The following is a 72,089-nucleotide window of genomic DNA, read 5'->3' as shown; positions in this document are numbered from 1 at the left end:
ATTTCTATATATTAATAAAGAAAAGAAAAGAGAGTAGAAAATAAAAGGAGTGAGGCAGAAATAAAAAATGTAAGAGAAAGCTGTAAGAAGTATATACAATGGAATGTTACTTACTGTTTATATTAATAGAGTTAAAATAAAACATATTATTTACTCTTATTTAGTTCTGATTATTATTAGTTAAAGCATAACAGATTATTTACAAACAGGCATAAGCAGTATAATCAAGAAAGTATAATTAGAAATAGCATTTGAAGAACTTATAAAAACTTTTACAAGGAATAAATATGTTATTATTCTATTAATGATATTTTCATTACTGTTCTCTCCTGCCCTCCGCCACCCTTTACCCACTACATAATCTAAATAGAATGGCATTGTTTAAACAAAGAAAATAATAAAAGGAGAAGGAAAAAAAAGGTAAAGATAAAAAATGTATCAAATTACTAACCTTACTTCTTTTCAGAAAGAGAAACAAATTGAATCACAGCTTGCCATTAAATCTTCAGGTATTTTGACTGGTTATGAAACAAAACATTTCTTTGCACATAGAGAATAACTTTGATTAAATCTTTTCCAAAATATTTGTGGCTTTCTGGAAATGCAGGAACTATATTCAAAAAGATTAATAATGAACTAAAATGATGAGAGAGAAAAAAACATATAACAAATCATTTGTTTTTTGGTCGCTTCTTCTTCTCTGAAGTCTTCCACGAAGCTTCGGTTGCCAATCTCTTTAATGAAGAACTAGCCCATTCCATTTCTTCTATTTTATCCAAAATCCTTTTTTCTTTGACAAACAGTAAAGCAGAGTCTAAATCATTGAAAACCTTAGGACCATCAGGAAGGAAGATTTTAAGCTTGGCAGGAAACAGAAGGTATGTTTTAAACTGTGTTTTTTTAAGCTCCCTTATTAGTGGCAGAAAAACTTTTCTTTTAGCTATTACCATGGAAGAATAGTCATTGTCAAAACGCACAGTTGTCTCATTAATCTTAACAGGAGCTTTAGCCCAAGCAGTTTTAAGAACCATCTCTTTATTAAAAGATGATAGAAATCTAACTATAACTGATCTAGGATATTTTTTGTTAGAGTTAGTATTAGCTATAGATCTATGTGCTCTTTCGATACCAAAAGAGAATGCTTCTGGTAAGTCTAAAGTTTTAGGGAGCCAAGTTGTTAAAAAAGAAGTAATATTGTTACCTTCAATATTTTCTGGCAGTCCAAAAATCCTAAGATTATTTATCCTAATGTTATTGCGCCTAGATCTATTTTCCAGGTCATCCAGCTTTGTTTGTAAATGTGTATTTTGTTTCAGCAGAAACTCAATGTTGATTTCCTCTTCTTGGATTCTATTTTCCATGTCATTCACAGCTTCTTCTATGCCTGTCATCTGGTTCTTCTGTTGTTGCAGGTCTGTATGTAACAGGTCTATTTGTTTTGTAGTTTTTTCTATGAAGGTGTCTATTTTAGTATCCATTTTATCCATTTTATCAGTAAGTTGCTGGATTATAATTATCAGAGACTGAAGTTCTTTCTTGATGCTGGAGTCTTGAGAATTTGTCTTACTGGAACTTATTTCAGACTGATAAACTGACAGGAAAATTTCCACAGTGATTTCTGGCAGGAATATTGTTAAGATTTCCTTTCTTTTTTAGATATAGTTCAAGAACTATATAAAACAAACGTATTTAGAGAGAAAATTACTTCAAAAATTAATTTTTTAAGTAATTAATTCCTGTCAGTGTAATGAAATTGGTGGAGCTGAAGAAATCTGCTGCTATCCTGTGTTCATCCTTGGCCACCGCTTACATTGAGTTCTGAACAAGTGCTGAGCTCAAAGAAACAGATTTTAGTGCTAAAACTACAAAACTGACTTGTAAGGGAAAATTTGAAGATCAGACCTTATGGTGCAAGAATAGTTTATCCCTTGCTAAGCGGCAATGCATAAAGTGTATATATATATATATATATATATATATATATATATATATATATATATATATGTATATATATATATGTATATATATATATATATATTTATTTTTTTTTTAATATAACAGTAGCAAATGAGCACACTGATTTAAACAAATTAACCAATTAACCAATAAAAAGCTAAAAACTGAGCTCCTTTCCAGCAGTCTTCTATCAGACAAGTTCTAACTGCACACTCCTGCCACTAGGCTGCAGGGGAACCTCCTCCAAAAAAGATGGTCTGGATTAGTGCTCATGTTATACGAACAAAGCTAGATTCAGCAGGTCTGAATTTAGTCTATGCTACAGCAAACAAGGTGTACAAATTTCAGAAAGAAACAGTTCAAATAAGCAGGCACAATAAGCCTGTAACCAGAAACTCCCAGCTCAGAAGGGCAGAATCTACCCTCTCCTCCCACAAGAGTGCAGACCACACCTTAATGTAAAACAACTGGACCAAAGTTCAAGTGCTTAAACCAGAACTAATAAACTTTTAGAATAATGGACACTAAGCCTTCAATCAGCAACTCCCATGTAAGCTACATGTCCTGCCACAACAGTGCAGACTACAAACCTTCTTAATGTAAAATAACTGGTCTGAAGCCCAAATGCTTCAACCAAAGGCTTAGAATAACAATTACAATTTAATCAGGCTACTAACAAGCAGTAATAAATGCAGCAGAATAAATGCAATTAAGTACTTTTAAGAACAAGCAGCAAAGTAATAAAGTAGGAAAAACACACATACAGTAAAGGCAGATGAATAAAGTGCAATTTTTTTATATAACAATAAAAAAGAGCAAACTGATTTAAACAAATTACCCAATTAACCAGTATAAAAGCTCAAAACTGAGCCCTATTTCAGCAGTCTTCAATCAGGCAAGTTCTGACTGCACACTCCTGCCACAAGGGTGCAGGGGAACCTTCTCCAAAAGAGATGACCTGGATTAGTGTTCAAGTTATACAAACAAAACTAGATTCAGGATGCCTGAATCTAGTCTATGCTACAGCAACCAAGATGCACCAATTTCAGAAAGAAACAGTTCAAATAAGCAGGCACAATAAGCCTTTAACCAAAAATTCCCAGCTCAGAAGGGCAGAATCTAGCCTCACCCCCACAAGAGTGCAGACCACAAACCTTCTTAATGAAAAATAACTAGCCTGAAGCCCAAGTGCTTTAACCAGAACTAATACACTTTTAGAATAACAGACACTGAGCCTTCAATCAGCAATTCCCAACTTAGAAGGATGCAAGCTATCTGTCCTGCCACAACAGTGTCAACCACAAACCTTCTCACTGTAAAACAACTGGTCTGGAGCCCAAGTGCTTAAACCAAAAGGCTTAGAGTAACAGTTACAATTTAATCAGGCTACTACCAAGCAGTAATAAATGAAGGAGAATAAATACAATTTAGTACCTTTAAGAAGAGGCAAAAGCAAAATAAAGTGGATTTTTTTTTAGTGAAGTGCAAGGAGAGAGGAAGAAGGAGCAGAAGGAAAAAATTAAGGTTAAGAACCTAAGTGAATTGGCCTTCTCAAATGTTCTCTCTGTATTAAGTAGAGTGAACACCAGAATGGGAGGTGTGTCCCAGATCAAATTTACAGTAGTGGTGGGCAACTGCAAAGCCACCATCTATAACACCACCACAAGAATAGGGTGGGGGAAGGGGAAATAGTTTCAGGACAGATGAGAAACAGAAAACAATTGCAGAAAATATGTAAAATAATTCAGTCAGGCAAAATTAAGACAATGCAAAACTCTGAAAGGTTAAAATGCCAAGAAATATACTTAACAATCAGCGATATATTTCCAGATTGAGAATCACACTGCAGCCAGAATACCAGCAGTTTCCAACAGTGTGTGCAGGAATTTACAAACAGAAACTATTTTTAAATCAGCAAGCCTTGAAGCAATCAGATAACACAAAAACTGTTAGACCAGTTTTATAAACTTCACCATAAGAATAGGGGGAAGCAGTTTCAGGACAGATGAGAAACACAAAATAATGCAGTTTCAGAACAGATGAGAAACAGAAAACAATGCCAGAAAATATATAAAATAATTCAGTCAGGCAAACTTAAGACAATGCAGAACTCTGAAAGGTTAAAATGTCAAGAAATATACTTATCAATCAGCGATATATTTCCAGATTGTTTGAGAATCACACTGCAGCCAGAACACCAGGCATTTCCAACAGTGTATCCTTCTGCTTGTAATTAAGCTGGATTGCTGTTTGGGTAACACTACCATAAACTGTTTTGGAGAGGTTTCACCTTTCTAGCTATTGTAACTGTGAATCAGATATATAAGTTCAAGGGTTGGGAAGGCTTATGCTCCACATGGGAGGCAAGAGCTTTTTGATTTGTGTTAGAAGGATGTAAATGTATTGTTTCTCAGCCAGTTGTGATCAATGACTGTTTCAATGAATTATTATGTCTTAATTACTCAAGCAGGAAACATTTTATCCATTTTGAATCTGAAGAAATAAAGTAATTAAGGATTAGAATAAATAACAGAATACAAAACTTGCAATTTTAGGTGATTTAACTACGATGTGTTCCTGTTTATTATTATAGAGAATGGTAAGGTTAGGTAAACAAAATAAACTGCTTGTTCCTAAAGCTGCAAGATAAGAATAAGAAAGTAAGTACATTGTCTGTAGTACTAAGTATGCTATTTTTCAACAAGTGACTTCTATTTTTAAATCTGATATTTATTAAATATGCTATATAGTTAAGTTCCTGGAAAACGTCAGTATAACTAGGCATAATTTTGGTGCCCCAAATTGTAATACATTAACTGGATAAGAAGGGTAATAGAAATTATGAAATTCTTTGTTGTATTATGGATGACTTTTCAGTAAGTCATGTTACCCATGAGGTGGGATTGAGGGGTAGTCCTAAGTTGTCTGACTGTTAAGGTGAGTGTCAAAATCCTCTCGTCATTTCCGCTAGTCACTCAAGGCCCTCCTGCTCCCACTTCCATTAACAGAGTCTTTTAGGCATTTGCTTGTGGCTTTACCCCCCATGATCCCCCATATTGGTGCCCAATGACTTCACTGTGCAGCTTGGTTTCAGTTGTACTGGTGGCCATATCAAGAGGGGTTTCAGGTCAGAAGGCAAGACTTACAGGGCTTTGTTACTAGGTCTGAGGTAGCCTAGGTCAAACACCCAGTCCTGTAAAGGTTAGCCAGAACAAGTTTGGTCACATGAACTAGCTTAATATTTAATGTTTACTGGTTGTTTGTTGATATGGTTATATGTGAACATGCTATGGCATCTTTAGTGTTGTCATTTGTATTAAATAAAGGGTTGCAAAGGCATTACAGTGTGGTTATTGACTCAACTTGGTGGACAAGATGTACTAATGCTTTCCTGTGACAGTATTTACAAGCTATACTGTTACATCAGTGCTGTAATAGACAACAACCAGAGCCACTCTAGTCTCAAAAGTAGTTGTAGAAGTAGTGTATGGCTTCTCTAACTAGCTCAGTTCCACTTGCATACTTTTTTTTAAATATAGATAAATCAACAATCTGCAAGTAAAGAAAGTCAACCTTTGACTATGTATCTAATGCAGAAATGCATGGATCATTTCCCAAATTATTAAGAAATGTTAAAAGCAACTTCACTTATCCAGTGTACTCTCATTATTTATATATACTATCATGTAAGCTTATTGTTTAGGCAGATGTACTCAATTTTTACATCTCATTTTCTGTAATGACTTTGAATAAATCAGAATTATGCCAGCAGAGTAATGCCCCACATTACCTAAAGTCATACTTAATACATAAATTAACAACAGTTAAGTTGTTTGCAACCTAGTGACTGCAAGTATGTTGTTTATTCATATTTGGCCTTACAGTTTGCTGAAAATGCTTGTTCTGTGCATCTGAGGCTTGGTATTAACTAATCCATAAATGAAAGGAGAACAGTTAGTTTAGTCCACCTACTTGCCAGTCAAACAAAAAAAATATGAACAAGTTAGCTAAACACTGCCACATTACAGTGATATATTACAGTGATATAATTCCACATGGTTAGTTAACATTAATTAGACAAATACTTTCATATAGAAAAAAAATCTACATAAACATGTTCTTTTTCCTTACTGGTATATTTTTATTTTACCATTTATGAAGAAGTAATCATCTGGGATTTGGTTTCTTTTAGGAAGAGAGTAAACGAATATGCATGGGCAGCAGTAAAAGGTGAGCTTGTAATGTTTTTGTAGTTCAGAGGTAAACTAAGTGATATAGATGTATGCACTTAATGGTAATCACAGTGTGCCAGGTTCCAAAAGACTTGCTCTCAGTGTTAGTGACTTTCATCAGTCTTAGCGAGTTTCTTATAAATAGGCTTACACTGGGGCCAGATTCTAGAAAAATAGCTGTCAGCTTGCTCTAAGTGTAAGAGGTCACACACACTGAGAGCAAGTCTTTTGGAATCCAGCCTAATATCTTCAGAAGTAAATATATCAACAACTATTATGTGTACAGCTTTGCACAGATCTTTTTAACTTGATGAACACATTATGGAGAAAAGTCAGCAATGGTGACAAAAACAATATGAATTATGCCTTATGTGCTTTTGATGAGAAACCATTGTTTTAAAGAATTCCATAAATGTCAGAAATACTTGTTTCTGTACTAACAAGGATTGTTTCAAGTCGCTGAAATGTTGTCAGAATTTTGTGAAGGAACAATAATGCATACCTCTGACTCTGGCTACCTGCTGTTTGAAAATTGAATGCATTGAGCTTTGCATCTATATTTATGCTTTTCTGATTGATGGGCTGTATGTGTTTACTGCAGAGCAATTTGGTAGTCATGAAGAGGTAGTGCACAATTACAAATTACAGCAAATCTGTAATTATACAAATAATAATCATTTTATAATTAAAACTTGGGCCACGATTAAGGAAATAATACAATTAAAGTAAGCTGGAGTCCTAGAAATCTCCAGTATTTCAAAAAGTTTTTAGAAATATGTTTGAAAAAATTGTACGCAAAATACAGTTATCTTTAAAAATTAGGAAGGAGAGGTACAGGTCATTCTATTTTATAGCATTTTACAGTAGCTAACACATGAATCATTGCTAAAAATTATATGACATCTTCCAAGAAGGCTCTGTGATGTGCCAGATCAACTGACAGGCTACATTTAGAAATTGCATTGTTCTCTAATGACACTGCTGTTTTAAAAGTTCATACCTGACAGTGCATGCACAGAAAGAGAGATATATGTAAAAAGGAAACTTTAGGTTAGAAAGTAGATGAAAGATTCAAAATGCAGAAAACATTTCATAATCATCTTATACAGATGGTCTGAAACATTTAAAAGGAATATGCCGAAAACTTATTTTTTTAAACCACCCACCTCCCCAAACACATCGCAATGCTGCCTCTGGCTATTCTTTCTCAGCTTCAACTCATGTCCAGTGTTAAATCCCTCATTTGCTACTTTCCAGGAACTTCAACATATCTTTTTGCTGAGGGGGGGGGTATGATTCCTTGGAAAAAGGACCTTAATTACATACTTTTAATTAATTTAAGGGGATAGACAGATCCGATGGGAAGTTGCATCCATGGAGCTGGAAGCCTTCATTGATGTACTATATATGCCATAATTCCTAGTAGGGGAAGGAGCTAGTGCAGTAATGTCAGGATATAAAGACCACCCTACTAGTAACTAAAGGTGGCCTGTTAGAGTCCTGATCTCCACTAGGGGTCACACAGTCATAAGAAACACACTTACACTTCCCCAGGGGTAGAAAGTAGCTGGCCATCAGCCACATCATCTCATGATCTTATCAACCCCCCCCCCCCCCACCACCAAGCTAGTCCTGTCAGTGGCCTCAGTTAATTTCCTAATACTGGGAAATATCTCATAATTTTGCAACATTTTTTCAATATCACCTTAATAAGAAAACAAGTATATGAGTTATCCAAGTGGTTGCCTTTCATGAAATACAGGATAACTATATGATGGCAGTAATAGACAGACCACTATTAAATAATTAAATACCATCAGCTTATAAAAGACCAGCTCATCAATATCTCAGTTATACAGTACCATCAGCATCTCTGCAACACAGCAGGCAACTAAGGGTAATCCTGCTCTAAACAAAAAGAAGTCAAAGTGCAGAGTCTTTTCTTATTACATAACAAAATGATACACCTGCATGTCACTTAGTAATGCTTTTCTTCAAGTAAATGCTATTCGTAATCCATTTTTCTCTGAACATATTTGTGATATCTGTGCATGCGTATACAGACATGCAATGTAAATGCATATACACAGACATACATGCCTATACATACACTTTCACACACACACACACACACACACACACACACACACACACACACACACACACACACACACACACAGAGATGACTGCATACACATAAATGTACGGGTAAAATATACTAGCAAATTTGCTTGCATACTTGTGCACACACACACACACACATGCTAAATTTGCTTTTCTTAGAAAACTCAGATATGCACTGAACTAGTGCAAAATAGCACACAATATACTGAACCTACTAATATTGCCAACATCTAGGCAGATAGATTCAGTGCAAACTTCACCCCCCTCTCACCTCCAAAAGGGCCCACAGCAATACTGGAAAAGAGTAGTGTCCCAAAAATCACAGATGTACAGGTGAAGACAGCCCTTTCAAAAGCCAAAAACACAGTGTCAATGGGACCAGATGGTGTTCCAGGCTGCATCTTGCACGAACGACAGAGCAAACTAACTCCCCACCTAAACATGCTATTCAACCTCAGCCTCTCCACAGGCTATATGCCCATAGAATGGCGCACAGCAATGGTTATTCCTCTCCACAAAGGAGGGGTCACAACTGACCCTGGTAACTATCACCCCATAAGCCTGACTAGCCTGGTCTGCAAGGCTATGGAGTGCATCATCATGGACCTCATTAACAAAGACATTGGGAACCTCCAAACACTTGACCTGACCCAGTTTGGCTTTGTTAAGGGCAGATCATGCCTACTAAACCTGGTTGACTTCTTAGAGACAGTCACCAAGGGCATAGATGAGGGAAAGGTGGTTCACAAAGCGTACCTTGACCTCGCCAAGTCTTTCGACACCATTCCCCACTTGGATATTACAGAAAAACTCACCAGCCTGAACATAAACCCCTATGTCACGAGATGGGTTGCCAACTGGCTTACAGACAGAACTCACACGTAAGAATAGCGGGCTCCAGGTACGACTCTAAACCAGTCACAAGTGGTGTCCTGCAAGGCTCAGTCCTGGGACCACTACTGTTTTGGCATCTACTTCTCAGAAGTACAGGCAAACACAGGAGGACTATGGCTAACAAAGTTCGCCAATGACTGCAAACTGGGAGCCATAATTGACTCTCTGGCTGACACAGACATCCTCCAAAAGGGCCTTACTGAGACGGACACCTGGTGTCAAAGTCATGGCTTCAAGCTAAATGCCAAAAAATGCATAGTCATCCCATTTGGGAAAAAGAAAACACCCACGAATTACCACATAGGTGGCAACCCCTTTAATACAGAATAGGTAATAAGAGATCTGCTGATCCAGGTAGATAGTAATCTCTCCTTTGACAATCATATTGCCAAAGTAGTTAAAAATCCTTCTATGTGGCCCATCTAATTACTAAAGGGTTTGCATCTAGAAATAAAGAGGTTATGGTGCCCATCTACTCATCACTCATTAGACCCATCATAGAGTACAATGCCCCATTTGGGATGTACCTCACAAGACACTTCCAACAGCTGGATAGACCACAAAAATACCTCACCAAGAGGATTACTGGTCTCAAACATATGTCCTATGCAGCCCGACTGAAAAACTCCAGCTGTACTCAGTGGCATATCGCTTACTCAGAGGTGATCTCTGCCCGACTTACAAAGCCATGTCCAACTCAGAACTGATGGACATGCTCCACCTAAAGAAATCCAAGTCACTGCCAGCCACATCAATAAATAGAACATGCTGGAGGGATAGATTCCTGTCACAGAGACTCTCCATGCTTTGGAAAAAAATTCCAAATTACATCAGGCAGAACCCCTCACTAACACTCTTCAAGAGAAACCTTGACGAGTAGATGGGTAACAGAAGATACACCCCTGGGATCACTTGATTGGCTCTGCTTGACAGAGGATAAGTTAATTAATCAATGGGGTGGCAAAAGCCAGCACACTCTGGCTAGGCATTATAAATGCCCTCAGGCAGATAGCCTAGTACCTACCTGTTTTCCATTTTCAAAAGTATATGCAGATTCCATATTAGTTCTCCAACATTCAATTACTCAAGAGGTGAGCTACTCAAAGAAAAGTAGGTGGCTTACTTTTTAAGGAGAGTGCTTTAATGTGGGACAAAACTCCAAAACAGCTATACATCGGGTTTTTACTCCCAAAATCCCCTGGTTTACTATGATTTACTCTTAAGATCAATGTACAACAGAAAAAGACATAAGCCCTGAGTTAAGAAGAATATGCTTTGTATAAGCAAAGGCCATTTAAGAACAATCCAGTTAACCTGATTAATGATTCAAGACAGAAAAATGAACCCCAAATGAAGTGGAGGCCACACTCCTTATACAGCTTTTTCTTCATGACTCTTTCACTATTAAAGGCTACTTTAATGTTGATCAATTCTGGGATTAGTTGTCACATCTTTAGTGTAGATTTTGTTGCATTTGTTGCCGTCTCCCAACTGTGTATTACTTTAATGGCTGCAAATTATATAAGTAAAATCTAACATACTGTATACTGAACTACAAAAAAAAAAAAAAAACACAATGGCACTACTTTCTCACTGTTTAATAGCAGGATGTCTGGTTCCTGAAAGAAAACAGATGAAAGAAGAGCAACAGGGGAATTGAATATAGAGATATGATCATTACTATATAGTATGCCATACTACAGAACATGCCAGTCAGTGCAAAACCGCAGCATACAGTGACAGCCTTTAAACTCAGCATGCTATGGTCTGCCCTACATAAAATACACAAAAGAAAAAAATGTACAAATAAAATAAAGTTGGCAAATAGACAGACAAACAAACAAACATAAAAAACCCTAGGGAAGGTAAGTCATAACAATGATACATAATAATGAAGTTTACATACAAGGCATATATTTACATAACCATGTAAAGAAAGTGCAACATGACACATTATAGCATTTTTCATAAAGTTGATGTATAGAAATAATACTTTAGTAAGTTTCTTGCAGAAAGGAATGGAAATTAGATGCTACAAATGAGAAATGCTCATGACACATTAACACTTTTTAGCCAGACAAAGTCATTAAAAGTAACCAGATGACCATCATGAAACAGGCAGCAGACATAAATGTCAGTAAAGAATATACGACATATAAGAGCATGGAAACAGCATTGATATATCCAGAATTGTGCAACAAATGGCTTCTATAGGTAAAATTAATTTATACGAATGCAAACCACTTGGCACCACAGGACCCGGAAGCAGGTACACAAAGGCTTTCAAAATAAGCAGTAGAAGAAATCAATCAGCTGCTAGGTCTCCAATAAGATCCTTTAATATGACAAGGCAAAGTTAAAATCACAGTCTCTTCCAAGCGCTTTCACTCGACCACTTGCGAGCTTTTTCAAGGCAAAAAACATGAACTGGAAGTTCATTCACATTAAATACTTCCACAGTCATCACATGACTTCCTATGGATCTTTCCCAAAAGGAAAATCACCATATAAGGCAAATTCTAAAATACATTCTTATTGTCATTAAAAATGATTCATTTTGTAAAAATGTCTTGGCAACTGAATAATCATGTTAAACATAACATTAAATCAAAATGTTACAATGTACCAAGAAAATTCTGCAGAGTGTTTTTGTAATCACAAATAAATGCAGTAACCCCTTTTGAACATCGGGGGTAAAATCAAGATTCCAAATTAAAATCTAGGGCTACTTAGTAGCATTATAAAAACATTTCTTTTCTAAGTTTCAAATGGGTAACTTAACCTTCAATGTGTCTTATTCTAAAATCTTATGAATACAAAAGTGAATAAAAAAATAAAATAAAAAAAATATATATATAAAAATATAGTGTAGTAATATAACAGATGTCATGTTATGCTGAATTGTATTATAAACGGGCTTGCCTCAATTTCAGAACACTAATAATGCTAAGAGTGTCGTTCAGACCTGGGTGTCTAGTAGCGTCTAAGCGGAGCTGCCAAAATAGCTCACGGTATTCTAAATTGGACTCCCAACTACCCCCTCTTATATCTGGTTGTACCTGTTCCAACACCATAAACTTTATTTCCATGTCCTTACATGTCAAAGAGTGTTTGCAGAAGGCATTACTTTCCTTCCTTGCACTGATGTCATTGAAGTGTTCATAAACTCTTCTCCTAAACACCCTTTCAGTTTTCCCAATGTAAAAACCATGGCAGGTAACACAACATCCAAGGTAGACTACCCCCTTAGATCCACAGTTAAAATGTTTGTTGGAGTGGAACCTGAATCTTCTCGAGGGGAGGTAGTAGGACCCCGAATTCAGCATAGCATGGCATTGCTTACACATCCCACAGGGATAAGTGCCTGGTTTCTTTCTATTCTGATTGTGTGGATCCTCCAACCTAATTTCTAACAGTTCTTTCAAATTCTTGCCCCTTTTCCTGACAAAAGAGGGAAAGCTGGGCATAGAATTCTTCAGATCTTCCTGTAGTCTGAGAATGGGCCAATATTTCTTGACAGTCTTCTCAATCTGATCTGAGTTGTTGGAATATGTGTGTATAAAGCTATTTTTAGACTTTGAAGTGTCTTTTGAAGGGTTTGGGGAGATCTCGTTGACCCCACCCCCAATAAAGGGGGATACTTATTTGATCTCTTCTCAGAAATTTCTACAACCAGTGCTTCTACCAAAGTTTCCGGATATTGTTTTTCCTTAAAAAATCCCCTTAAAATAGAAACTTCCTCTTTGAAAAGTTTGTCAGTGCTGGACATCCGTGAAGCTCTAATGAGTTGACCTTTTACTATTGCCTTTTTTTGATATAAGGGATGTCCACTGTGGTAATTTAAGTATGCATTCGAAAAAGTGCTTTTCCTGTAAATTTTGGACTGAAAGCACATGTTCGGATAGTCCTTAACCAGTGAAATGTCTAAATAGTCAAGTTGGTGTTTGCTGATCTTGTGAGTGAATCTAAAAAATGTGGTCGTGTTAATGTAATCCATAAATTCCATAAGACTTCCTTCATCTCCCATCCACATAAAGGAGATATCGTCCAGAAATCTCCTATAGTGCAAGATATCCTGGTACCATGTGCTAGTAAAAATATATTTCTTTTCCCATTGGTATAATACCAAATTTGCGTAGATGGAAGCACAGGGGGCACCCATTGCCACACCTTTTTTTCTGACGATAAAATTCCCCTTTAAAGTGGATGAAATTATTTTCTAAAACTAAATCCATAAATTCCAAAATTAAGTTAGTGAACTTGGCCCCCAGTTGGACTTCATTAGATAAGTAAGTACATAACCACTCAAGGCCCGTATTGTGTGGGATGCTAGGGAATAAGTCGACTACATCAACAGTGACCATAAACATCTCAGGTAAAAATAAACTCTGATCCACTCCTTTTAGGTAGTCCCATGAATCCTTACATATATGTTTAATTTTCTCTGCATATTGTTTTAAGGAGAAGTCGATGAATTTAGCTAGGGGTTCTGTAACACTTCCACTTCCTGCCACTATAGGTCTGTATTTAAGGGGGTTCAAATTCTTATGTGTCTTAGGAATTCCAAAAATCTGGGCAACTTTGGGTCTTTTAACTAATAAGTAGTTGTATAACTTCTCATTAATGACATTCTGCATTAAATGATCATATAATAGATAATTTATTTTAGCTTGAGCTATGTTGATCTCGTTTCTTGAGACAAGTTCATATTGATCAGTGTCCTGTAGCACCGTGTGCAAGGTAGCATCATAGTCCCAGTTGTACATCAAGACAGCCCCTCCCCCCTTGTCTGGTTTCATGACTCTACATCCCTCCATTTTGAGATTTTTGATTAGAGTCAACTCATTCTCAGTGATGTTTTCAGATATTTCACAGTAATCATTCTCCTTAAGTTTTCTAATGTCAGTCTCAACTAGCTCCTCAAAAATTTTGATGGTGGGGTGAACTGGTGGGTTGAAGGTGCTTTTTCTTGTGAGAGTTCTTTCTAGATTTCGTTCGTCCTTAAACAGTAAGTTAAAGTTAAGCTGCCTCATAAAAAGTTTTAAATCAATTAAGGTTGTAACCATGGGGGAAGGCCTAAGGGGAACATAATGAAAACCCTTGGAAAGTAAATTAAAAAAAATGTCCGTTATTAATAAATCAGTGTAATTGAAAATGGTAAAATTACCTTTCCTGTGTTCAATTTGTTTCCCTTCAAATAAAGTGGTGCTGTTGTCCTCATCCACTATAGGCCTTAAGATTAGTTCGGTGGATGATTCCAGCTGTTGTATTGTTCCCTGCGCCCCCTCCCTCTCCTCTGGGGATAATAAAAATCTTGGGTCGAAGGGTTCCTGTTTTTCTGTGCTATTCTCTCACTTCGTCTGGGATTGTCATTAACTGTCCCTATAGGTTCACCCTGCCTATTAGTTTCACCCCTTTCATGAAAAACATTTTCAGTGGTGTAGTTGTTTCTTTCTTTTGTAAAAGGGAGGGGGTAGGCTCTACCTTCCTTGTATTCAGTTAAGTCTCTCTCTAATTTTCTGATTTTTCGATTAAGTACCCTAGAACAATGCTGGTCTACATCACTGAACAACTTGTCATAATCCCTCTTAACTGAGCTAAAAGTTTCATCTTTTATCATGTTTATGTTGAGCTCATCTAGATCTTTTAACAAAACAGTCATTTTTTTCTCATAGTCCCTCACCATACATTTTAACATGTCCAATCCTGCGTTGTTGAAAATTTCACAAAGTTGGTCTAAGCTAGTTGAGACTGACATTAGGAAATTTAAGGAGAATGATTACTGTGAAATATCTGAAAACATCACTGAGGATGAGTTGACTCTAATCAAAAATCTCAAAATGGAGGGATGTAGAGTCATGAAACCAGACAAGGGGGGAGGGGCTGTCTTGATGTACAACTGGTACTATGAGGCCGCCTTGCACACGGTGCTACAGGACACTGATCAATACGAACTTGTCTCAAGAAACGAGATCAACATAGCTCAAGCTAAAATAAATTATCTATTATATGATCATTTAATGCAGAATGTCATTAATGAGAAGTTATACAACTACTTATTAGTTAAAAGACCCAAGGTTACCCAGATGTTTGGATTTCCTAAGACACATAAGAATTTGAACCCCCTTAAATACAGACCCATAGTGGCAGGAAGTGGAAGTGTTACAGAACCCCTAGCTAAATTCATCGACTTCTCCTTAAAACAATATGCAGAGAAAATTAAACATATATGTAAGGATTCATGGGACTACCTAAAAGGAGTGGATCAGAGTTTATTTTTACCTGAGATGTTTATGGTCACTGTTGATGTAGTCGACTTATTCCCTAGCATCCCACACAATACGGGCCTTGAGTGGTTAGGTACTTACTTATCTAATGAAGTCCAACTGGGGGCCAAGTTCACTAACTTAATTTTGGAATTTATGGATTTAGTTTTAGAAAATAATTTCATCCACTTTAAAGGGGAATTTTATTGTCAGAAAAAAGGTGTGGCAATGGGTGCCCCCTGTGCTTCCATCTACGCAAATTTGGTATTATACCAATGGGAAAATAAATATATTTTTACTAGCACATGGTACCAGGATATCTTGCACTATAGGAGATTTTTGGATGATATCTCCTTTATGTGGATGGGAGACGAAGGAAGTCTTATGGAATTTATGGATTACATTAACACGACGACCACATTTTTTTAGATTCACTCACAAGATCAGCAAACACCAACTTGTCTATTTAGACATTTCACTGGTTAAGGACTATCCGAACATGTGCTTTCAGTCCAAAATTTACAGGAAAAGCACTTTTTCGAACGCATACTTAAATTACCACAGTGGACATCCCTTATATCAAAAAAAGGCGATAGTAAAAGGTCAGCTCATTAGAGCTTCATGAATGTCTAGCACTGACAAACTTTTCAAAGTTTCTATTTTAAGGGGATTTTTTAAAGAAAAACAATATCCGGAAGCTTTGGTAGAAGCACTGGTTTTAGAAATTTCTGAGAAGAGATCAAATAAGTATCCCCCTTTATTGGGGGTGGGGGTCAACGAGATCTCCCCAAACCCTTCAAAAGACACTTCAAAGTCTAAAAATAGCTTTATACACACCTATTCCAACAACTCAGGTCAGATTCAAAAGACTATCAAGAAATATTGGCCCATTCTCAGACTACAGGAAGATCTGAAGAATTCTATGCCCAGCTTTCCCTCTTTTGTCAGGAAAAGGGGCAAGAATTTGAAAGAACTGTTAGAAATTAGGTTGGAGGATCCACACAATCAGAATAGAAAGAAACCAGGCACTTATCCCTGTGGGATGTGTAAGCAATGCCATGCTATGCTGAATTCGGGGTCCTACTACCTCCCCTCGAGAAGATTCAGGTTTGACTCCAACAAACATTTTAACTGTGGATCTAAGGGGGTAGTCTACCTTGGATGCTGTGTTACCTGCCATGGTTTTTACATTGGGAAAACTGAAAGGGTGTTTAGGAGAAGAGTTTATGAACACTTCAATGACATCAGTGCAAGGAAGGAAAGTAATGCCTTCTACAAACACTCTTTGACATGTAAGGACATGGAAATAAAGTTTATGGTGTTGGAACAGGTACAACCAGATATAAGAGGGGGTAGTTGGGAGTCCAATTTAGAATACCGTGAGCTATTATGGCAGCTCCGCTTAGACGCTACTAGACACCCAGGTCTGAACGACACTCTTAGCATTATTAGTGTTCTGAAATTGAGGCAAGCCCATTTATAATACAATTCAGCATAACATGACATATGTTATATTACTACACTATATTTTTATATTTTTTTATTTTATTTTTTTATTCACTTTTGCATTCATAAGATTTTAGAATAAGACACATTGAAGGTTAAGTTACCCATTTGAAACTTAGAAAAGAAATGTTTTTATAATGCTACTAAGTCGCCCTAGATTTTAATTTGGAATCTTGATTTTACCCCCGATGTTCAAAAGGGGTTACTGCATTTATTTGTGATTACAAAAACACTCTGCAGAATTTTCTTGGTACATTGTAACATTTTGATTTAATGTTATGTTTAACATGATTATTCAGTTGCCAAGACATTTTTACAAAATTAAACAATAAGAATGTATTTTAGAATTTGCCTTATATGGTGATTTTCCTTTTGGGAAAGATCCATAGGAAGTCATGTGATGACTGTGGAAGTATTTAATGTGAATGAACTTCCAGGTCATGTTTTTTGCCTTGAAAAAGCTCGCAAGTGGTCAAGTGAAAGCGCTTGGAAGAGACTGTGATTTTAACTTTGCCTTGTCATATTAAAGGATCTTATTGGAGACCTAGCAGCTGATTGATTTCTTCTACTGCTTATTTTGAAAGCCTTTGTGTACCTGCTTCCGGGTCCTGTGGTGCCAAGTGGTTTGCATTCGTGGTTTGGTTTTGCTTCCAGTTTTGTTTTTTCTTGGTCTAAAATGAATTTATACACATAACATATGGTGGCAGTACCCTAACCTTCTCCCTCTGGCTTTGCCCCTGTGCTTCCCAGCCACCTGACTGGAGTGAAGGTTCATTGCCATTCATTCCCTATGGGGTGAAAAAAAAAAACAGCTGCTGTGTGGCTATCAGACAGGTACCCAACAGGAAATTGTTACCCTTCAAACCCTAGAATTCTATCAACATGGAAATCTATGGGAAAGTTTACCAGAAGAAGTGATAAAAGCCATTAAAGTAAGGAAAAAGTAGTGTACTAAAATTGTAGAGTATTGGGATACTAATAAATAAGTTGTCAGTAAAGGAGAATATGCTATGTACAAAGAAAATGGAGAAGAAACAACATAGCATGTTGTTTTAAATGTAAAACAGTGGTTAAACTCTGAAAAATGTGTGAAGAACTTCTGAGAATATTAATGACATAAACAATATAGATATGAACATGATTGTACAAAGATATTATAAAAACAAAAAGAGAATATGTAAGTAAGAAAGATAAGCATTTATGAAATACGTGTTATTTAGAATGAAAGATTAATGGCATTTTTTAATGGGAAATGGATTTTGATTGATGTATGGTGAAAATTAGATTATGGTTCTGGAAGAAAGAGTGGGGGTCAATTAAGGAAGAACAATAATGATGAAGGTATATAGGAATGTGTAGATATGTATGTGTATATACTGTATATAACATATATAAATAGGTAAATGTTTTATGTTGCGCTAATTAAAGGATCCCTACTATTTGGAGTAGAGGATAGGAGCATTAGGGTTGCTAATGTGGTTCTGGGAATTTGAAAATGGATGAGAGTGCAGCAGAGCTGGACAGAGCAGCAGAAGAAAACTTACTGAAAGAAGGAAAAGGATAAGAAATTACTGCTACAGAGTTAGAAACTGGAGGACTGGAAAAACAAGTGCTGGTAAATTCCATGAAGCAATCAGATACAAATGGAAGAGAGGAAGCAAGATAAAGTGACATTGCTGAAAATGTATTGAAGTGGAAGAAATGAGGACGTTGGAAACAGAAACAACAGCTGGTGAAGAGAAAACACTGGTAGTATCCTCAGCTGCTGGTGTAACCAGTTTTAAACCTTTAACTCTGCAACAAGTTTTTTCTTACAAGAAAGAAGTAATGCAGATGCAGCAATGCAGGGAAGAATGGAAGAAGGAACTGAAAGAGCACAACAAATTGTAGTTTCTCAAAAATCACAGAGAAGACAACCAGTGGTAAGAACAGAAAGTAAAAACAATGGCAGTGTGAACAGGTCTGACATTAAGCTAGTATTATTTTATCACTTGAGTTTGGTGTTAAAGACGTGAGAACATTAATTCATTTGGGAGCTAAAAATGTATGATGAAACAAATGTGTGGACCCCTAGAGTCGCAATTTATCTATAGTCTTCAAACAGGTTAGTACCATAAGAATGGGGGACTTTGACATTCACTCTCTTCAAAAGGGAGGACCTTCAACAGATCCTGGAAACTAGTGACCCATTAGTCTGGCTAGTCTTATTTGCAAAGCTGTGAAAGGAATCATCATGGAAATTATCAACAAGGACATAGCAGACCTCTAAAAACTGGATACATCCCAGTCTGGCTTTGTCAAAGGAAGTTCATGCTTAGGGAATGTTGTAGATAACTTTGAAAAGTTCTGTAAGGCAATGGATGAGGAAAAAGCTGTGGTTACTGTCTACCTAGAGGGTCTATATTAGAACATCGAAGTTTCAAAACTTCGAATGTTCTAATATCGACCCTTATTCAGCGAAAGCTGAAAATATCGAAGCAACAGAAAACCAAATTTTTTCCTAGGGAAAGAATTTGGTTGTCCGTTTCTGTTGCTTCATTATTTTCAGTGCTGTGGTGGAAAGTTATAGGTCGGGTTCAGGTAAGTGTGTGATTGAGTGCGGGTTAGGTTAGTTAGGGTTGGGGTGCGGGTTAGGTATGTGTGCGATTGTGTGGACGTGAGGGTTAGGGCGGGTTAGGTGAGTTAGGGTTAGGGCGCGGGTTAGGTATGTGTGCAATTGTGTGGACATGAGGGTTAGGGCGGGTTAGGTGAGTTAGGGTTAGGGCGTGGGTCAGGTAAGTATGTGATTGTGTGGACGTGAGGATTAGGGTGGGGTACGTGCGTTAGGGTTAGGGCAAGGGTGAGGTGAGTGTGTGATAGTGATATTCCTTAGGGTTAGGGTTTGGGTTAAGGTAAGTGGATAGTTAGTGGTGTGTGTATACTTTAGTGTAGGGTTAGGTGTAAGATTTTAGGTGTATGTGTGTGGATTGCTGTTTGTTTGGTGTGCTTGTGTTGTGTGTATGTGTTTTGAAACAGCAATTTTTTTCCCTAGGAAAAAATTCACTGTTCTGTATGTTCGATGTGTTCAGCTTTCGCTGAATAGGGGTTGATATTAGAACATTCGAAGTTTTGAAACTTCGATGTTCTAATACAGACCCTACCTAGATCTGGCTACAACATTTGATACAATCTCCCTCACTGGCATTGTCAAAAAACTAAATAAATAACACACTGGCTAGCTAGCTGGCTCATGGATAAGACCCAACAGGTTAGAATTAGTGATACCATCTCTAGTAAGAGGCAGTTCACCAGTGGAGTCTTGAAGGCCCCGTGCTGGGTCGTCTTTTGCATTTACCTCTTGGAGGTCAAAGCCAATGTCAAAGGCATATGGATGACCAAGTTCACAGATGACTGCAAACTGGGAGCAGTCATTGAATCCCCCAAGATGAGAACATTCTTCTGGATGGTCTAACACAGAGAAATGTTTGGTGCCAACCTCATGGCTTAAAACATACTACCAAGAAATGCATTATAGTACTTTTTGGAAAGTCAGCCACCTTGGATAACAATGGCATCAATAAAACACCTTCAAAGGTTGACTCACTAGTTACGTATCTGGGAACCTTTGTAAATAGTAACCTAGACTTCAACCAACATGTGTCCAAGGTAGTAAAAAATATCCTTTTGTGTTGCTTAACTTATAATTAAGGGCAAAGCATCTAGGTCCAGAGAGGTCATCACACTACTGTACCTGGCACTCATTAGACCAATCATAGAGTATACTGCCCCCTTAAGTACGTACCTAACCAGACACATACAACAAATGGAACATCTACAAAGACTCCTTTTAAAAATAATACAGGAATAAAACACAATGTCTTATGCTGAATGCCTCAAAGTCCTGTCTTTTTACTTTATATCGTACATATTTTAGAGAAGTGATCTTTGCCTTACATAACATACCTGGACCCTGTTTTGATGAACCTTTTGCATAACCACAAAACAAACGGCATTATAACTATTGATCAAAACACCCGTGCTTGTGACATAAATAGGACATGTTAGAGAAAGATATGTTTCTCAGAGAATTCCTATTCTTTAAAACAGGCTCCAACACCCATGTGAAACAGAGCTCCTCCCTAAACATATTTAAGCACAACATGGACCAATGGATGGGAAATGAGAAATTCGCCCTTTGTCTGGTGCTTAAATCTCTGATGGACAGAGGCAGTCAATAAATCACTCCTGTCCATAAATCAAACTTGTGGGGCACACTTGGGTTAACCTAGTATGCACCTATGAACTTATGAGCCTATGACTTGGGGTAGGGAAATGTGGGTAGCAATGCATGTTAATAATGGGAATACTCAGATTTCAAGCACAGTAACTGTGAAAGGTAAAAGACAATTTGATAGATGCTAAGGTCACCCTAAAGCATGTCATTTCTGTGGGGATGAAAAGCACTTGTTACAAGACTTTAACAAACACAGAGCAGCCAATGTGGCAAGATAAGACATAGCAACAAAAAAATGTATGCCTCTTTGTAGAATATGTGAAAAAATGGACACTTCAGGTATGACTGTCACATATCAAAAAAGGAAAGGGTAGATGAAGAGGAAAGCTCAGAAGAAAGACAAACAGTAGGAAATATCAATACAAAATATGTTGAAAAGAAGGTGCTATGGGGAAGGGATACTGAAGGAAGGTTAACTGCTAAAGAGGTAATTAGAGAAGAAATAACTGTTCCAAGTGAAGTTATCAGTACACAGGAAAAAAACACATTTGCAATTTTAGAAAGTAAAGAAGAAGAGGGAGAAATGGATACAGGAGAAGAACAAAAGCAAGATAGAAGTCTAAACCTCAAGATGCACTCTCTCGAGGCACTTCTAAAAATGGAGAAAATCGATATCTGTGCAGTAACTGAGACCTGGTTCAAGGCTCCAGAGAGCACCCCTGCAATACCAGGCTACAACTCTTACCACACTTTTCAGCCACCAAACCAGGATCGAAACACTAAAGGTGGAGGAGTGTCCATATTCACCAGGGATATTCACACCACCAGGTTAGTTGCCCAACACAATGCATCTGAAATTCTCCAGGTGCAACTAACACTAGGTAAGACTGCAATCCAAATTGTAGCTTGCTACAGATCCCCCACCATGCCCCAAGATTCTCACTACACCTTTCTAAACATACTAGAAAATATTAATATACAATCAAACACCCTAATACTGTGTGATTTCAACTACCCTGCCATTAGCTGGGAAAACTACTCGTGCACCAACACCTTTGACCAATGGTTCTTGGAATTCATAAATTCCAATGCCCTGGATCAACTAATCCATAGTCCCACCAGGGGCTCCAATATCCTAGACCTGGTCACTACCAACATGGGAAATCGATGCTCCACACCTATGGTCACCCCCTCGTTGGTCAGGTCAGACCATAAGCTAATCACCCTTAACATCCACATCCCCTCCCCCCCCCAATAAGGAAACCTCCATAAAAAGCTTCTCTAAAGCCAACTTCATGCTACTCAAGTCAGAAGTTAAAAACTTCATGACACCCATGCAGACGGGAACTGAAAGTTCGAATGCTGAGTCCTACACTAACGCACTGTATGAGCACATCCACTCATGCATGAATTGTGCCATCCCTAATAGAACCAAGATGCTCTCCTCCAAAAAAGGAAGCCAATCTGGTGGTCCCCTGCCATAAACAAACTTTACAACAAAAGGAAAAAAAACTGTTGCAGAAAAGAGGAAAATCTCAGGATGCAAAAAACTCCCTTACCAGCCTCAGTAAGAAGCTGGGCGCCTCATAAAATCCTCCAAAGCTAGTTACGAAAATAAAATTGCCAAAGATTCCAAAGACAACCACAAGGCATTCTATAACTATGTCAAGAATCTAAATGGCAATGCTCAGATCTGCTCTGAGCTACAACAGAATGGCATTAAATATACTGATCCCAAGGATATTGCCAATATCCTGCCAGATTGATTCAGTGCCAACTTCACCCCCCTCTCATCCCCTAAATGGCCCATCTCAATACTGGAAGATTGCTAAATTCCGGTAATAACGGCCACACAGGTAAAAAACGCACTCTCCAAAGCTAAGAATACAGCATCAGTGGGACCAGATGACATCCCGGGCTGTGTACTATATGAACTACAAAATGAACTGGCACCTCACCTAAGTGTCATGTTTAATCATACCCTCACCTCAGGCTTCATGTCCAGTGAGTGGCGCACAGCTTCAGTTATCCTACTCCACAAGGGGGGATCCACCTTGGATCCCAGGAACTACCACCACATCAGTCTGATGAGCCTGATCTGCAAGGCCATGGAACGTATTATCATGGAACTTATAAACAAAGACATTGGCAACCTTAAAACACTGGACCCCACCCAGTTTGGGTTCGTGAAGGTCCAATCTTGTCTCCTGAACCTTATTGACTTCTTCAACTCAGTCTCCAGAGCCGTGGACGAGGGTAAGGCAGTCCACGCAGGCTATCTGGACCTGGCCAAGGCCTTTGACACCATCCCCCACTCTGGAATCATAGATAAACCTACTAAGCTGGGCATTAATCCCTACATCACTCAATGGGTTGCCAACTGGATTACTGACAGAACCCACACTGTAAAAGTAGCCGACTCCATATCCAGCTCCAGACAAGTGGAGTACCTCAGCGTTCAGTGCTGGGACCTCTCTTGTTTGGCATCTACTTCTCTGAAGTACAGGCCAACACTAAGGGACTCTGGCTAACAAAGTTCGCAGATGACTGCAAACTGGGAGCCATTATTAAATCCGTAAATGATGTGGATACTCTACAAAAGGGCCTTACAAAAACAGATGCTTGGTGCCAGAGCAATGGGCTCAATCTCAATGCCAAGAAATGTATAGTTATCCCCTTTGGGAAAAAACATGTACCCGTGAATTATCACATAGGTGGCAGTACACTAAACACTGAAAGTGTGATAAGAGACTTAGGGACACAGGTGGACAGTGGTCTTACCTTCAATAACCACATCACCACAACAGTCAGGAAATCCTTCTATGTGGCACACCTGCTGACTGCCTTAAAAAACTCCAGCTATACTCTGTCGCATATTGTCTACTCTGAGGCAATCTCTGCTTAAGATACAAGGCCATGTCAAACCCAGAGCTGTTGGACATGCTACACTTAAAGAAATCCCAATCCCTCAGAGCCACATGCTCCAGGGATCTAAATCTTGTCATCACAATAAACAAAACATGCTGGAGGTATAGTTTCCTGACCCAGAGACTCCCCAGACTCTGAAATAGACTGCCCATACATGTCAAGCAGAGCGCCTCTTTTGCCCTCTTCAAAAGGAACCTTGATGATTGGATGGGAGAAAGGAAATTCACCCCAGGGATCATGTCAGTCACCCTGCTAGACAGGGGTCCAGGGAAGTAAATAGTGTGGAAAGAAATAGCAAGGGAATTGTTATGGCTACGCTTGTATAGGCCCTAGGGCTGATAGCCTAGTACCAACCTTCGAACCTATGAAAAATCAATTGGTAGGAGACTTAGAAGACAGAAAAGAAAAATAAGATATAGAAGTAAAACATTTACAAAAAAAGGAAAACATGATATAGGAATTGTAGCATTACATGTGAGTGCTTTAGAAACCATATAAGAGGCTTGTTGGTGGTGGAATGTTGTAAAAAAATAAAAATTGGATGATTCTGCTTGCTGGATGCCATATGTAAGATTTTTCAAGATGGTTGGACATGGAAAGGGAGAATCTGATTTGAATTTAAAAAATTCTAACTAGTGAATACAATATAGACTGAAAGTAATGCAAGTACTGCGTGTGAAAGTACCTAGTCTCTAATTAATTACTATATCTGCTTTGCACCCACTGCATGAAATGTCCTATATACATTTTGCTGTCTGAAAACTACTCATACAGAATGTTCTCATGTATATACTCTTTATTGCTTGGATAATATGCTTGATTTGAGAATGATTACATATGTACTGGTTTTTTTTCCACCAATTTGTATAAGCTGAAAATAATATGTACTAAATGTTTTTATTAATGTAAATTCTGTATTGTATGTGAAATGTCCTATATGTGGAGCTTTTCTCCCTGGGACTCCACTGAAAATGGACACTTCTGGCTCAGCTGGGCAATCCTGGTAAACAAATGCAAATAAATAAATAAATAAATATTTTTTTGACTGTATAGAAATAGCAAGACATTCTCTTTGACCTTAATAATGTACATGTTTTTCATAAATAAATTTAATAAGCAATGTATTTTTAAATATTTTGACATTTATCATATTACGAATGTTACACAACATTAAAAAAGATACGTTTAAAATTAATGCAAAGATTTTGTTAGATCTATAGGAAATGTGTGTATCTTTTAGCATAATAAATGCATATATGCATTGATTTTCCTATTATATAATAGTTTGGTAAGATGTGATTACCTGTCACATGTAAGTTTACAGATATCTTTATCTCTTCAAATCCCATTCTGTTCTACTTATTTATTTAGAGATTTTGGTCTAATAATATTGAATGAATGAATGAATAATTTAGGAATATTTAACTGATAATTATACTAGTATTACATAAATACATATATAGTACATTATTTGTCTGAATATTTAATATTTGGGATTAATAGAAGAGGATTGTTAAACATTTTTGTAGTAATGGGGGATAGTTTAAAAGGGCAAAATATAAAAGTAAATGAATAGCCTCTTATTTTTTAACTTATATAAACTATTATATTAATTATGTGCAAGTGACAATAGATTTGATTAGCTCTTGATGAATTTTTAGGTATTGGTAGGTGGAAAGATAGTATAGTAGATTGTCTGTCTGATAGGCAAACTGGGAGCTTCAGTATCCATAGTAGGTTGCTTTGTATTAGTAATCAAACATATTATATATATATATCCATCTATAAATAGATAGATATAAATACTATATATATCTATAACTATAGCTATGTATATATATATATATATATATATATATATATATATGTATGTATGTGTGTGCGTGTGTCTGTGTATAGCTACAGTTGTAGACTTGCTTCTGTTTTGTTATATACACATTTTAGTAGTTTATTTTGCCAAAAAGGAAGACTTAAAAAAGGGGGGACTGTTAAAACTGGGTTGGAGGAATGCATCAGAGTTTTGTACACAACTACATTAATATGGTGGATAAATAATGTCATATTATCTGTTAAAAGAAATATTTTCAAATACACAGTATAGCTAGTTTTAATTTATTATTGATTAATGTAAATGGATTAAATTACAGCAACAAAAGAAAATCATTAATGAGCTATCTAAAATTAGAGGAGGCACTATATTCTTGAAAGATACTCATCACCCAAAGACTCCCTATGCTGTGGAACAAAATCCCGGTATATGTGAGGCAGAGCACCTCGCTGGCCTTGTTCAAGAGAAATCTTGACCAATGGATGGGAGATCGCAGATATACCCCCAGGGATTACCTCAGTGTCACTGCTCGACAGAAGCACAGCAAAATAATGGGTATAGTTCCCCATACTAAAGGGGTGACGTAAGCCACAAAACTATGGGCTAGGCTTGTAAATGCCCTCGGGCAGATAGCCTAGTATGAACCTATGAACCTATCTGATAGATAAAGATATATAATATTTCAATAACTTAGGTTACAAAATCTTATCATCTGCTTCTTTTAACAAAGCAAGTAGAGAAACTGCTATACTTTGGAGAAAAATCTTCTGTAATACCTAGGGTCATGGAATCCATTAATGATCACAAAGGAATGTATACATCTGTAGTAAATAAAACTGGATACATTAGGAAATGTTCACTATATCTCTGGAAAAGGTGCAAGAGTAGCTAAAGATCACTTAAAGTCATAAAGTCATAGGAAGGGTAGTTTAACTTTAGCAGGGGATTTTAACTACATATCTAGTATAAAAGATACAAGTGAACTGCAGAAATCAAATTCTAGCATCAGTTGCTTTAGCATTAAACACACGTCTTTTGCCTATTATTGGATGGATGATGGTATTACTATCATCAATAAAATGACAGGCTTTGCATCTGTCACATTTAGGAGTTTCTTGTCTCAAAATACTAGTATTTTTCTTAGAAAAGCCATCTTTATTACAAAGGAGTCTCTTAATATTCTTCTTGTTTTTAAATGTGAACCTTGGTCGCTCTGCTACAAGAGGGAGCCATCATAGTAATGGAGACAGTTTGGTATAGGAATAAGATGCTAGGTTTATTAAATTATACTTTCATCCATCCAATAACAGGCAAGAGATATGTGTTTAATGTTAAAGCAACTTTTAATAGTGAACATCTAGCATATATAGAGTGTTGTCATCTTTGTTCCTGTTTCTATATAGGCAAAACTGATCAAAGACTGAAAGGCAGGGTTTTACATCACCTTCATGATATTCATCAAAGGATATAAAAAAATGCACTAGCTTCTCATATTATATACAATCCAACTCATAAATTCAGTTTTAAACCTATAGAATGCCTTTCTAAGGGACACAGGGCAGGGGATATTCAAAATAATACTGAGATCTTTGAAATTGGGTGGATCAACGACCTAAGAGCTAACCGCCCTCCAGGTTTAAATGTTATGTTTCCATTGAAAATGATTCTGAAGCAAAAACGTCTTTCTATTGGATAAAACTGGAGGCTTGTCTGTTTCCATGAAAGAGATTGGTTGATTATGATGAAAAGCGTACAATTAAGGAAATCTACCAAGTGCTGGTAGAGAAATATGAAATAGTACAAGGGAGTGATAAAATATAGGAAACTGAAAAAGAAACAGATGTACGAAAAATAAAAAAAAAGTGAAAATTATGTTACACAGTCAAAGTTTTTTTTTTCTTAAAGGAAAGAAATAAGAAATTTCCTCTTATTTAAGAAAATGAGCAAAGGAAGAATGAATCCTATCTTTGATCCCAAAGGAGATATAAAATATAAACAAGAAGATACTATGGAGGGGTTAGACAATTTTATAAAAAATGCATTAATAAAAATAAAATGGATGGACAAGAAAAATGGAAAGTGAAAAATTTGTGAAAACGTAAAGAATTGTTTAAAAATGAAATAACAATAGAAGAAATGAAAAAAAGTAATAAAAGAAGGTAAGGGGGAGTCAGTGCCAGGACCAGATGGTTAAGTTATGAGTATTATAAGGAAGTGAATAAAGACTAAAGACAAGTTTTTTTTTTTGAAATAATAATGAATCTATAAAGGTAGATATAATAAAAGAAAATGTGGTAGAATGATACAATATATATATATATATATATATATATATATATATATATATATATATTTATATATATATATATATATATATATATATATATATATATATATATATATATATATATATATATATATATATATATATATTCACTCTTTCCCTTAAAACTGCTCTAAATCTCTAATTAAGCACTCTATTTTCATTCTAAAGCCCTGCACTTGGTCATATAAGTAATCTCATAGGTAAACACAAACTAAAGCACTACATCCTCTTATACTCCTTCTAAGCATTTGCCCTCTATTGGTTCTTGTTGATCAGTCAATAAGTAGTTCCCTATATTATTCAGGCATGTCCAAAGGTCAGTTTCGAGTTTACTCTCCAGTCCAGCTGGTGAATCTGGGAATCTTGAGGCAATGTTACAACTGCCTTATGTATACAGACCACCCTCTCCTCCTCCTAACAAGCTCAAATATATGTGAGAGATGCAACTATATAGCCAAACTGGAGGCTAAGCTCTCTCAACCCAGTACTGGCACAGCCTGTCAGGAGGAGAAGGTAACCACACACACCACAAATCCAGTCTCACATAGACCTATCGCATCAGCAAACCAAACACATAAACACACAAAAACATACTCAGAGGCTCTAAATAAAAATCTGCCTAAGCAGCAGAGATCTCCAAAGCAGACATCCAAGCAACACCTACCACGAAACAATATACACTTAGCACATAGCTCACAAAGTCAGTGTGCCACACAGTCACAGCCCTTAAGGCTAAACAACACACCTAATACACTTGTAATAGATGACTCTATTGTCAGACACACTGACGTCCCACTCACCAGGCTGAACAAGGAGAAGGTCACTGTAAGTTGCCTGTCGGGTGCCAGGATCCGCCACATAACACAAGCACTCAGGTCACTCCAAAGCAGGTACAAATATGACTCCATCATTGTCCATGCTGGTGTGAATGACCTGAGATGTACCTCCCTGGACTACATGAAAAAAGACGTACAGGAGCTCTTTGATCATGTAGCCCAGGCCGGTATGACCCTGACCTTGAGTAGCATCTTATCCTCACCAAGAATGATGCCACAGTATAAAGACAAAATAATCAATTTTAACAATTGGCTAAAGTATTGGTGTTATTCAAAGGGGATCCAGTGTCTGTCAGCCTGGGATGACATGCTCAACAAGCCACATTGCTTCGCTAGGGGCGGCTTGCACCTGTCACCCCTGGGTTTTCGAATACTGGCAAAGGCTCTTGCCTCCCCCATAGTGCCTTTTTCACCCCCATAGACAACACAAAGAAAAAAAAAACTAAGGGTAATGCTGCTCAATGCCAGAAGTCTAAACCTCAAGATGCACACACTCGAGACTCTCCTCAGTATGGAGAATATCGATATCTGTGCAGTAAAAGAAACCGGGTTCAAGGTTCCCGAGAGTACCCCAGCACTAACAGGTTATACTTCATACCATGCTTTCCGGCCCCAAAACTCGGATCGAACCACAAAAGGAGGGGGAGTATCCATTTTTATCAAAGATTCCCACACCTCCAGGTAAGTGGCACTGCACGAAGCATCAGAGACCATCCATGTGCAACTAACAGTGGGAAAACCTGCCTTTCAGTTTGTAGCCTGCTACAGACCACCCTCCCAAACACAGGAACATCACTCGGCTTTCCTGAGAACAATGGAGAATATGAAGTTCTCTCCAAACACTATTATATTGGGTGACTTCAACTACCCAAACATCGATTGGGAAAACGACTCAAGCCCAAACATCCTCGCCCAATGGTTCCTAGAATTTATAAACTCAAATGCTATGGAACAACTGGTCACCACTCCCACAAGATGGGAAAACATATTGGATCTGGTCATCACCAACATGTTCCACACCAGAGGTATACCCCTCATTGGTAAGATCAGACCATAAACAAATCTCACTGGACATCCATATTCCATCCCCACCCCTAGCCAAGGAAACCACGGTGAAGAACTTCTCAAAAGCAAAATTCACACTTCTCAAAACTGAGGTGGAATCCTTCAAAGCCCCCGGGCCAGTGGAAAATACGGCCCAAAATGCAGAATCCTTTACAAAAGCATTCTATGGACTCCTACAGGAATGCATGGAGCATGCTATCCCAAATAAAACCAAGACTCACTCCTCCAAAGGCAGGAGACCTGTCTGGTGGACCCCAGCCATAAATAAGCTATACAACAAAAGGAGAAAACTACTACATGACAGCAAAATCTCAAAAAGGGAAGGCGTCACTGATCAGTACTAGCAAGAAACTACGATCCCTCATAAAATCATCTAAGGCCAGCTTCAAAAGAAAATTTGCACAATACACTAAAGATGATCACAAGGCCTTCTTTAGTTATGTCAGAAACCTGGGAGGCAACTCCCAGATATGCTCTGAGTTAGTGCAAAATGACAAAAAATACACTGAGCCCACAGACATTGCCAACATCCTGGCAGAAAGGTTCAGTGCAAACTTCTTTCCCCCTTCCCCCCCAAAAGAGCAAATGTCTATCCCAACAGAGTGTAGCCTTCCTGAGATCACAGATGCACAGGTGAGAGCTGCCCTCTCCAAAGCAAAAAACACAGCATCAATGGGATCAGACGGTGTCCCGGGCTGCGTCTTACATGAGCTCCAAGAAGAACTAAACCCTCGTATAAAGTCACTGTTCAATCTCAGCCTTACTACAGGATATGTACCCAAGGAATGGCGTACAGCAACAGCGGTCCCACTCCACAAAGGTGGTGCCACAACAAACCCCAGAAACTATCGCCCTATAAGCCTGACTAGCCTGGTCTGCAAAGCTATGGAGCGTATCATTATGGAAATCATAAACAAAGACATTGGGAACCTTCAGACACTGGATCCTACCCAATATGGCTTTGTTAAGGGCAGATTTTGCCTCTTGAACCTGGTCAACTTCTTTGAAACAGTTACCAAAGCCATAGATGAAGGGAAGGTAGTCCACACAGCCTACCTGGACCTCGCAAAAGCCTTCGACACAATACCCCACTCAGGCATCATAAATAAGCTCACCAGCTTAAATATCAATCCCTATGTCACAAGATGGGTTGCAAACTGGCTCAGGGATAGAATCCACATGGTCAGAGTAGCAGGTGCCATGTCAGACTCTAAACCAGTTACAAGTGGTGTCCCACAAGGCTCAGTCCTGGGACCTCTCTTGTTCAGTATATATTTCTCCAAGGTACAGGCTAACACGGGTGGACTATGGCTGACCAAGTTCGCAGATGACTGCAAACTGGTTGCTGCAATCGACTCTCTGGCTGACACAAGCATCCTCCAAAAGGGTCTCACAGAGACAGATAACTGGTGCCAGAGCCATGGCCTAAAGCTAAATGCCAAAAAGTGCATAGTCATCCCCTTTGGGAAACACAAAGTGCCTACAAATTACCACATAGGTGGTAATCCATTAAGTACGGAAGAAGTAATTAGGGACTTGGGGACCCAAGTAGATAGCAATCTCTCCTTTGACAATCACGTTGCCAAAGTGGTTAGAAAGACCTTCTGTATAGCCCACCTTATCATGAAAGGGTTCACATCTAGACCAAGAGAGGTCATTGTGCCCCTCTACTCATCACTTATCAGGCCCATAATTGAGTACAATGCCCCATTTGGGATGTACCTTACCCGACACCTTCAGCAACTGGAAAGACCCCAAAAGTATCTCACCAAGAGGATCAAGGGGCTCAAACAGAGGCCCTATGCAGTTTGGCTAAAGAAACTCCAGCTCTACTCAGTTGCGTACCGCCTACTCAGAGGCGATCTGTGTCTGATGTATAAAGCCATGCCCAACCCAGAATTAATGGACATGCTTCACCTCAGAAAATCCAAATCTCTTAGAGCTACATGTTCCAAGGACTTGAACCTCAGCGCAGAAATAAATAGGACATGCTGGAAGGACAGATTCATATCCCAGAGGCTCCCCTTACTCTGGAACAAAATCCCAATCCATGTTAGGCAGAGCCCCTCACTGACCCTCTTCAAGAGAAATCTTGCTGAGTGGATGGGAGATCATATGTTTATCCCTGGGATCTCTTCTGTGTCCCTGCTTGACAGAGGTACAGTAAACAAACCTTAAAAGGGCTACCTTCTGTGACCTACTATACAGAGGCACAGTCAACTAATCTAAAAGGGTGGCGAAAGCCAAACACACTCTGTCTAGGCTTATAAATGCCCTAGGGCAGATAGCCTAGTATCAACCTATGAACCTATATATATATATATATATATATATATATATATATATATATATATACACATGTATAAACGCTGAAAGAAAAGATATAAAAATTGGGGGACTGTAATACTAGGGAATAATGACTATGAAATACTTACGAAAATACTAAAAAAGGATGTAGAATGAACTGGATAAAGTAGAAGAAAAGGGGTCTATAGTATAAAAGGAAGGGAGGTAAAGGTTGTTGTTTGTCTTTTCAGTTTTTCCCAGTTAGGGGTCACCACAGCGGAACTCCTGTCCGCTAATGATTGGCAGTCGATTTTTTTTTTTTATGGTGCTAAGTTGCCAGCCCAACGCCCAACCTTCAGCGAAGGCATGCCTATTCACGCATGTCTTTCAGAGGCCACTTGACCATGGGGAGGACATGCAGACTCCACACAGAAGACACTCTAGCTGAGAATCGAACAGAAGAACCTCTTGCTGTGAGGCAGCAATGCCACCGCTGTACCACCATGGCTCAAATGTTAATTATAGTGAAAGTAGTAGTAGAAATGATAATGAAAGAAAATAAAGATGTAAAATTGATAGTATGAGATACACCTAAAGAATTTGATTAAGTATGCCATAAAGCAATATAGCAGATTTGAGAGGAATATGACATAGGAGAAAAATATTAATATAAAAAAATGTTATGAAAATTCATGGGAACAAGTTATGATACATGGATGGATGGGAAACAATAAATGTTATGAAATGAGTAAACCAGTGATGCCTAATGACTATGTGCTTGTGTGTTTGTATTAGTAATGAATGCAGCAGTATAGACATGTATGTATTAAACGAGCAGTGAAATGGAAGGAAATGTTATATTACTGATATGCACAATATATACAGATGATTTAGTTCAAACAGCAAAATACAAGGGATGGTGACTGAGGTTGTGATAAGAATCAACAAACTGTTAAAAAGCTGGTTTGCAGTTGCAGGTGTAAGAAATTTGGTGAGAAAAAAAATAAATGGAATATATTTTACTAGAAGGGAAATAAAATTTTGTGAAGTAGCATTTGGCGGGTATGAAAGTGTAATAAGTCAAATGAGAGAGACAGTGAAACAAATAAAAAAAAGTAAAAATCTTGGTGGAAGTTCATTTTTTTATCATTTTAGAAGATGCACTCACACACACACACACACACACACACACACACACACACACACACACACACACACACACACACACACACATAGATCATCAACTGAAAAAGTGTTATTAGATTTTTGTTTAGCTTCATTTGTAAAAGGGACAATTAATAATAAAACAGAAGAAGAATGAATAAAAAAAATCCAATGGTTCAATTAGCCACACATTTATTCTGAGTAATGAGAAAGGCAAAATAAAGTTAAAAGAAATGACAGATAAGATGCTATATGAAGAATAAAAAAATGTTATGGGAAGGGAAAAAACAGGAAAAGAAAAGAAAAATAGACAGGATTAGGATAGAAGAGAAAGGCTATTAAAACATTAAATTATGGAAGTCAAAAGTAAGTGTGGTTGATAAGAAAGGAGTAAGGTATAATGTGATTTTAGAAAAAATGTTTTTCAATATGCCCAAGGAAAGAATTAAATTAAGTTGAAAAAAAATCAATAAAATATAAAATAAAAAGATTTGCTATTTTTTTTCAAAGCAGAGGATTTTTGTGGAGAGCATATTAAAAATGTTAACAATAAAAATAAATTTTGCATTCCTCTGCTATAGTGCGGTCACGGAACATTCAGATTTAAACTGCTAGGGTACAGGGGACCTGGCCTCTTGCAATAAGCTAAGTTAACTTTTTATTTTTTTAAACCTAAGGCTCCCATTCACAATTTCGAGTGGATGGAAGTTCAAGATTCTGGTCTCTAGATTATGAATTTCGAGCTTCCATCCATTCGATCTTGTGAAGGGGAACCAATGTAAACAGATTAAGCACTCTTTCTTTTTTGAATAAGTGTCATGGGATTTTGTAAAGCCTTGTGATCTACCACAAATTTAATCAGATAGGACCTGGTTTTAATGTCTTATCTGATGGATTGAAGGAGAAGAATTTGCAAATGGTCACACTGCTCAGTGGTCACTGATTGTAGCAGGTATACTTACTTTGGAGATGAAAACGGTTTAAGAGTGCTCAAAGCAAGACCATATGAGTTTGGTTTTGATTGTAACATTGAAGATGTGATTTGAGGGCTGACTTAGTCTGGCTTTAACCAGTCACAGAAGTTTGCAATGCAACAGATGGATGCCTGAATAGCAGTGGTAGTTTGATTTTTTCCCCTGCAGAACATTTTGTATTTCTTTTTTGAGATTGTTTTATAGTATACAGTTGGGTAGGAAAGACACTTGGGGTGGCTGTAGAAAAAAATGTTCTTAAGCTCTTTTCAAATTTGCTTGTTTTCTTGGACATTTGACAGATTTTCTGAAAAAAAATATGCCTGATGCTAATGTTCTGAATAGCTTACAGAACATTCTAGGTCTGTTGAGCATGTTAGCCTGTAGTACGCACATGTAGGTAACTTTGACCTTATTGGTATTTATTATCATGAGCTTTGTCAACATGTGGTGGTTTACTTGTCTACCTTGATTTTAGATCTCATTTTTCCATTGTAGCCAAGCTTCGGCCATCTTTAAATATGTCATTTTTGATTAGTGCCTATGCAAAGAGCACTTTCAACTTAAAATCTCTAATTATGGGGTGAAAACAACAAGTTTTGAATTGGGTTAGTATGAGGTAGAAGGTAGAATGTGTAGGATCCTGACATTTAAAACGTCTTCAGTTTACAATTTTAGTTCATTACCTATGTAGCCTCATTACCTTTTGATTGGGTCAATGTTAGCATAATCAAGAATGCTAGCTTTTTAATATTAATATTCCATCTTCAAATGGCTGAAAAATAATTGCTTAATGCGGGTGGGAGGAACTATACTTCAGATAATTTGCTTCAGATATTTCTGATTACTTCTAGGGCACTACATTTAACTGTTTTGGGACTGGACATGATACCATCTCAAGCCATTATTATTTAATAATACTCCACTATTTAGTTGATATCAAGGTTTAACTTACCCACACATACTATAGTTTGTGCCTTTGGAAAGTGATAATAATAATGTTTGTGTATGGTTTCATTCATTATTTTGTTGGAAGACAGTGATGGGATATAAACTCGTGCTACTAAAATCTTATTTTCAAGTACTAGATTTTCATTACTGATAGCTCTTGTGCAATTTGTTGGTGACCCCTAGGATATTATTTTGACCTCAAGCCCTTTAATGGCATATTATTCAAGGACTATATGAATATAAGTGGTAGTCTGGCTGACAAAATCTGTGTAATATATAGTACTCTTGTAAGTAAAACAATGTTAATATCACTTTAGCTTTATTCACCTATTAGTAAGTTGTATCTTCAGCTGTTGAGGAAATATTATAAATGTGTATAATCTGACAACTACTAGTTAGACATTTTTTCAAATGTGGCTGTATATTTTTTTGTAAATGTAAATCATTGTTTTTCTCAGTAGGAATACTGTCAATCATGTTTACTCGTTCACACAGATCTTTTGGAATACTGTCTTATGTCTTACGTCTTGTGTAGTTAAATGACATAGTCAGTGAAATGTGAGTAAGGCTTGAGAAAAAATGACCATGGGTATGCGATCATTTTTGATTAAACATACCCTGCTTTGTTATTATATACTCTGTGCAATGGTCTGATGAAATAGATGACTGCTATCATATTTAGGATATATATTATATTACACATTACTTCAAATCCATCCCATGACCATAAAATAGCTTATCCATTCAGAATGCTACTAATACTGCCTATCCCCTTTAGTTCTTTTTAATTAGAATATGTAGTATACGGGAGGTTCTTGGAGAGAAGAGATGTGGGAGCACTGGGGAAATGGAGTTTTATATTTTGATAAAATCAATGCCTAAATTGCACATATCTATATATATTGTATTTATCATTTACTTTCATACTGTTAATTTCTTGGGAGGTCATTCTGGGTTGCAATGGTCACTTCATTCTTTTAATTGGAATAAGGGAGAGGAGCTCTCAGGAAAAAGGATTTAAAAATAAATATTAAAAATGAAGTAATACACTTTATCTGGTTATTGGAAGGTGTAATAACTAATACATGTGTTTGGCAATATGGCAATATTGCCATCCACATCCCCTCCTGTCTTAAATCTTGCTGGGAACTTTGTTGTTTGCATTAATATATCATCTTTTTTCCACTCAAGAATGACAGATATAATTTTGTTTTAAGTGAAGTGACCATATCCACATCAATATTTCCGAAGAAATTCCCAGCTAGTCATTCCATGCTCCTTGACATTATATAGTCTGTTTCAGATATTCAGGCAGGACATGAGTAGATCCGCAGCAGGTACAGCAATTCATCCTTAGGCCTTAACAAAAGAAATAAAAGAATTTTACTTCATCCTCAGAAGAGACCATCTTTTCATTATCACATGTACCTAATTCCCAGCCTACACACAATACCATTCCTTCCACAGCTGCATGTGGACATCTCTGAGAAAGCACAAAGCATGCTGTTCTGATGCATATTTCTGCTAGTGTACCCATCCTTTAAGCCCTAAGGCACATAAATGCCCCTGTAAGACTGAGCTGATTAAGACAGGCACCTGCATCATTTTCAGATCATCCAGTGTAATCAAGATGTTCTGAAATACATCACATCTTGAAATCAGCAGAATAACATGATCAAACCCAACCAGCCCACAGGTACCAGACGAATACCAAAAGTGCGTGTCCAATAAGATACTGCCATTATGCCCCACTGGGCACAGGACTCCTGCAAGCACATTCATGTGCCTGCCTAAGCAGGTAAACTCCAGCTGCAAAAACTTGTAAACACCATTTCACCTAAAAAAGGCACATTGTATATCTACATAGGTGAGCGAATGCTGGGTAGATTTCATATGAAATTATCAGCCACAACTTTCACTATCTAAATCAGGTATTACATCTTTGGTGAGCAATGTCTTTCCAAGCAGTGGAACTTATAATAGCTTCTAAAGGTTGAGGATTTAGTAAATATTCATGTGAGATGGGAGTGCAATGAATTTGAGCTGCTAATAACAAGGGATAAAAATACTTATTGACAGAAGATATTGAATGATCATACATACACATACACATTGTCACTCTGTTAAGGACTGAAAAAGTATGGAATTTACATAGGTGTGTGTGTGTGTGTGTGTGTGTGTGTGTGTGTGTGTGTGTGTGTGTGTGTGTGTGTGTGTGTGTGCGTGAGTGTGATCTTAAGAGTGGACTGCAGTTTAAACTATGAAGATAGATACATTTTTTCCATAAGTTTTGTGCATCATCATGTTATCAGGAATTATCTGTATTTTTGTGCATCATCAGATTAATTAAACTTAACTTATTTACTCTGCTTACTAAAAGTTGAAGTAAAAGTTTATATATTATATGCACAAAAGATTGAAACTGTCACCTACAAAAAACCCTGTCACTCCTAAAGTAATTTATCCATAGTTTAATTTAAAAAGTGGTAAATTGCAAAATAAATCAATACATAAATACATAAATAATAAAAATAAACCACAACATAGGAAACATTTCCTACTCATTGCAGTGTAAAATAATAACCATACTTATTTCAGACACAAAATTGAACACTGAAGTCCACCAAACACACCCAATACCACATTAAATAAACCCATTTAACTCACTCAATCTGTAATTTCAAAATGCTAAATATAAGAAAGAAAACAAAGACCACTTTTACCTTTCATCACAGTGTAATAAACAAATAAATAAATAAAATAAACTTTAACTAAAAAATATTGGAAAAAATCACCAAAGTGGTTGTCTATTTATAGAAACCAACACAATATACTTACAGACCTATCTGGTAGAATTGTATGCAATTAACGTAGCCCTTTGAAGCCAATGGGAAACACTACCTTAACATTAAAAAAATCTATAAACTGAATAATTGAAAATCCAGTATCAAAATATCTTGTAAAGCTGAATTAGGAAACTTAGCACATTTCCTTACTCCTAACTTTCCTACTTGCTTCTGTACTTATTCCATAAATCATATGATAGACCCCGAATATTCCATATTTATCTATCTATCTATCTATCTATCTATCTATCTATCTATCATCTATCTATCTATCTATCTATCTATCTATCTATCTATCTATCTATCTATCATCTATCTATCTATCATCTAGCTATCTCTGTACTTATTCCATAAATCATATGATAGACCCCAAATATTCCATATTTAACTATCTATCTATCTATCTATCTATCTATCTATCTATCTATCTATCTATCTATCTATCTATCTATCTATCTGTCTATCTATCTATCTATCTATCTATCTATCTATCTATCTATCTATCTATCTATCTATCTATCTATCTATCTATCTATCATCTAGCTATCTATCTAATTGTGACAAAAATATCTGTACTTGTGCACTCTGTTTTATTCCCAATTCCAGTATATGACTTTGGGAAGGCTCTGATATGCTATATTAGTACCCAAAAATTCACAAAACCAAAGGCTTTTCAGGTGGTATTCCTAAATCAATGGAAAAATAATACCTAATCAAAATAAAATAAATCATAAAATTAATAAGACCTGAAATGATGACAACAAAATGTTTATGTACACATAAGATGGGGCCGCAGGTGTGGTTTCCTTTTATACCACTAAAGTTAACAGTGTAGCAGCTGCACTGCATAATTATCAGAGCGATGACCAGAACTGACCAGTGCTTAAAACAGAGTTACCTACTACATGCAAGCATAGATTCTGACAAGACTGAACTACTTACAAAAAGCAACTCTTCTGACAGTCTTTGTCTAAGAAAGTTATAAGGTCATGTCTCAGTAAACAGATATGTTATGTTTTCTTTCTGAGAAAGAAATTCTAACTACTGAAAATGTTATAACTTTACCTTAGGCATATTCATTTCAGACAGCTGGCCAACGCATGGTCATAAGATTATCCTTTGTATTATCTTCCTATTTTCCTCATGAAAGAAAATAGTCAAATGTATTAACTTTTTCTAAAATTGTCTCATGCAGCCTAATTATAATCATAGAAACCCTATCCGATTCTGTGTGAAAATACACAATCAAAGAAATCATGTCTAAATGAAATAATATTGCAATGCAATTTGTAGTGTAAAATTAACAGTACTTCTTGGCCATTAAACAATATTTCACAGTGAGGTATCCCCTTATCTTAATTAAACATGATGTTCTAAAGTGTAGCATTTACAGAGATTTCTGGTACTTAATATTACATTTCCAGGAAAATATCACAAGCTGAAAAAATGCACGTTTGTATTCATACATTTTACTTTATCAAAAGTAGTCTGCGTCCAAGTATGTCTTGGCAGTTATATCATTAAAAAAATATTTTATTTGTAGTACCATACATTTCCTAAATATTTTTTTTTCTGCTAAATGCCCTCTGCAACATGTTTAGAGCAAATAATTTAATTGTAACTTTACCTATGAATTCTTTCTATCCATTTTAAAATTAAAACTGGCTGTTTTGATATAGGGCAATGTTTTCTAAATGCTTTCATGAAGCTGCATTGTTCACACTTAGAAAATACTGCTGCTCAATGCAAAAGTATATTTTGCTTGGCCTGCCCGTAAAAAACTGTGAGAAAAATAAGAGCATCTGCTTTATACACATTCTTCATAAAATTCATTCCTTTAAAGCTAGTGGTGCTTTTTGATGTCAGTAATTATGAATGAAAATACTGTATCTCCTAATGTTAGGCTACTAAAGGAAGGCAATAATATTTTTTTTTACTAAAGTATCCTTAAGGAGAGTATTTTAGTAAACAGTTTAGGGAGAAAAATCATAAACTAAGAATATTATTTCTCCTTAGAAATCCTATTGCTTAGCCTGCAGTATACTGAACTTCATTTATTTTGGCCAAAGAGACAGCAGCATTATTAGCTTATTGTCTCTCACCTGATTTATTTTTCAGCCCGGTCTGTCTAATTAATGACTAGACATATTGTCAGATAATTGTCATTTAATGATGCAGTGCCTTGGAAGGCGGTGGGTTGTCTCATAATGGCTAAATTTGTTTCACCGTGAAGACAACATAGCTGCGAGGAGATGGCATACCACAGTGTTTTATCACATCTGGAAATGAGGAAAGTTTTACTTAACAATCTAACAAAAGTTTGGCGAATATACAAAAGAAGTGAAAACATGGCAAATTAAAGCCCATCAAGTAAAATTCCTTTTTGTTAATGAGTTTTCCTTGCAGAATCAATATGCTGCGTTATGAGAATTACTGGAATGGCACAACTATTATAAGTGTAACACTTTATAGAGGTGAAGCAAAAATGATGCATGCAGTGTACTCAGCTGAACATAAAAGCAAAAGTCATATTTCATTACTCTAAGTGTTTTGTTCACATACACTAATGCTCACGGAAATATCTTCAGTGTCCCTTGAGTTCCACATCCACCTTTTATTAGGAACTAGATTTCAGTTTCTTTACACAAAGGTATGCATAAACTTATACATCTTTATCTAATATCTAGAGCTATATCTACATTTATATTTATATATCTCTACACCTACCTCTATATACTGTATACATATAGATATATATATATGGTTATACCTGACATAATCGAAACCCCAGAACACCGACATCGCAATCACCGACACCACATAATCGACAGTGCAGAAACACGAAACCTCACATGCCCGACAACGAAATAACCGACGGTACACAAACACGAAACCGCATACACTGCACACACCACAATAACAACAATCAACAAACAAAACACATCCTCTGTCCAAAAACCACACACACAACACAAGCACACCAAAATCCCTACAAACCCACACTAAACCTCACATACACAACAATCTACAACCCTAACCCAAACCCTAACCCTAAGGTCCGTCACTATCGCATACTCAGCTAACCCGCGTCCTAACCCTAACTCACTTAACCCGCCCCTAACCCAAAGACTATCACTACCGCACACTTACCTAACCCACTCCCTAACCCTAACTCACTTAACCCGCCCCTAACTCAAACACTATCACTACCGCACACTTACCTAACCCACTCCCTAACCCTAACTCACTTAACCCACCCCTAACCCAAAGATTATCACTACCACACACTTACCTAACCCGCGCACTGACCCTAACTCACTTTTTCATTAGCAATTCTCATTAGCATTTTATACACTTTCCTCCCTGTGCATGACAAAGGAGGCAGAAACCATGATGAATCACTCCCTGACATGACTGCAGAGAAATGCAAGCTCATGTTAACTAAAATTCCTTCATGAAAGAGCACCGGACATCACCACGAGTCATACCTCTCGACTGTACAGATTTTTGCAGAATGTCCAAATTTTGGCCTCATATTTTTGGTCCTTTTTTTATAAAATTGCGGTTTTCTGGCAAACTAGTGTTAAATCATTATAGATCAAAGTTAGAAAATAATGGCACACATTTGAGTTTCAGACTTCATATCCTTCAGAAAAATTCATGCTAATGCAAAACTTGTTAATCTATAAATTTTCTATGTTTGAAAGAGCAATATTTAAAAAAAAATCCCCTATTTTTGGGCCTTTGTCCCACTTTGTTATGCCTTTGTCCATATTTCTTGCTCTAAGAGGTTAAGAGGTGTGCCAGGAGTTACTGACTACAGTGTTGCTATATCTGCATCCAGGTATACCTACCTGACTATTTTTAACAAAAAACATAAGTAAGCACTGAAATACAGCCAAAGGCCTCCTATCTACCTACTAGTTTAGTAGTTTCTGGTGGTTTCACTTTATAATAGTCTGACTAGTATATCTGATGGTATCACTTCATATTGTCTCACAGGCATGAGATTATGTTATGTAGAATAGTGATAAGCAAGGTGAGTAACAGATATATCTTTGTATGTCAAATAAGCAACATATTTCACTGTGCTCTATGTACTGCACTGTCTTGCAACTTTGACAGTTAGCAACAAATGTCTGTATACCTCTTGCAATCAACTACAGATGTACACACTGTCCTATATCTTATGCACCCATTTGATGCCTAGTTGCGACTCTGTTAGGTGACGCAAACCACTCTCTTAATATGCATATAAGATGACAATCACCAAGCTGGATGCTTGTCAGTTTTATGGAACGAAGTACGCAATCTCAATCTATGGCTGTCTTTGGCTTGATTTTTCTACATAATAATGTCTGGTATCTTTATGACTGCAAAAAGGGGGGGGGGCACATGGCACAACTCCTGTGCAAGGGACTGCACACTATATTCATTAACATACTAAGCAGATCACAAAACATATAGCCAAATCCTGCTGGTGTGTACTATTTAGAATAGTGTCTTCTTGTGACTGTTAAGGCAGACATTACTGACTCATTGCCAGTGGTGACAGAAGCTTTCAGATAATTTGTACCTCTAATGGAAGAATTGCCAGATTTGTTACATTCAGTAGCTGAGGTAGACTGGAAAAATAAAATAATGTCAAATAATCTCAATAATCAATGAATCATTTGCAGATCCTAAATTGTAAACAACTGAACATTACGAAGTATAAAAGGTAGTTGGTCAGTGCATGAGCAAAACATAGCTCTACAGCTTAATCCAAAGTCAAATATGTTGGTGAGGTCCATAAATGTGTGTGTGTGTGTGTGTGTGTGTGTGTGTGTGTGTGAGTGTGTGTGTGTGTGTGTGTGTGTGTGTGTGTGTGTGTGTGTGTGTGTGTGTGTGTGTGTGTGTGTGTGTGTGTAAGAATGTGCGTCTATTGTAAATTATAAGCAAGAGTATTTTAAAACCTTTTTGAAATCTGGTATTTCTTTACAAATTATCATTACAGAGGTTTTATCAACCACTGTCTAAATACTAGGGACAAGAGTTTATTAGTTCACCTGCCTAGTGTTAACACAAAAGCAAAGTCTTTATTTTTTCACTTTACGGCTGGGTTGACCATGAAATACTTTACCTACAGATATTACGTGTGCAAAAAAATATATATTAATATTTAAGCCTTTATTAGATCCATGTTTCAAATATTTGTTATATATAACAGGGTCAAAAATTAAGCAAGCCCTTCCTTGGTCTTTATAGGTCCTGGGGCTTGAAATGCATTTCACTGAATCACTGAATCACTGAATGAATATTCTAAACACTGTATTTTAATATATTGCATAGAAGAAAATTTGAAAACTTGTATCTTGCAGTCATTATATGTGTAGCTTGAATATGCCTTAGTATATCAAGTCAGTGGTACCTAGTTCAGCAATGTTGACATGCAGCTTAGGCTAAATGCACTACTTTTAACATGTAACCTGTCGTCAAAGTAGACACTAGCTACCATGAAATATTTTTAAATGAAATGCCTCAATAAAGCCTTCATTTGAAGTGAAAAGCTCCTTCCAACACATCTTGAAGTACTCCTGTGTTTTCTTCTTATTAAAAAGGATGGCGCTTAGAATAACAGAATCATCCCAAGCCCCAAGGGCTGATACTCCCAACAGTTTACCAGAAGGTGCAGACACATGCCATAAATCTTCTCCTACTGTTTGAAAAGTATCATGTAAGGATGCTTCCAACTGCTTCTTATTCCCTCATCTCATCTCCAGCAACTGTAATAATGACCTAGAAACATTTTGTTAGCATATGTATGGTGTAAAATAATACAAAATACAGCCTGCATGCATACAGCTTTGGAAATGAACAGAAATAGCTTTCACAGTTAACTAAAGTTCATATAATTCCATCACACAGCATTTCTAATTCAATCAGAAAGGATATGGAAAGTTTACAGTTTACGATGATGTCATGGTATATGGTTGATGTCAGCTCTCTCCAGGAACTCCATTAGAGAAGATTTCCCACCATTTAGTGTACATTTGATATATAGATGAAGCTCATATTCTGTGCTCCAATATTATGCAAAGCTGTTTAAGGTCTCTTACAGCATTAAAACTGAGACTGGCTGTTTACTGCAACTTGAATTGTTACTCTGCTTCTTGGTAGGACATGAATTTGTCTTTACTGAGCAAATGCAACGCTCTTCAAGTGAGTGCTTTTGGGCCTCTTGATCTAATTTTATTGCACAATTCAATTTTCATATCTCATTAATCCTTGCACAGTCAAGCAACAGGGACACACTCCCATCTGTCACTAATTTAGAAAAGCATTCCCTGATCTTTTTTTTTATCATTTTGCCCTCTCCCTCTTAGATTTTTCATTTTTTCTGTTAAATGACTGGAGATTATAGTAAGTGAGTAATGCCATGCATTGCATTACAGTTTCTTACTTCCTATTTCTCAGGATATGTATGTTGATACAAAATATATTTTTGAACTAGCTCTCTAACTGAATTAGAGTAGTATTTACAAGTGGTCCCTAATTTTAGGCATTTGTCCCCCATAACTTTTGGCTCTGTCAAGAATTATTGAGAAAAGAGGTTGAAGGGGATGAATGGGGGCATTTTTAACAGTTTCAGATTTTGAGCTAAGAAAAACCATTTAACATTCACCATCATAGTCTTAAATACAGTGCAAGCTACAAATGAGATGTTAAGGATGTCAAGTATAGTTCCTTATCTGGGATGGTGCTCTCAGCCAATATGTCAAGACCATTCTTTTCAATGCGATTTAATGGCTCATACTGTCCTAAGTCAATGCTTTTCTGAGAAGCTTGTGAGTTTTGAGGACTGATAATATCCACAAGGATGAAACTGCAACATTACAGGATAACAAATAAGTGCTTATGTCTATCAATCGTAACCACCTTCTTAGACCATGATCTTGTATCTCACTCTTGGATGACACAGACTGCAAAAGAACTGGACGGTCTCCTTCCTTATCTAGAAATATTGTTTAAGGGGTGCAAAGCCAACCTTAATGATCATTAGGTCATGCTCCATGCCTTAGCGGTATCATACGCATTAGTCTGAGACTATGTCTATGATAATAGCATTCACCATGAAAGAAAACATTCCTGTTTCCCACATGATTTGCATAAATAGTGCACAAATTGTCTGTTTCAACAAATAGGAAGCAATACTGTCACAACAATAGGATGACTACCTAGCTTCATGATGTCTGCATTGAGTTAAGAAACCAAAACTAGTTTTACTATGTGTATCAGTACTAATTGCTGAGCACCACCTATAAACTGATTACTTTATGTAATAAGGAGCCTGTGGCTAGGAAGACAAATCCTGTGATGAGCCTCTACAAAAATTCCTCATGAATACTTAATATTGGGCGATATTAATAAAGATCAGCAAACCATTCAGTCTGAAAATCCAACCAATAATACACATCTGTACAAGTTCACCCACTTACAGCACACCAACTTGATTTAACAAACCACAACCTGACATTCAACCCTCAGTTGGATCCTACTGTCTTCTGGAAAGCAAATCCCATACCACTGAGGTCTGTTAGATGGGTCTATATTATAATATTGACATCCGTAAATGTCGAATCCCACTTGTTCGACACAAAAATGTCGAACTCCAAAATTCCTGAATGGCTAAATCACCGATTTCTTTCCAATAGAAAGAAATTGGTTTGCCAGACACCAACAACACAGAAAAACAAACATATTTAATTGGGGGGGCTTCATTGTGCCCCCCGCACTCCCCTAATTAAATATTCTAACTACGAGACTGCATTATAGTCAGGGAAAGGGCAGGTGTAACAGAACGGCCAACCGATAAATCTGTGATTTGGCCGTTCATCAGAAACTTTGGAGTTCGACATTTTCATGTTGAACAAGTGGGATTTGACATTCTAAAAGGTCAATATCATAATATAGACCCCTATTAGACAGCCTAAGTGATCAGTTTCCAATTTATACCATTTGGAGCCAAAGCTGTGACCCCAAAAACACATCACTACATTCTGGTAAGGAAACTTACTACTTTTCATGCAGACATTTTTATTAAAACTCCTTAACTAGCAATTAATAAAGACTCTCCCCATAGAAGATGCTGTCTCACTTTGTGCTAAATAAAATTTTACTAGGTGTTTTAAATAAAATATTCCCTGTTAGAACAAAACGAGTTAAAGTCAACAGTACTGCTCCATGGCTATCCTTAGCAACTAAACAGCTTATGAAAAAAGAGACAAAACCTGGAAGATCTGGACAAAAATAAATAAACGAATACATAAATAAATGAAATAAATAAATAAATAAATAAATAAGAGCAACTTCTGCTTTACTAGCATATAGAAACTAAGAAACCTAACAAAACAACTTCTCACTAAAGACAAGAAAAGCAGTACTGAACCACACACACACACACACACACACACACACACACACACACACACACACACACACACACACACACACACACACACACACACATTAATTTAATAATCTAAAACTGTTCTGAACCTCAATCAGTAGTCTGTTAAATCTAGAGCAAGCTACACATCTGACACCCATCACCCAGAAACAACGTGATAACACGGGTAACCAATTTATTATCTACTTTATACAGACAGGTCCATCATTAATCAACCAGGCAACTAATTATCTCTTGAAGTCAGTAATATAACCTCCTTCAACATTTTTCCTTCCAACCAGTTTCCCACAGATACCATCATAAAATACTTCAAAAATGAAAGCAAACTACAACTGCCCCTGGCAATTTTTCTGGTGAACATATTAAAGTAGTTCTGATAAATTGATCCATGTTGGATAATAAAGCTCCATGTTATGAAAAAGTCTTTCATTATTCCACTGTGCAAGTGCTGAATCAATACAGATATTTCAAACCGTCGGCCAATTGATATTTTTTCTCCCCTATCAAAAATATAAAAAATGCATTTATACAAAGCTTCTCAGCTATCTAATACATAACCGGCTTTTATCTTTAACCCACCAGAGCTTCCATTCTCAGCACAACAGAACTACTGTTTTGCTGAATTTTGTTAACATTGTCAGCAGCCATAGAAATGCCAAAAGTGTGCTTTCCATCATCTTTCCAGATTTATCAAAAGCTCTTGATGTCTCTGACCAGAAATGTTTACATCAGCTCTCATCCTTAAGGCTCTTTATTTCTTTGCAGCAATGGTTACATAGGTACCTCTTAAAAAGAACACAAGCAGCCAAATTAAAAAAAAAAGATTTCTCCTTTTTCTTGACTGCACCTATTTGTGTCCTGAAAAGATCTATGGTTGGCCCCATATGTTTCAAGATATTTATCAATGCACTTTAAACTGCAACAAAATATGCTATCCTAGTTAAATATGCTGATGACTTGACCCAAATCTTCTCTGCCAGAATTCTTTGTAAACTGTATGATTGAAACATGGCTAAATAACTCAAACCTACTTCTAAACCTAAAAATAAATACAATAAAATGAGTGCTCTATACCTTCCACAACATATCTCTGTGTAAGTACCACTATTCACTATCGCTTTTGCCGACAAGTAAACCACACAAAATTACTGTGAGTCATCATAGATGACCAGCTGTATCATATGTCTTTAAAATAAAGACTCGTTTTAAAAAAAAAAAGATTATATACATTATACATTATACAGAGTAAAACCTGTTTTGTGATGATTGACTGGCCCTAAATAGTATTGGATAAGTTGGGCAGGAAAACAAGAAAGATGCTTCATGCTTATCAAATGATATATACAAATAAGTGTAAGCCAGGTTTATATATTCCACATTCTGAAGGAGGTACGGTCCTGCTCAAAATTGACTAAACATATAGAGCTACAATTGTAGGACTGCATACATATCTATTCACCTCACCAGATTCAAACAAAGTGAAACTTGTCAAACATGAAGAAAACAAATATAAGATGAATTCCCTACTTAGATTAGCAGAAGCATATTGTTGTCAAACAGGTATGGAAACCAAAGCAGAAGTAGACAAAAATCAGGCAGCAACTGAATGTGCCAAAAAACAAAAGAAAGAATATCAGGCAAAGGATCAGATGAGAAGGCAAGAAAAGTGGAATAGGCATACACAAAGTTGCATGTACAGATTAGGATCTGATGTAGGAATGGTTAAGGAGAGGTGAATATAAACCAAAAAATGAAAGGTTAATATTAGTGGCCCTGAGTTAGTGGACTACATATACATTGGTTTACAAAGTCCATTGAACATGTGAGAGAAATAGACAAATGCAGGTTCTGTAAAACAGAACTGGAAACAGTCACACATTATGTTGCTGGTTGTGATAAACTAATGGCAGAGGGCCTGTATACTGAAAGGCATATAATGTGGCAAGACTATTGCATTGGGGATTGTGTAGCATTGGAAACATGAGCCACAAAGCATTATAGAGACTGATGAAGTTTATATCACATGGGATCATCCATTACCAACAGTTCAAAAAATAGATGCAAAAAAAAAAAACAGTTACAGTAGTCCATGAAAAGAAGATAAAAGTAGCATTTATCACTGATTTGCTACACCTAGAGATTACAGTGTCTTACTTACAGAAAGAGACAGAAAGTCATAAAATAGCAATATTTGCAAGCAGAAACAAGGGCACTGTGGAAGAAGGATAAGCAGACAGTTCCAATAGTAGTAGGAGTAATGGGTTTTATAAAAAATAATTTATAGTCTTATTTAGACATGCTACTGATACATGTATCACCATTGCAGAAGGAATTAGTTCTGGGCATATTGTGGGTTCTATGGAGAACACTTTTGGCTAACATCAAAGAATGAAACAATACTAATTTCACAAACTTTAATTATATTTTGACTTAGGAATGGAGTCCATTCCTATCATAGTATTAGAAATCCAAAAGACTTGAAGAAATTAAACTGAGCACAAACCTTCCTTACTAGCATGGTCAGAAGACAAATAGCCTCATCTTTCTTACTATCATCTCTCCTCTATGCTGCCCTAACCTTCACAATCTTTGAACTATCCAAAATTGAAAATCATTATAATAAAATATGAAAGCCATATAGAATTGTCTCTGAACCTGCTCAACACCCCACATTTTACTATAATATTAATATGTTCTGCCTTACCAAGTTCATTCACTCACTTCCAGTTGTTTGAATTTCTGTTCACTAATCACAAGATTGACTATCTACTTTACAAATACACTAATACAATTCTTCACTTGCTCATTGTTCAACATCGACAAATGCATAAGTAGTGTCACTCATCCTTCTCTAACATACATGACAAGCAGGTGTGGTAGTTGGTTTAGATTAATTAATACATAGAAACATATCAGGATAGATAGCAGTATTATAAAATATAAACAAACTGATTAACAGAGAGCTTACAGATATACATGCTTATATCTCAATAGCTTACTACAAAATGGCAGTCAGGCTCACATATGCTCAGTATTTATACACTTGTGCAAGCCCTTGGATAGCTTCTTTTTTTTTCCAATACACTTTTTATTGTTTTTGTTTTCCAACCAAAATATTCAGACATTACAGCATAAAAAACAACAAAGAGTAACAATTATTTACAATGATCACATAAAAACTTACTGAAACTAAAAGCTAAAAATTTCACCATTCCTGAGGGTACAGGGAATACCAAGACATGATGATGACTCTTGGTTCTGTCAAAAATGATACAATACCCCTGTTTCAGAATGAACTAAAGTTATTTTTCTCATTAAAAAAAAAGTGAAATAAAAAGCTTGTTTTATATCATGTGTATGATGCTTGGTTTGTGTAGGCAGGATAACCATACTTGAAGAAGGGTTTGTGAAACTCTGAACTATGTACAACTTATACTATTTACAGTGTTGGATGCCATCCATTTGATGTTAATCTTGAAGCATGTTATGTTTGAGCAATATACTCATTGTGTTTAGTATATAAACTTTTTTTGAGTGCCACCTGAATTGTATTTAAGTTTATGGCTTTTATTTGCATGTTAGAATTGTGTTTAAAAGAGAGTTCCAGTGTATTTGAAAATGTGTTCTTTTTTTGTGCTTTTTGTAACTAATTTGTGGGAGGTGATATACTTAACTGCCATGTCTTTAAAGTTTCCCCATGAGATTTTGTTATTAACCCAATTTTTAGTTATATAAAATTTAAGTAGGGCACATAATGTTACTAAGATATGTTTATGCATTCCATTGATTGAACAAGGGATTATGTGCAGAATCATTGTTTCCCAGGAAAATGTGATTTTTTCGTATCCAATTTTTTCAAGTTGTGCTCTTAGGGAACACCAGACTTTGAAAATATTCTTACAGCTCCAAAAGATATGGAGGATATCTACATTCTCTCTGGAGCAAAAAGGGCACAGCTGTGGTATAATATGCATTATTTATTTTTATTTATTTATTTTACATTTGTTAACCTGGATGGTCCGACTGGATACATGTCCTTTTTCAGTGAAGGCCCGGGGAGAAAAGCTCCAACAGATTTACACTGATAATTAGGTATAGTAAATGAGCTGAAAGAACTTAACAAAAACATAGGCTATTTACATACAAGTACAAGACTGCCATTACTATTTCTGAGATTACTACAAATGTAACATTAATAACATATTAGCAAGGACGGTAGGCAGTATAATGACATAGAGTTAGACAGGATACATATTTCTTTATCACAGTATACAAAGTACTTATCATCTTTGCTAGTTGTTTATGTTTTAGTTAATGGCACAGAGCTAGTCTGGGTTTGAGCAAGGACATAGCCAGTGTGACTTGAAGTGGAGTTTTAGACTATTTTTGAATTGACTTAGAGAAGTTGCAAGCGTGATGTTATTTGGGAGAGAGTTCCATATTTTACCAGTGGTGTTGGCAAATAGCGCGTCACCACCTAGGTTGAGAGATTTAGTTGTTTGGTCAAGGAGTCTGTTTGCTGAGCGAAGGCAGCTTAGATTGGAGTAGGGAGTCATTAAGTTTTTTAGTGCTGGGGTATTCTCAGGTTGTTTAAGGATTTTGAAGGCCTCTATGAGTTGGGACTGGTGAAGAAGGTGTGGGAATTCTATCCATCCAAGCTTTTCCAGGTTAGTACAGTGGTGTGTTCTGTAGGGTAGGCCTGTAACGAACCTGGCAATGTGATTATAGCAGGATGAGAGCTTGGCCAGATCAGATTTGTTAAGGTGAGTGAGGACAGGAGAGGCATATAGTAGGGTAGAGAGAAGGTGTGAACGGGCTGTGGCTGCCCTGGCATTCGGGGTAAGGAAGGCTTTAATTCTATATAGGGTCCCAAGTTTCTTGTTGACTGACTTAATGGCTTGGTTGATATGTATATCAAATCTGAGTTTATTGTCAATGTTTACTCCTAATAGCTTTGTATAGGTGTCTGGGGAGATGATGGTCCCATTATTGGATTTTATAGTGAAGTTTTCAGTCGGAGATCTATTGTTTGGGTAGAAGAGAAGTAACTTGGTTTTGTTTGGATTTAAGATCAGGAGATGGTTGGCAAGCCAGTTTTCGACTTTGGTGAAGCTATGTTGGGTGGTAGTTAGTAGATTTGCAAGAGAGGCATTGGCACATATTATAGTCGAGTCATCTTCATATTGAATGCAGGTGGCTTCAGGGATGACTGTTTGGATGTCGTTTATGAAGACTGAAAAGAGGAGAGGTCCTAATATGGAACCTTGTGAAACTCCTATGGTATTTGGTAGTAGGCAGGAGAGCTTGTTTTGCCACATTACTGCTTGTTGTCTCCCAGTGAGGTAAGCTTGAAACCAGTCAAGAGCTGGAGTATCTAGACACAGGGTTTTTAAAGTATATAGAAGTAACTGATGGTTTACCATATCGAAGGCTTTCGATAGGTCCAGGAAGAGAGCGGAGGATATTTTTTTATTATTCCGGTTAAGATTAATGTTTTCAGTAAAAGAGAGGAGGGCAGTGGTTGTACTATGATGGGGTCTGAATCCATGTTGAGAGTCTGTGAGTAGTTTATTTTGGGTTAGATAGAGCATTAGTTGGTTGTGCATGCACTTTTCCATAATTTTGGCAAGTGGTGATAGTATGGCTATAGGTCTATAGTTGGATAGTTCTGTGGATGAACCTCCTTTGTGGAGTGGAATAACATAGGATATTTTCCAAATTGAGGGGATTGAGGCCTCAGTTATGGTTCTGTTAATTAGGATTGAGATAGGGTAGGCTGCGACATCTGCAGCAATTTGCAGGTATTCAGCCGGCAGAAGATCGGCTGAAAGGGTGGTTGGCTTCAGTTTTTTCAAAAGGGATCTGATAAAGGATGTGGACACTGGATGGAAGTTAAAAGAGAGTGGTGAGTCGGGTATAGTGTTTATAGAAGTGTGGGGAGGAGAAAGTTGGTTAGCTAATGACTGGATGGTTTCTGTGAAGAAAGTATTGAATGAATTGGCTATATCTTCTTGGCTCTTGTCAGATAATGTTCCTGGTGTTGGAGTAGTGGATTTGCCTGGTTGGAGAAGTTTATTTATGCCTGCCCAGTACTTTTGAGGGTTATTCTGATGTTTATGTTGCAGATTGTAGAAGTAATTTTTCTTATCTAGTATGATGGCTTTTTTAGTCTCATTTCTAGGTTGTTGGAATTTGATACGATCTAGGGGTAGTTTAGTAGTGCGCCATTTATCCCACGCTTTGTCTCTAGTTGTTATTTTGGTTTTGGTGTCTGTTGTTAGCCAGGGTGCTAGTTGAGTTTTAATTCTTATTGAGCGTTTAGGGGCATGCGAGTCAAGTATAGTAAGGAATGAATTGTTAAATGATGACACTGCCTCATCAAGGGGAAGGAACTTTAGTTTTGTCCAGTTACATGATTTGAGTTCAAGTTGAAATTTAGTTGGGTCAAAGTTTTTCTTGGATCTGATAGACCTATAAATAGGTAAGCTTGTACAATTAATTTTGTCTTTCATGATGTATGTGAGCAGGTGATCACTAAGATCATTAGGGAGAGTTCCAGACATATAGTTCTGGGGATGACTGTTGATGAGTATCCAGTCTAGTATACTCTCTTTTTGGTTATTGTTACCTGTACGTGTGGTAGATGATATTATCCGAGAGAATCCATGTAGGTTAACAGGGATGGGGTTGGACTGTGCTGTGCATTGGTTCCAGTCAATATTAACATCGCCCAGGACAATGGTTTCTTGAGGGTAGTTGTTGGCTATCCAATGTAGAATGACTCTAGTGTTTCTACATTGTTCCCAGGGGGAATATAGGTGACAATTAGGTTAATGCCCTTATGATTATTTAGTAGAATTTTTAGAGCTAGTATTTCAGCGTTAGAGACCTGGGGTGGTTGTATAGGGTTAGTTATGATGTTAAGTGTGCTATTATATAAGACGGCTATTCCACCTCCTCTTTTCTTTACTCTATCTGCCCTAAGTATATTGTAACCAGGAGGCAGGATCTCATTGTCTTTGGTTGATGGCCGGAGCCATGTTTCAGATAGACACATTATGTTGGGGAGGTATGTGGCTAGTACAGCATGCAGGCTATGTATCTTATTGTTTAGGCTTCTAATGTTTAAGTGGCATATTAGGAGGGAGTTGACCAGTCGGTGGGAGAGTGGTGGGCTGGTAGGATTTTGAGTTAAGGTTGGGCCTGGATTAGGATGGATGTCCCCATCTTTGGTTATGTTTTTTCTTAGATACGCTAGTAGTCTAATAACTTTGAATAGTAGTTTTAGTTCATATTTGGATTTTGGTGTTGATTGGAGTGGTTTTTTTTAGAAGCAAGTGGTTGGAATTTATAATTTTTGGGGTAGTGTAGTAGTGGGCAAGTTCCGCAGTCAGTGGAGGTAGGGGGGTCTTGGTTTGGCATTTTGGATAAGAGAAACCTACGAATGTGAGATTTTCATAGCTAGTAAGAAAGTATGGCAGAATTAAGAGTGGTAAGATAAGAGGAAGGAGTTTATAATTATTTATAGACATGTTATATGTCATCAATGGGTGGGGTCAATGTGCTTCAGAGGAATAGTAGTGGTTAAACAGTAAAGTGGTGGGGGGGAGGAAATTGGAGAGGAAGTTGTGTAGGTTGGAGAGGAAGTAGGGGTGTGGCCTAGTGGCTATAAATGTAGACACAGTGGGGGCGGGTGGGATAAGGGGGCAGGGAGGGGAGCGAAGCGAGCCCGAGCGTAGCGAGGGCGAAGCGGAGCGGGGCTAACCCAGTCCCAGTTTTTGGTCCTATGAGTGGGGTAAATAGTCTGATAGTGTAAGTAAGCAGATTGGAGTACAGGCTTGAAATTCAACATAAACATATACAGTTGTAAAATGTCTAATACAATTCAACATAAATAGGCATTTACAGTTGTAAAACACTTACTGGAGAGACACTGAGCCTTCATGGGGCCTGTAGCAGAGTGGATTGTAGTTTTACAAATGGTGCCTGCCACAGGTAATATTTATTAACTCTGGGATTGTCTTAAGGTAATAAACAGGGAAGGGGAGGGGAGAACAAGGGTGTGAGCAGGCAGTTCTTTGTACTGCTGCTAATGAGCCAAAGCAAGACAAGTATGTGTTAAGAACAATCACAATTGACCAAGGACTGCTCTGAAACTGTAAGTCTTGTCTTAATTTCTCAGGTGGAAAACCAGAATAACCTTGTATCAGTAGGCTACTGTGGTATAGTTTAAATAAACAAACACACAGTATTGATCAGTTATTGATACTATTTGCTAACAGAAGGGAATAAGAGAAAGTGGAAGATGTGTGTGTGTGTGGTGGTGGTGGTGGTGGGGGGGGGGGGAGCTGCTTACAGCCAAAGCACAGTGCTCTCCAGGGGAAAATGAAGATTGGCTCAAACAGTTAGACACATACTCAAAGTTAACTGTAGCTGTTTGCAGACAGTTCAGACCCGGACTGCACTTTTCTTATAGGAATGTTAAAGGTGGTACCGGAGTTGAATACTTAAAAGTGGTGTTAGGTTCAAAGTTAACTGTAGCTGTTTGCAGACAGTTCAGACCTGGACTGCACTTTTATTATAGGAATGTTAAAGGTGGTACCAGAGTTGAATACTTAAGAGTGGTGTTAGGTTCAAAGTTAACTGTAGCTGTTTGCAGACAGTTCAGACCTGGACTGCACTTTTCTTATAGGAATGTTAAAGGTGGTACCGGAGTTGAATACTTAAGAGTGGTGTTAGGTTCAAAGTTAACTGTAGCTGTTTGCAGACAGTTCAGACCCGGACTGCACTTTTCTTATAGGAATGTTAAAGGTGGTACTGGAGTTGAATACTTAAGAGTGGTGTTAGGTTCAAAGTTAACTGTAGCTGTTTGCAGACAGTTCAGACCCGGACTGCACTTTTCTTATAGGAATGTTAAAGGTGGTATCGGAGTTGAATACTTAAGAGTGGTGTTAGGTTCAAAGTTAACTGTAGCTGTTTGCAGACAGTTCAGACCTGGACTGCACTTTTCTTATAGGAATGTTAAAGGTGGTACCGGAGTTGAATACTTAAGAGTGGTGTTAGGTTGGAGAGACACTGAGCCTTCATGGGGCCTGTAGCAGAGTGCATTGTTCTTAATCATCATTTATGTGTAGATTAGGTTTTTCAAAGATGTTAGTTTTAAGGTATTGTTAATAGCTTCTTGTTTTTGTGCTGTTGTGATACTTTTATTAATGTTTTCCCAGTATCTTCAGTAAAGTAACGCAGATTGGTGTTTTATCTTGTTTATTGATTTATAAGACTTTGAAATCATTTTCTCCTTAGCTGCTAATGCTTTGATTATATTTTGGGTAGTTTCTATATTTTGTGTATCTATTTTGTAGTTTGAAAATTTCAACTTTACTAGTGATATAATTTGTTGAAGAATAGGATTATAGCCGCCTGGTGTCTTTAATTGTGTTCTTAAGTTTTCAAGTGCTGCTTCCTTGTGCTGTAAAATATGCCATACCATTAAGTCTTTAATTAATGGGAATGGTTTGAAATCGATCATTTTGTTATTTAACTTGATGTTCAGGTTCACGTGTATGGGTTGTAGCAGACTTAGTGAGTTCTGTAGGTTGACAGAGGTAAATAAAGATTGGAAAGCCATAATTTCATTTTTAATTATTGGGTGTAGTTTGCCAAAAATGTTATGGTTGGTGTTAAGAAAAGGGGTAGCTTTGGGGTTTATATTTAAGGAGTGTAATAATTGGACCATATTTTAACTCATGTTGGGTACCAAATCTTTTTAGTTGTATCATATTTTGATATTTGAATTAACCAGTTTGCTTTGATAATAAGGTAATACAGATTAAAATCTGGGAGCCCCAAACCTCCTTTTATGTTTGGTATTGTGAGTTTTTGGTAACATATTCTTGTTGTTTTAGGGTGCCATAGGAATTTGGAGAAGGCCTTTTCCATTGATGTGAAACATTTCTTTGGTATTTTAAGACTAATAGAGTTTAGCTGAAATAGTATTTTAGGAAGGATATTCATTTTAATAATGGCTGATTTTGACACAAGGGATAGGTTTAGTTTTTCCCATCTTGAGATGTCTTGCTTAATATTTTTACGTGTTTTTAAGAGATTTGATTTATACATTTCTTTGTAGGTGTGGGAAATATTTATGCCTGCATATTTTAGCATGTAGTTTAGAGGTATGCCAACTAAGGGGAAACAAGATGTGTTATGATTTAGTGAGTTAAGAGGAAAGATAGAGGATTTTTGGGGGTTCATGTTGTAATTTGCTATTTTGGAGAATTGTTCAATTGAAGGTATTATTTTGCATAAGTCTGTGTTTGGGAGTTCAAAATATAGGTTTAGGTAATCAGCAAAAGCTAAGTATTTTACTATTGTGTTGTAAACATTTGGGAGGCGGTGGTAAGTGTTGTGGGTAATGTGGAGTAACAGTGGTTCTAAGTATATGTTAAACAAGAATGGATACAGGGGGCATCCTTGGCGGGTGCCATTTGTTATTTTGATGGGTTGAGAGTAAACCTTGTTGATGCATAGTGTGATGATGGCATTGTTGTAAATCATTTTAATAGTTTCTATAAAGGATGGGGGAAAATTGAATGTGACATTGTTAAGAAGAGGAAATCCAGGTCTATGTTATCAAAAGCTTTTGAGGCATTTATTGTAAGTGCATATCTTGGATATTTATCCTTAGCTAAGAGGGAGATTAAGGTGTCTAATGTGCAGGTGTTATCACGTAGTTATCTTTTTTTCATAAAGCCCATTTGTTCTAGGGAAATAATTGTATCCAGTGTTTTTTGTAATCTATTCGCTAACAGCAAAGTCAAAATTTTTATGTCAAGATTAATAAGAGCAATAGGCCTGTAATTTAAAGGGTTTAGTTTGTCAGAGTTTGACTTTGGTATTAAAATTGTCTTTGAATTAAGTATTTGTCAGTGAACCCATATTTTATGATATGGGTTCACTGACAAATACTTAATTCAAAGTATTAAGTATTTGTCAGTGAACCCATATTTTATGATATGACTGCAAAGTCTTAACAGGATTGGAGCTAGTATGTGACTGAATTTTTTTGTAAAACATTGACGTAAATCCGTTAGGACCTGGGGATTTTTGGTCTTTAGTTTTTTGATTGTTGTCTTGATTACACTGGTTGATAACAGACTATCTAATAAGTCATACTGTTCTTCATCAAGGTTTGGGAATTTTAAGTTGTTTAAGAAATTTTCTTGTATGTTAGACATATGGTGTTGTTTTGCAGGGTTATATATATTGTTATATATGTCCCAGAAAGAGTTGATCGTATCAACTTTTTTATATAAATTTCTCTCTTTATAGTGCATTTTTGGAATATTTTGCAGAGCTTTCTTTATGTTTATCATATTTGCTAGTACCTTAGAAGGTGTTTGCGCCCATTCAGAGTATTTATAAATGAGTTTTAACTCATTTAATGAGCGTTTATGTAGCTGTATTGAGTAAAATTCTTTTCTGATTTGATATAATTTTCTTTCTAGTTCTTGTGAATAATAGGATTGAAGTTGTTGTTTGATGCTGCTGTACTGCGTTTTGAGCAAGCTAGTTTGTTCTTGCTCTTGTTTTTTGTATAGTGAAGCTTTCTGAATTAGGATTCCCTTTAGTACTGTCTTAGTGGTTGCCCATTGAATATCTAGTAGAATTTGGGTTTGCAATGCATCTTGATCTAATTGTATTATTGTTCTACCTGTTTCCTCGACTACCTCTTTATGATTTAAAAAGTTGTTGTTTAGATACCATTTATAAGGACCACCCTGTTGAGAAGTCTGACAGGTTGTGTTGATTGTTATTGTGATTTTGGAGTGGTCAGAGATTATTCTTTTATTATTCTCATATTTTTGACATTTCTTGGAGAGATTAGAGGAGATCAGGAAATAGTCTATTTTTGACCAGACTTTATGCAGAGGGGAAAAGAAAGTGCATTTGTTCTTTGATCTGTCATGGTCTATAGTTAGATAAGGGTCAACAAGATTTAAACTTTGTATGAGGTATTTTAGGGCAAAAGTGACCTGGATTGGTTGCTTTTTGTTTTTGTTAGAGCTATCACTTAGTGGGTCAGTTAGACAATTCCAGTCCCCCCTATAATGATGGAATGACTGGAACAATTTAGGAGTAAGTTATAGAGTTCATATATAAAGAAATGCTGATTTGAACAGGGACCATGAATATTCAAAAAGAGAGTATGATTTTTTGCTTGCTGATATGTACTGGTGAAGAGACACCATCTGCCATTCATGTCATAATTGCTATTGGTTATGTTCTCATGGAAGGATTATTTAATTATAATTGTAGTTCCTTTTGAGGCAGAGCTGTCCCCTGATGAAACGATTTGTTTGGTCCATTTTCTTGAACTGATTTTTAACCACTGATCTTTATTAAGGTGTGTTTCTTGTAAGAATATGACATTGGATTTGCTTTGGTAAACTAAATGTAAGATTAGATTTAACTTTCTTCTATCATCTAACCCATTTACATTCCATGTATCAACTATAAACATGGCTAACTTATGACTATTGTAAATTTTTTAATGTGTGGCCTTGAATTATTTATACGTACTTATGTGATTGTGTAAAATGTGGAATTGTTTTTTGGGTAACATGCATTTATTTAGGATGGCGTCCAACTTATATTCACCTACCTTAATGCCTGCCCACTTATCTCCCTTCCTCTGTATGATAATCAATTTTATATTTGGTTCATTGTTTGTGTAACTTCTAGAAAACTTATTGTATAGTGGGTATAGGGAGATATTGAAAAAAAACTTTACTTCGTTCCAAGTATCACTAAACATTCCTGACATACATTGCTTGCTCCATAATGAAGTATACACTCTGAAGCATAATTACAAATTTTGTAAATTATTCCACAGGTATGGGTATTACAAGTTTATAAAGTGTTGTGGATTTTGAATGGGTGTATTGTATTTACAGCTTTGGTTAAGATGTTCTTTATTTGTTCACTAAAATAAGTAACATTTTGTTACATCAGTTAAATATATTAACTTTTACTACCCAAGGGCTTTAGCCTATTGAATCTAAGACTAAGGGGGAGTGCACATATTCAAATCATGTTACCTTGTATTTATCTTTCTTCTGCAAAAAATAATTTGTATATGCGTCTAGTGATATTTGTGTTTTAACTTTTGTGTGCATCCCTAATTATGTATTGTGCTTATAGTTAGTTTGTACATGCATTAGTTTCTGTTCCAAAGTCTAGCTTCCCTTTGGGATTATTTAGGAAATGTCTTTGTTAGATTTGTTTCCCCTTTTGTTGATGGTTTTGTTCTGTTCATTTCTATTGTTAATAAGAAAGTAAATACAGCAATTTAGTTTTAAACTGTAAGTAGTTATGTTAAAATTATCAACTTGCTTGTTAATACAGTTATATAGTAAAGTCAACACCTGCAAACCAACCAGGTTCTTATCATGTAGTTGAACTTTAACAAGTTCAAACCACATATGGTCGAGACCATACATTCGAATTTGTAAACATTTGAGCATTTGGATGGAAATCTACATAAGCGGAGGTTTCCATTCACTTCAATGTAGTGTGATCTCAGAGTTGGTATATTTAAGTAGCAGGGGGTGCAAGGGGGCTTCCCTCCCTGCTTACAACAATTTATTTTGCTGTCCGTTGTTTTTTTATTTTTTTTTTTACGTAGTTGAAGTTCTGTAACTTCAAACATAATGGTTCGACCATTAGGTGTTCGGAGTTATGGAACTTCGACTATGTGATATAGACACAAACAAACCATCAAACAGTTGCTTAAATTGTCTTTAGCTTCATGCTGATTTGTATTGTAAATTCCTGCATTGAAAACTGTTTTATGTACTGGTTTAAACATACAAAACCTTCTACCATTTCTTGCAGCAAAAATTAGATTAAATTGTATTATTTAATGTTTCTGTTAACTATAAGGCAGTGTTAGCCTGCAGGTAAACCTTGGTAGCAGATACAGTCATGCTTGCTTTCTCAGATCACATTATTGTGCAGTACTTGAAGGTTTGACATTATGCTAACATCCATTATGTCAGTATCCATTTGGTTAATTAAAACTGCTAGATCTTATTCTAACCTTTTACGCTGTACTGTGAAAGATTAGCTTTATTAACTTTTCAAAAATTAGTTCTTTATTACCTTACAGATACTTTTCCTTTATTTTTGTATCAGATTTTTCAGTTTTGTGGAATCCGGTTGGTTTGTTGAACGTTTAATAGTCCTTGCAGCTCCCAGTAGTGCTTTGCTGTTCTTGACACTTTTAAGGAAGTTACCTTTGATCTCCCATCTCTGACTTGGTTTATGAAAGTACTGCTTCCTGTCTTGCGATCGTCCAAATGGCTCTTAGGACCAGTAAATAAGGTAAGTTTCTTGAACTTTGTTAATTCTATAATTCTTTTTCTAGTTAAAATGTCTGTAATGATTCTTCTGTCACAGCGTTTATCTTTTGTTTGATTGCTATATTAACAGCTGTCAGCATTATTAGTATTTACAGTTATGCAATCCTTTTGTATGAGTACATTACTTCTTATTTTCAGGTTTAGTTTAAATGCTGACAATGTATTTAGAGATGAAAAGTTTGGTTGTAGCATTTCAGGTATAAGTCATTTATTGCCAGGGGATACGTGTCGATTTAACTGCATTTTACAGTGGCAAGACGAGTTAACGGTTACCTTTGCAGTTTGAATTAGCCCTAATGAATTATATTTGCAGGAACCAACATATCTAGCAGAAGCAGTATGTAATCCTTAGTGTTTATGTAACCTTGCCTTAAAACATGAATTCTGAGTTCGGGTTCGTAGCTTTAGCTTACCAGCTACTGTTCTGTATTATTTATTTTCCTAAAGCGATTCACCAAAAGCTTTTATGAAAATGTTCTTTGCCTGTGATTTGTTTTGTATAAGGTGTTTTTGATCTTTGCAACTGAAGGAGAGTTTCTCCGGGTACTGCATTTGAAAATGGATATATTTTTTTAATTAGTATGAACAAAAGGGCACTAACGCTTGACATTCTTGCTTGATGAGAAGGGGAAGATCTTGTGTGATGCTTATTTTGTGTCTTCTCCATGTTAAATTTCTTTTCTGTTTAACTGCCATTAAGATCATGGAGATGTGTGCAGTATTGAGTATTTTTACATAGATTTGTCTTGGCGTAGTTTCATCCTGAGTTTTCCGCAGAGATCTGTGTGCTCGTTCGATGGTCATTTCTTTTGCTATGTTCTTGTTTTCAACCATTGCTTCCACAATCTCTTTTATTATTGCATTCAGTTGAGTTTGGTCAAAAACATCAGGCATGCCTCTTATAATTATGTTGTTCCTCCGGCTTCTTGCTTCTAGGTCGATTATTTTTAGCAGTTCTTTTATGATCTGTTCATTGGTTTTTATTTTAGACTTTAAAGTATTGATTTCTGTCGTGTTTTCCTCCATCTTAGTTTCATTTAGAGTTAGTCTAGCTGCGATCTGTTCAATGTTTGTTCCAACCGTGCTAAGCTTTTCTGAAAAAGGCTGTTTTAATGTCTTCAGCTGAGTATTTGTTGTCATTTTTTGATCTTAAAGATACTTTAGTGGGTTCGTGTTGTGCCTTGGTCATTTTTGTCTCTTGCTTGCTGTGTCTTTTTCTGGAGTCACAATTGTGGATAACTTCGTTTTAGTAGTTTGTGTTTCCATTTGTTCCTTACTTTGGTCTTGGGAGTTAGACATTTTGGTTTATCTTTTACTTTTGTTGAATTTTCTTTCCAGGCCCAGTTATTTGAAGAGGCCCTGCCATGAGGTCACTGTCACGAATGCCCTGCTGTCTTAGAAGGTACTTTACAAGTTTTGTTTTTAGCTTTTTAGTATGAAATAAAGCTATTTTCTTGCTTCTTATATGATGTAACTGCAGGAGTTATGCAGGATTGTTGATTTACATGTACGATAATGTGGCTAGGCAGCAGTTTTCTTTTTTGGATTTTGGAGCAGCAGCCTAATGCATGCCTAGTTGTCAGTGACCATCTTGGAAAAAAAGCCTTGGATAGCTTCTTAAAGGTACATACACACACATTGATCTACATACTTCATCTTAAAATTATTGCCCTTAGAAAAACAACATTGGAGCTAGATATGCGTTATTATAGAGATTAGAAATAAACACAATGTTCATGTCCAAGTTGCTGTGTATCTATTACATGGTCTGGAGATACAACCGAATCTGGCAACATAACAATCTGAACTGAATTTTGCGACAGGGACAGTCTTCGGTGAACAACTCATACCAGGAACGTCTGGATTCATCACAGGAATAGGAATGTTCTCCAGAACTTCCTCCTGAACAGGAACACTGGATAACTTACTGTGATATAAAGACTCTTTTTCAAAAGCTATGTGCTGTGGTATAGGCTCAGACACTGTATCAAATGTTTATGATTCCACCTAAACTCTGCTCCTTGCGATTCCACAATGTACGATCTCAGCACTGGGCAAATATTCTTCATGACTCCAATCCGATCATAACCATTGGACGTTTGCATCCTTACCACTTCTCCTTCTCATAATGCATTGAGTGGTTTGCTGGTCTTATTGTAGTAGGACTTCTGGGTTAAACACTTATTCAACAGACTGGTTTTCACGGACCTGTTGTTCTTGACACATGTTTCCAAAAATTGACTACTGATTAGTAATGTGGTTCTGTTTTGTCTCAACAGAAGTCTCTGGGGAAGGGAACCAAGATGTTTATCATAAGGAATATTTTTGAGATCCAAGAGATTCAGGAAAACATCACTATTGCACTTTGAACTGCATGTTTTGCCAAATCATTTGATTGCAGATACTCAGGGCTCCTTGTGACATGAGTAAAGTCCCATTCTTCGGTAAATATTTTGAATTGTTGGCTTGTAAACTGCATACCATTGTCAGAAATAACTTTGTGTGGACTACCATGGACTGCATGTACATCTTTACGTCAGCTCTCTGAGCGGTGCTGAAAGTTGGCTCAAGTCTGGAATGAACTTGCTTAGGTAGTTAACTATGCCAAGAAAATATTGCAGGTGTTGAACATTGTCTGGAGCTGGCATCTCAAGAATGGCTGTCTGTTTAGAAGGGTCTGGTTGTTGGCCTGAACTAGTAAATAAATGACCAACATAAGTTACTTCTCATAGCCTGAATTTGCACCTCTGTGGACTGAGCTTAAGATTAACACGAAATGTTCTTTTCTCAGGTTTCTGTCATACTCAGCTTCACTATTACCTCCTACTAGTATGCCATTTACAATAATAACACAAGGGTAACCAGAAAAAAGATGCTCCATTTCACGTTGAAAGACTTCATTTGCAGAATTTATCCCAAATGGGATTCTCAAAAATCTGTACCTGCCAAATGGAGTACTGAATGTAGTGAGCAATGATGATTTCTTGTCAAGTGGAATATAACAAAATTAACTCTTTGCATCTAAGACAGAAAAAGCAGTGGCATTTGGCATCAGAGCTGCAATGTCTTCAACTGCATGCATTAGATGATGAGGTCTTTTTAGTGCTTTGTTCAAATGGATAAATACATATTCTGATGTCATCTGAGTTTTTCTTATGAACTACCACCATGAAAGATACCCATTCAGTTAGTTCATCAACTGGACAAATTGCACCTTGTCGCACCATTTTATCTAACTTGGCTTTGACTCTTCCCATTTGAAGGCATACTGGCTGAGGTACTATGAAGCATCAATAAAATCTGGTTGTGATTCTACAGTGGTTTGTTTGAAGTTTGTCATGGTCTGCTTTTCCCTTCATTTTATGGTATATGTTTTTTTCATTTGGGTTCATTGGTACTATCTGCAGTTAGCTTTCACTCTGTCCTGCATGGCTATTGGAACTCTTCCAGCTGGCCTGATAACTGGACTGACATCTGGGTGTAACTTCATGGAGTACACAACTGGAAGCTTCACTAATTTGTCTTTGAAAGGATTAGCAAAGGTGGAAAAAATTTACTGGGCGAAATTAGAGTATAGGTCTTTTAAGCTAACATGATGGACTTCCTTATTAAATGAAAGCACTCCCATTTTCAGACTGTCTCTGAGCCCTAATAATGACTGGATGTGCTTCTTGACTACATGAAATAAGTCCTAACTTCTCCCAGCAGAGTAACATGAAAGCACTACTGAGACTTCAGTCTGTATTTCTTCAACACCATAAGCAACAAGCTTCTCACACTTTGCCAAATCAAGCCTTTCACCAAGACACACTCTAGCAAATGTTGCTGCTGACATAACATTGCACCTGGAACCTGCATCAACTCTGAGCTCTATGGGTTTGCCATTTATCCAAACAGTACAAAATGCTTCATTCTTTGCCCTTAAATCTTCTGCATTGTTTCATAAATCACTGACATGGCATCAACACAAAATAAGGTTGCAGCCTTCTAACTGATCAAGTCATTTCTCAAAATGTTCCCTTCTTATAAAAGAATGTGGGCCTTTTGATTTACAAAACCATTTGAAATGATTCCACTTAATGAATTTCTGGCACTGCTGACAAAAAGCTAAGCATTTTTCCCTTTTAGATTCAAGATTTCCACCACAGTTACAACAGTTGGCAATGAAATTGGGTGGAGGCCCATCCTTTGAGTTTGTTGACTCACTCTTATGATTCACTGAGACTGTGTGAACTCTATAATTTGCTGGAAAACTCTGGGCTTTACCAGTGGGTGCTGCAGGGGCTATAGCTGCTGCCATGTTTTTGGGCCTATTTCTTTTAAACACATGCTGCATACTGTCAACATGAACTCTAGAAGTTACTGGAAGCAGGCATCTCTCATTTGTAAGCATATTTGTGTCATTTTCTCTGAGCTAGTATAACTGACAAATCTCAATGGCCTTATTCAAAGTTAAATCACTGTCACAAAGCAAAATCTTTCTCACAGCATCATCTTTAATACCACAAGTCTGTCTTTTATCAACTCATCCCTTAAATCACTAAGGCTGCACATTTTAGCCTTATTCCTCAAGTTAGTTATATATGCTGCAAAAATTTCAACAGACATTTGATCACTTGTATAAAATAGGTACCCTTCCATTTTAACATTAGTCTGGGGGTTACACATTTCTCTAAATTTATGTTTTAAGCACTTAGGTCCCTCCCTTGATTCAGTCGGTACAATGATATGATGCTTTTCCTCCTCTCCTGCATAGATAGCAGGTGCATACACAAATGAAGGCTCCTTTTCAATGGCTTCTGACCCAACTAAATTAAGTAGAATAAAAGCCTTAGTTTGGTTATCTTTATCAGAAAATGCAGCCTGTATGAAAATGTCATACTCTTGCTCAAACACTCTCCAATTCTCTGCAATATTATAGTCAAACACAAGTGCACTAGGTTTTCGAAATCTGTCAGCCATGCCCACAAAGTATGCACAAAGTGAAAATATGTTTCTTGTAATTATATATGAACAAATTGTTCTGTGTGCTTGCAATAACATTCAAATGCACAATAAACTCTTCCAAATACTGTACTTTGTTCAATATGCTCTGTAATGGTGGTATTTTGTGAAATAACTTTACTGTAATACTGCACAAACATGCAAACACTTTACACACTTCTGATAACTCTGGCATTCTTAATTAATACGAAAAATACAAGCTTAGCAAAAATGCGGTCATTTCCTCTTATTTTAATTCATTTTATGCAATTTGGACTTTATTTCAAACATTTTTCCATAATAATTTGAATCTTTTTATCAATATCAGACATATCATTTTATTTGAATATAATTTAGACCATTCTTTATGCCTCATTTCTTATTTGGTGAGTAAGAAATTATTTGAGCAAGTTTTAACATTTGAAATTCATTTCTGACCTGTTTTGTGAATTATATGTGCAGTAGGGATGATCCACTCCTGTATATTCCTCCAATACCAACAGTGTGCCTCTCGGACTTTAATTGAAGAAACTGGAGCTCTTTCTGGCAACAGGTCATATTTGCCATGCTTCCTTTAGCACCATGCCCTTTTAGACCTGCCTCTTCTGACATGATGTCTCTCGTCCCTTTCTAACATACATGACAAACAGGTGGAGTAGTTCATTTAGATGCTTTAATACATAGAAACTCAGGATGGAAAGCAGCCTCCTAAAATATAAACAGACTGATTAACAGACAGACCTTACAGACATACATGCTTACATCTCAAAAGCTTACTACAAAATGGCAGTCAGGTTTGCACATGGTCAGTATTTATACACTTGTGCAAGCCTTTGGGTAGTTTCCTAAAGGTACATACATACACATTGACCTAGAAGTATCTTTTATAGGAATAGTTTTATTATTTCATATGAATGTAATCTAAATAGAAAATGTATGTGTAATCATTATGTATATTATTTCATGTCTACTCATTTATATTACTAAATGTCTGTTTAAAAATGTTTGCAATTTTCACTGGAAGAATGGTGTGTTGACTTCACAACCCTAATGACTTTCACCTTCCAACACTGGTCAATTTCACCATTCTGAAGATGTTATTTAATTGGCAAAAATCTCTCATGAGTGGGAGGAACTTTGATAGACAAAAAGTAGGGAGGTGATGGAGAGGTTCATAGGATGGGGAAGATTATTTTCATTTGATTTGGTCTTGTCCACAGGTGACCTGGATTTGGGTCTGACTTAACAAAGTGATTAAATGAGCTATTGAACTTACACTGATGAGAGAGGACTTGTTAATTTTCTGGTTACAGGCTTGGCAGAGGTAACTACTTATATACCTCTTATTGAAAGATACTGGATTAGAACTGCAATTTGCATGGGTCTAGCTATATTAATTAAAAGTGGAAAAGCTCACTAAATGGATGGGCGAGTGAATTTCTCAGGATGAGTCATTAAATTTAAGACATGGTATAACAAGCACCTTGATATGAAATGATGGGAATAACTGTAGTGTGTTTTACTATTTTTAATTGCTAGAGATGCTATTTTGCATTTTCTGTGATGAACTGATTCAACCAATGAATGATTTGTTATATGCCTTATTTCTGTTTTTTGTCATTCTCTGTTTAATATTGAGAGTATACATTAAATATTTTCTCTTGTTTTCAGATATACTAAATCATTTATCAATAAAGTTTGAATGGTTAATTAAAAAAATATTTGTAATATTTTATAGATTTTCTTTCACATCTTAACTGATAAAGGGTTTTTTGACTAAACCCAGTTGGACAAACCTTGTAAAGGAAAGAAAAGAAAGAAAAAAAAAAAAATATATATATATATATATATATATATATATATATATATATATATATATAAATTCACAGTCTTTTGTTCTTTGTAGATTAATCTTATAATTGGCTACCTTCTAACACACAGAGTAAGAATAAAATCAAAATAACGTTCCGATGCACTGCTGAACCAAACAAATTAAACAGAACGTTACAGTCCTCAGTGTCTTGAGATGAACGCCTCTCTGTATAGCAGCAAATTTACCAACGCAAACCCATTCAAAAACATAAAACCAAAAATGTATATCCAGCGAATGTTACAAAACGAGCTGAAGTTTTATTGAGCAAAAATGTAGTACATCCAAAAATTGAGCAAATACATAGTACATCCAAAAGTTAGCAAATGCGTAGTACATCCATCTTTTTGAGATCTGAGACTGTAAGGATGACATAACAAGTATAAATATTTACCATTGCCAAGGTCACCTCTCTTATTTCTACAAATTCTCCAGTACAGTCAAAGTAAAGTTGGAACAACTAGTATAAGGGACTGCCACTAGAGTAAATAATGCATGAAATAATGGTAATACAAGTATTATGATGTATAGTTTACCATTACCTTAAAAGAGGCAATGGCAGCCTCAGAAAACTTAAATTTACTTAATACCCTATTCCAGTAATTGTGGTGCATCATGACAAATGCTTTTTCAGCATTAGAGCAAAAAGCTAAATATGCCAGTCCCTTATGCTTGGTTTCTGCCATTTTCCTAAACTCCCTCTAAACACTGCCTTTGTTTTGCTGCCAGGAGTATACTTGGTCTCAGTAAATAAACCAAGTTACAGTTGCAACAATTCAATTCGCTTTTATATTCATATATAATTTAAGTATATCATTCTTACAATATTTTTGTGGGGATTATATAGCACAAGAAACATTTCACATTTCTCATGTATAAGGGTGGACTGTGTATATCACTTTAGTGGATAATCCATGGGCACCGGAACCATAGAGCTCGGGGGGAGGGGAGCCCCCCCCACTTTTGCAGATCATCCATACCTCTGTCCCTTTCGTTTTCCACACCTCCAACTGCCGCAATGATGTCAGCACAAGTATTTCTGGTTTTGTGAGCAGGAATTGATTTATTCAGAAGCTGCTGCCTGCAGAAATGGAAAGGATTTATTTTCAAAAGCCTGTAATGGGGAAAGTTAGCTGCTGCATCTAGACTGTAGGGCAGGAATGACAGGATTTAATTGCAGAGTAGAGTGGAGTGGGAATGGATAGAAGCTGAATGCTACTGGAGGATGGAGTCTGTTGTCTATCAGAGTATACTACTTCTGGACTGTATATTGTTGCAGAGGTGTGTGTGTGTGTGTGTGTGTGTGTGTGTGTGTTTGTGAAACTGCCTGCAACAAGATACATCTGGTGGCTAGAGGTACTCAGGCCAAACTCTGTACCTTGGGTACAGGTAAAAAGAGCCTAAAGTCCCTAGCCACCATCACTTGTGAATTGATGCCTTGCATTTTTGTTCTGTTTCTCTGGTTTGCAGGAGTGATAAAACAAAACCTTTTATTCTAGCAATTGTCTAAGGTTATAAAATCAGTATTTGAAATGTGTCCCTATTTTGGGGCTGTATTCCCCCATATTTGGCTTTGTTCTGTATTTTTGTGCTAAGAGGTTGAGAGCTATGGTGAGAAGTGAGAACTGAATTCACTAAATGATATGATAGCCATTTAAGTTTGTCTTCCTGTCTTTCAAAAAACTGCTGGTTTAGTTCAGTGGTATGTGGCTCTGACTGTAGTGCTCAGGCTTCAAGACGTGGCAGTGAAATGCATGTTGGTAACAACATTTTATGCAAGCAACTTTCCAAAATTATGCATGCAATGTTTTAAATGTGTCCCTGTTTTTTGACCTTTTGCCCTCCTCCATTGAAAATAGGTTCAAGAAGCTGTGCAATATGCCTATAGCTTACACTCTACTGTGATTCTGTATTTATATATTTTTTCAAAGAATTTTATTAAATAATTATTAAAATGAACAAATATTTCCATGAAATTATAACACTTTTTTCTTTAAAGTTAAAAAACAAGAAAATAAAAAAAACAAACCTTCTAATATATAAACCAATGTAACTAAACTACGTACAAAGACGTTCATCATGCAGAAAAAAAAATTCTTAATGTAGCTGTAGGATTAATAAAAATCATCTGTTTACATAAATTAATAAACTATTTTTCTAGAAGTTCATAGATGATATTCCATGAACTATATAATGTAGTATCCCTAGATTATTTAGATTTAATAGTTAACATTTCCAAATTACATGTTTCAAGGAGTATATTTTTAAATTCCAAAAATGTAGGTGCTGTACTAGATTTCCAATTCTTAGTGATTGTTTTTCTAACTATAGATAGTATAGACCAAACCAAAGGGTACTTATTCTCATTTACACAATCAGGAACAGGAGTATTAAATAAAACAAGTGATTTAGATATAAAGAAATTATCAGTAAAAATTGTTTGCAACAAATTATTGATATCATCCCCAAATTTTCTTAAATATATGCAATTATAAAACATATGAGACCAGTCAGCATTCAATTCAATATTACATCTCCAACATGTTATATTCTTTTTAGAAAATATACTTATATTATGAGGAGTGATAAATGATCTATTTAAAAATCTCCATGTGAATAATTTCCATTTTAAAAAAGAAGTAGTCATACTTGCTGATTGTAAAATATTAAATTTGTCTTTCTCAGAAGGGAGATTATTATTAATTAAAGAAAACTATTTCCAATAATCTGAATGTGTATCTAAATCACATTTAATTGCCCTATAAATGTTTGATAACTTGTTATTAGCAGGAGATTTATGCAAAACTGATAAAATCATATATTGTATTAGCTTGGGAATTTTTTTCCTAATTTTAGGAGACATGTTGTGTCTTGTTGTGTCTTTCGGCTTTTCCCGGTTAGGGGTCGCCAGAGCGGAACTCCGGTCCGCTAATGATTGGCAGTTGATTTTTACGTGCCAAGTTGCCAACCCTGATGCACAACCTTCAATGAAGGTACGCCCATTCACGCATGTCTCCACGCAGAAGACGCTCTAGCTGGGAGTCGAACCGGACAGCGTCTTCGCGGATTCCAGTTATAGGAGACATAGAATCCAATTTATTTAATACATACTGTCTAGCTTCTTGAAGCTCTAACCATAAACAAGAATCAAGTTTATACTCTTCCAAGAGTAAACTATTGGATTTTATCTCATTATTTATCATCATTTGGTGCCAAAATGTTAAATGCTTTTGCTGAAATATAGACATTTTTGTATAATCTGAAGAGAAAATAGATCTGTGTGTGTAGGCTACAGGGAAGAGTAAAAAAGCCAATCCTTATATATATTATATTTAAATATAAAATTTTTAAATGATTTTAAAAGAAAAACTATATACTTAGATTTAAAACTCAGAGAAGAAAATTCAGAAATATAATCTTTTAACCTCCAAATAAATGGATTAATAATTATATTTAGCTTATAGGAACTGTTTATATATTGGGTATTTTGTGACAACACCTCTATAAACTCTTTCCACTTAGCAGTATATTCCACATCAATGAGATGAGAGATTGTATTGAATACTGATGAAATTGAATACATTTCTAAATTTGGTAAGGCTATACTCCCATTATTCCAATTATACATATGGTATGTTAATGCAATCCTTGGCTTATTTGGGAACTACAAAAATTTCTGAATCATTGAATTAAATGCTTTAATTATTTGGTAAGAAGGAGGTATAGATAAAGATTGAATTATATATAAGATTTTGGGGAGAAGGATCATCTTTATTATTAAAAGTTTATCATCCATAGAAAAGGGTAATTTTTTCCATTTATTTATTAAATTTTCTATCTGTAATAGACTTTTATTATAATTTATTTGAATGGTATCTTTAATATTGTTAGTAATAATTATACCTAAATATGCTATTTGTTGAGACTGGGCTATATATTCATTATATTCGTCAGGTATATTGTATTTTTTTG

This window comes from Protopterus annectens, chromosome 15.part0 (genome assembly GCF_019279795.1).
Source record: "Protopterus annectens isolate FY-2018-M chromosome 15.part0, PAN1.0, whole genome shotgun sequence".
In the NCBI taxonomy this organism is placed as follows: domain Eukaryota; kingdom Metazoa; phylum Chordata; order Ceratodontiformes; family Protopteridae; genus Protopterus; species Protopterus annectens.
Note: the sequence above shows the minus strand (reverse complement) of the source record.